The 72089-nt window shown below is 34.8% G+C and overlaps 1 protein-coding gene and 2 pseudogenes across 1 annotated transcript; 2 read left to right on the top strand and 1 right to left on the bottom strand.

The window, feature by feature from the left end:
- The first annotated feature begins 33864 nt into the window (after positions 1-33864).
- On the top strand, positions 33865-36017 carry LOC119543329 (denticleless protein homolog). The gene is given in 2 exon segments (XM_037848133.1): positions 33865-35335; positions 35338-36017. Coding segments are annotated over 2 exon segments (2151 nt in total).
- A 591-nt stretch (positions 36018-36608) lies between these two features.
- On the top strand, positions 36609-39122 carry LOC119542621 (annotated as a pseudogene).
- Positions 39123-44786: 5664 nt separating this feature from the next.
- Positions 44787-46314, bottom strand: LOC119541219 (annotated as a pseudogene).
- Between the last annotated feature and the right edge of the window lie 25775 nt (positions 46315-72089).

Genomic DNA, 72089 nt, shown 5'->3' with positions numbered 1-72089 from the left:
CTAGTTTTATTCATACATAGAGTTATTAACAACTAGCAGTGTTTGATATCCTAAAGGAATTAAGTTAAATTACAAAAAAATTAGGATTTTGTACTCTAGCACTAAAACACAATGATATGAACTTCTGAATCCTTATCTATATTTGAATTAAGAAATAGGTTAATGATAATACTTAGAAATTAATGGCAGAATGTAACAATTTATTATGCATGAAGTGTTGTTTAGAAATTAGGGAAGGTGGAATATGTAGATTTTCAGTCAGACCTTAAAACAATTTTATACTTTTATATGACTTACCATTAAAACAGAAAATTATAAAGGGTGAACAATATTTAAAAAAAAAAAACCCTATTAGAAGGCATTTGTTAGTAAAAATAGCAGGCAAAACTGGAGAAACTGAAACATTTTAATAAAATGATCTCTACTTGTTAAGTTTCATATTTATATGGCTTTTCACCTGCGGCCCCAGGCTGTACTGCATTGATCAACTAAAACTCAAGGAAATATCTGAAGTTTTTTTGGTTTGTAAATTCAGGAAATGGAATATTGTGGCTTCTAGTGCTGCTAGAAATTGAGGGGGGATTTAAAAAAAGGATAGAGACAAACAACCAGTGTCCCAAAAATCTGCACATATTTAAACTCAAACTTTTGTAGACCTACAAAAACCCACAAAAAACAATATCTGGAAAGATTAAATAACTGATCTGAGAGGATCCTTGCCAGCACATCAAAGATAGAGTTTCTCATTTGAGCCTATCAAAATTAACAGTCTATTAAAACAAAATATACCACTCTCCAAAGAAAGAGATAAGAATCTTGAGCCAACTAAACATGTCATCATGTTGTCTATTCTGCAAAAAAAAAGACATGGAAAGAAATTGGAAAACTTGACAAATAGTAAAGATAAAAAATAATAAAAAGCAATCAATAGAAAACAATACCCAGATGTTGTAATTAGCAACCCAGGGCTTTAAAGCAGCTGTTACAAATTTTATCAAGGACATTTCATAGATGGTCATACATTAGAAAGACATACTAATTATAAGTATGTATGCACCTGGAAACAGAAGTTCAAAATATATGAAGTAAACACTGGCTAAATGGATAAATAGACAAACGCATGACAATTGGAGACTTTATAGCCATCTTGCCATAACTGATCGAAGAAAGAAATAGAATATAAAATATTTGTTAAATACTAATAAACTTGACTTAATTGACATTTGTGAAATCCTATACACAACTTCACAATACACTTCATTTTCAATTGCACATGAAACTAACAAATATGTAACATAGACTGTAATATAAACTAAATTTAAATCAAATTCAAAAGGATGAAATTTATGAAACATATTCCATGACCAAGTGGAATTGAATTTGAAGTCAAGAGAAATACAAAAACTCCCAAATCTCAATGGTTAAAGAAGAAATTATCAGAAATTTAGAATATATTTCAAACTGAATCGTATGACATACCTTAATAAAAACTGGTGGGAAGCTGCTAAAGCAATGTTTAGAGGAATATATATAACTTTGAATATATATATTAAATGAAAAAAATTAAAGTTAATTATCTAATTTTCCACAGATGAGCAAATTAAATTCAAAATAAAAAAAGCTGATAAATTTTATTGAGCTATGATTCAAGTATAAAATTCACCTATTTAAAGAGTACCATTTAATGGTTTTTAGTAGATTTACAGAATTGTGCAACCATCATCACAATAAATTTAAAACATTTTTATCACAGCCCAATATGCCCTGTACCAGTTAGCAGTCACTCATCATTTCACATTAAACTACACAGCCATAGGCAACCACCAGTGTATTTTCTGACAATATAGAGTTGCCTATTCTGGACAGTTCATATAAATAGAGTCACACAATATATGGCTCTTTTATGATTGGCTTCTTTCACTTAGCATGTTCTTAAGGTTCATGTTTGTTGTATAGTATATTAGCACTTCAATTATGTTTATTGCCACATAATATTCTATTGCATGTATACAGTTATTTTTGCATTTATCAGTTGATTGACATTTGGGTTGTTTCCACTTTTGTCTATTGTGAATAATTATGATATAAATTTTTGTGTTCAAGTTTTTGTGTGGACATATGTTTTCATTTCTGGAGTTGGAATTGCTGGGTAATATGGTAACTCTATGTTTAAACATATGAGGAACTTCCAGACTTTTGCTGAAGCAAATGCACCATTTTACACTGCCACCAGCAATTTGAGGGTTCCAATTTTTCCCCATCCTTGCCAACACTTGTTATTAACTGCCTTGCCATCCTAGTAGGTGTGAAGTGGTATCTCATCTTAGTTTGATATGCATTCCCCTGATTTCCAATGATTTTGAGCATCTTTTCATGTGCTTGTTGGCCATTTGTGTATCTTATAAAGGAAAATGTTCTTTCAAATCCTTTGCCTAATTTTGTATTATTAAGTTATAGGTGTTGTTTGTATACTCTAAATAAAAGCCTCATATCAGATATGTAATTTGCAAAAATTTTCTTCCATTCTTTGGATTGTCTCTTCACTTTCTTGATGGTGCCCTTTGAGAAGCAAGGATTTCTAATTTTGATGATGTCCAATTTACCTATTGTTTTCTTTTGTTATTTTAGTTTTTTAAGAAACCATTGCCTGACTCAAGATAGTGAAGATTTACTTCTATGTTTTCTTCTTAGATATTTATAGTTTTAGCTCTTACACCCAGGTCTTTAATTTTGAGTTCATTTCTGCATACAGTGTGAGGTAGGGTTAAATTTCTGTCTTTTTATGGGAAAATGCAGTTGTCCCAGCACTATTTGAGGAAAAACTGTTCTTTCACCATTGAATAGTCTTTGCACAATTGTATTCTATCTATTGACTATAAATGTGAGCATTTATTCCTGGATTCTCAACTCTTTTCAATTGATCTACTTGCCTATTCTATGCCACTGACACACTGCCTTGATTACTGTAGAATTGTAGTGAATCCAACTTTGTACTTTTCAAAATTGTTTTGACTATTCTGTGTCCATTGAATTTTCATATGAATTTTAGGATCAGCTTGTCAATTTCTACAAAGAAGCAGCCTTCAATTTTAAAAGGCATTACATTTAATCTGCAATGTGAGTAGTACTGACATCTTAATATGGAGTCTGATCTATGAACACAGGATAGCTTTCCATTTATATAAGATTTCTTTCATTTCTTTCACCAATGTTTTGCAGTTTTCAGAAGATAAGTTTTTCACTTCTTTTAGAAATTTTTTTCTAAAGTATCTTATTATTTTTGATACTATTGTAAATTGAGTTTTCTTAATTTCATTTCCAGTTTCTTGACTGATACTACATAGAACTGCAATTAATTTTCATAGGTTGATGTTATGTTCTGCAAACTTGCTGAATTTGTTTAATAGTTCTAAGAGACTTTTACTGAGTTACTTTTGATTTTCTAAACACCCAATCATGTCATCTGCAAATAGAAATAGTTTTACTACTTCTTTTTCAATATCGATGTCTTTTAACAATTTTTCTTGCCCCAGTTCCCTGGCTAGAATCTCCTGTGCAATGTTGAAGGAAGTGACAAGAGCAGACACACTTGTCTTTTTCTGATTTTTTTTTTGGTGGGGTTGGGGGGGTGCATCTTAGCTGTAGGTTTTTCACAGACACCTTTCATTCTTTGTGTTTGTGTGTGTGTGTGTGTGTGTGTGTGTGTATGTGTGTGTTTATCATGAAAGGGTATTGGACTTGTATTGCTCTTCCTGTGTCTATTGAGATAATCATGGGGTTTATTTCCTTTGTTCTAGTGATAAGGTGTATGACAGGAATCCATTTGGGGTTGCTAAAACAATCTTGTATTCCTGGGGAAAATCCACTCGATCATAAAATAGAATCCCTTTTATATACTGCTAGATTTCATTTGATAGTCTGTTTAGGCTTTTAACTGTATTCATCAGATATATTAATATGCAGTTTTCTTTTCTTGTGATGTCTTTGTCTGATTTTGATATCAGGGTAATACTGTCCTCATAGACTGAGTTGGGAAGTATTGCCTCCTCCTTATGTTGACTGCTTTTTTCCCTGTATATGAGACATAACTTCCTATTTCTATGCAAGTCTCATAATTTTTATTGAAAATTGGTCATTTTAGATAATATATAACATCTAACCTTAGACACCAATTCCCACCCCCTCTCCAGGGCTTGTTTTTGTTGTTGATGTTTATTTGGTTATTAAGTTGGATAGACTATGTTAGTGAAGACTACTTTCTCCACACTGTGAAGCCTTTGCCGTTGCTCTCAGAAGGTGTAGTCTTGAGCTTGCACACAGTCTATCTAGGTGACAATAACTTTAGCAGGGCTATCTTTGACTCTTTCCATTATCTTTCTGTTAAGTTGTCTGCCTCATTTGATATCACACCCAGCTTTTAGGCTCCACTAATTGTTGACTGGTTTCTCTATTGCTTTAGACAATGTCTGGATGTCAGATCCACTTAAATTTGAGTAAGGATAATTTTTAAGCCTAGTCTTTGAGTTTTGTTCAGAGTAATCTCAGCCTGTCCCACCTGGAGTAAGCCTCCGTCTTGTGAGTGGGAGATGGGTGGAAGAAAAGAGCCTCCCATCTATCAGTCATACTCACTAGGAATTGAGCTTCTTCAACTCAGAGTTTGACAGGATAAAAAATTCTGGCAACTTAATCCTCCAGTGAGATACTGTATCCCTTGTGTGGTAGCTGAGGGAAGAGTGTACCCCCATTTCTCTTTCACATGTTACCCTTATTGGAGCTTCCTTCAAATTTTAGTAGATTTTCTTGAATAAATGTTTCATTTGCCATCTCACTTTAGGAAAATTTCCTGAGACTTCACATGTTTTATTTTTATATATTTACTTTTCATAGTTTTCACCACTTATGTTTGGTTTTCTGGGGTGTGCATCTGTTCAGTTCTTCACACCGTCATCCCAGGAGTGAAAAATCAAACACATTTGATAAAAAATCTTTGAAAACTAGGAGTCAAATGGAATTTTTCTTCAATAAGATAAAGGGCTTCTATGAAAAACTTGTGAGCATCCAAATACTTCATAAAGTAATTTTGAATACTTCCACCTTAGGATTGGGATCAAAGTAAGGATATTTATTGTTAAATTTTCTACTCAAAATTATTACATCCTTTCGTTATAGCACCAAAATCCTTCTCACGTACATTATTTTTCTCTTTCTTCCTCTCTCTTTCTCTTTGTCTGAATTTCTCTCTCTCTCTCTCCCCACTCCTCTCTCTCTTTCCATATGTGTGTATACCTACAATGTGTATCTATTTAAAAATTGTATCTACATAAGATGTGTTAGTGAGTGCACCAGATATTGTTTATTGCCTACTCAAAAGTCATTCCCCATTTTCTCCTTACTTATAAAACTATAATTTAGTTTGTGAGAAAATGAAGCCAACCTGGGGAATGAATCCTAATTGATCTGTCATTCCTGGCAATCCTATTTCCCTTTGCCAGTTATTCATTTCAAGGTGATCATGTTACCTAGATCTAATCAATTAACTGTAAGGATTACCTTCTTTGGGCTTCTTCTGGGAAAATTTTGCTCAGAAGAAAGCACTTTTACTGCTGCCCCCTTCCTTTTTACTAGAGGCTTTTATATGCAATGTCATTTTGTGACAATAAGTGGGAGAGAAATTGCTGGTACACCAATGAGATCAGAAGGAAAGTAAAAATGGAGCCCAAATTTACAATGATTTCTTTTATCCATAAGAAAACAATACCTAGGACTACCTTCCTCTAGTATTCACCTACTTAAACAACTTTGTTTTTTATGATTTAAGCCATAGTTAGAGAGTTTATGTGTTATTTATTTTTGAATGCACTTATTCTCATAAAGAAATGGACAGTAAATCATCTTTTTAGATTTAATTTTAACACCAAATTCAAATTTAGTTATAATTATTTTACTGTTTTTATATTACATATATAGATTCATTCTGTTAACCTTCTGTTTAGAATAAGTTGAATTATATTTGATAAAGTCTGCTACAAAGAAAGCTTTCTTATACATAATCTGAAAATGGGCACTGAATTTGAATTGTGATTTCTCAATTTACCTGTATTTTGCTTCTTACCACTTTATTTAGCTGTAGAATTGTGTTCTGTAATAACAGCTATGAAAAGCATCATAGGTGCTTAGAGTATTTTCTTCTCAACATCACATTGCTCTGATACCAAATGCTGTGGTAGAAAACATAATTCTTTATTCCTGGTAATTATTATGTTTTACAAAATGTTTTAAACATAAGAAAATGCTATAGGAGAAAAAAGCTGTGTTTATGTTTTAATCTTGAAGGCTACTGAATAATAATTTAGCAGTTATAAGAATTGCTTACCTAATGGATTAGTAAATTCATGCACTTCAATGTTTCTGTGCTATTTCCTAAAATATAGGTAATTTCATACCAATCAAATATGCTTTCTGTAAAATGATTCACCAAAGTTCCTTTGGATAAGTAATTCATCTAGACTATTTAAAAATTCATTTAACTTCAAAAATGTCATATACATGCACATTTTCAGTGACATGTATTGTACAAAACCAGGTATTTAGGTGTACAGAATGCCTCTTCTCTACCTTATTCTCTGCCACACATGAATGCTCTGGAAAACTGAGATAGTTCATGCCTTTGCAAAGTGAATGTGCCACTAAGGAAAGCAAGAATTATACATTGGAATATACTCCAGGCCAGTGAATTCACTTTTACCATGCAGAATAGATCACGTACATCTGTTCAACAAGAGTTTTGAAGACAAAAATAAATATCAGAATAGCTTCAACTTGCTTTTCCAGAAGATAGGGAAAGAATACAGTCAAACACAACAAAATTAATTTATTCAAACAGTTTTGCTAGTTATTCAATCAAAAATGTTTGCTAAAATGATGGTGGGGAGCAAGTTGCTGTATGGTGTGTAATGGGAACATGGGCTCCAGCATAACAGAAACTTGCAGCAAATGACTGCTTTATTACTTTACCCACCACAAAGGCTCCAAAAGAGCAGTGGAAGAGATCCCATCATGGCCGGTCTCTTGGGGAGGACAACTGGTTGGGCTTGAGGAGAGAAAAATCTGTGTTACCCAAGGGCTGGGTATTTACTTACCCCAGGGGAGGGGACTCTTCCACAGTGAGTTCCCACCTGGATAAGCAACTGGAACTGCTGGTTCCTGGTTTAGATATGGTCAGGCCACTCCCTTAGACCTAATGTCTCCAGGTCAGGGGTTGCAGAATGGAAACATATTGAAACATCTGTACACAGTAGAAAAGGGGGGGGATGATAGGTGAGGTCTGGGAGATGGCTGCTAGGCCTCAGAAAATGGTCATAAATCTGTTGAACAAACTCACTTTTATTTTAATATTTCTATTTAATTCAGTGGTTTTAGCACCTTTACTAAAACAGACACTGTTCTTTTAGGTGTTGTAGCAGATTAAAAGACATGCAAAACGACTGTTTTTAAACATGAATAATGTTTAAAACATTTAACAAGGTTTTTTTTAGCGTTTAGCCATTCATTATTTTCTGACTACATCATATTGCTTTTTAAATCATTTTTTAATTATTAGTTTAACTTTAAAAATTGCATTTTATAGTATAGAAAGTTGTTTTCTGAGATAGTCTACATTAAAGGATAAAAAAACCTAGTAAGAATAGCAATAATGGCTGCTATACCTACTTGTTTCTTTAAAAACAATAGAAAGATTTTCATGCAATTTAACAAACTATTACTTAATTGAAGTAAAACTGCATAAATATTCAGATATTTATAAAATCTTCCCTTTTATTCAATATTACAATATATGTTTTTAAAACTTCCAATATGTAACATGATGCATTAAAAACTGCAACAAGTTGAGTTTGCTTATTGCATCATAACATCTCCATAGATAAGAATATGTTTTATAATTGAACACCTCATGCCAATGCTTCATAGAAAGAAAAAATAAAATGACTGTTTTCAACTTGAACCTTTGAACTCTGTTTATGGCTAACTTTCAGTTGTGATTACTTTGCCTTTAAATATGTTTACTGTCATGCTTTATTGAAAATATTTTAAATACAGTGATGATTATAATAAAACTCATGCATTATCCCAAGACTTTTTAATTGGGGAAGAAAATTCTTACTTAAGAATTAACAATGAGTGTATCAGTGCATTTTTCTCAGTTTACCATTTTCTTATTTGCAAAGTCATCTTTCTCTGCTTATTCATTGACTTTGATTATATGGATTTTTATTTAATTATGATCACCTTAGGTAAATTTGTAATCACCTTCAAAGGTAGTATCAGGCAGGTGGTGGAGACACGCAAAACCAGCTCCAGATATTTGTGAATGTTACTGTTCACAGAAGCCGTGAAGCCACAGCTATGGAGGAATCTGTAAAATTTATAATTTGCATGCTCCTGGGGTACAAGTAAAGGTTGATCTGGGAATAAAAGATCCATGTGTTTTGTACAAGTATTCACATTGATATTAATAGCAGGAAGAACAGGAAAAATAGTAACACTGAGGAAATAACAACATTTAATATGCTAATTATAGAAAAGTATCCAGTCTATATAAATTTATTTACATTGTTTTATATACTTACTAAGATGAATTTAAATATATAAATACATTTATATAAATACATTTAATATATACTTATATAATATATATTTACTATAAATATATATAAATTCACTAAATATTTATATACAAATTCATATATATATACATGTATACACACACACACACTCGCATACATATATATATATTCAAAAGCTAACAATCAACATTTCTTTGCTTACTGTCCTTAACAGTATGCTTTATTTGGAGTCCAGCTGGGAAACTCCAAATGGTCCATGAAAACACCACATTAGAGGAAACCACCTGCAGGTCAAAGGTATGTAAACAAAATAAAAATGCATCAGTTCAAGTGAAAACTTGAAGTCTTACTCCATTACTTCTCCTCTCCCTTCCCAACACATTTGCTCTTGGGAGTCACAAATAGCTATTTTGCATGTTAATCCTGCACTCCCATTTCCAATGCAGTGTTCAATTCTGAAGTAGATCTGAGACTGTCAAGAAAGAGAAAATTTTATCATAGGCTAAATTAAGGTACTTTAATATCATCTGGCACTGGAATTCTAATTTTGAATACTGAGTTTGTTTTATTAAGACTGTGTTGGTGATTTAAAGTAATTGTCATATTTTTTATTAGCTAAGAATGAGAAAAAACAGCCTGAGTTCTCAGTCATAGGCAAAGCAAAATAAGGGATTGTAAGAGATAAAAACAAAATTTCAATTGTAATACATGTGATGTTTATTTTTTTTCAATTTTTTTTTTTTGGTCTGGCACATTCAGAATTGCTCTACAGTATCACACCAATCTGTCCTCAGCCTAATATTTATTGGACATCTTGGCTTCAACACCGACCTCCAGAGAAATGTCTCCCTGAGTCCCTTTCCAGAATTTGACCCAATCAGGAAAATGATGAGAAAGACAGGAGATGGAAACAAGATTGGAACTCTTGAGAGGCTGAGCATATAAATTGTCACTGTATGTAAGAAGGGCTGAAAATGACTCTCCATCAAATTCCTAATTGATCCTTGCCTAGAGAAACAAGATGCCTTAGTGAGACCTCAACCTGCAGAGGTCCCTTCTTTTATTTTCTCTTTTATTATTATTTTTTTTATTTTTACTAATACTCCCCCTTTCCCCATCTCCCTAAGCTACTCCCCCGCTGCCCCAGGATACTCTAATCTGCTTTCTACCTCTGTGAATTTGCTATTTCTAGTCATCTTTTCATGATATCATATGATTTTTGTCCTATGTGTGCTACTTGTTCCACTGAGCATATTTTCAAGGTTCTTCCATGTTGCAGCCTAGCTCATAACTTCTTTTCCTTAGGCTGAGTAATATTCTATTGTGTGCATATATCACTTTTTCTTTATCTGTTCATTTGTTGAAGTATATTTGGATTGTTTCCAGCTTTTGGCTGTTGTAAATAATGCTGCTATAAACATTGGTGTACAAGTTTTCACTCTCTTTAGGTACATACCTAGTAATGGGAATGCCAGGTCAATGGTAATTCTATATTTAATTTTTTGAGGGAAAAGTTTGAGAAGAATTGGTGTTAATTCTACTTTAAATGTTTGGTAGAATTCACCAGGGAGTCCATCTCATTCTGGGTTTCCTTTGTGGAAAGTTTTGAATTTTCAATTCAATCTCTGTATTTGTCAAAGTTTTGTTAATGTTTTCTTTTTCGTTTTTGTTTTTTTTTTTTTTTTAGTCAATTTGGGAAATTGATGTATCCCTAAAACAATTTCCATTTCTTCTAGATTGTCTTGTTTGGTGACATACAGTTGTTCATGATATTCTGTTATAATCCTTTCAATTTCTGTAATGCAGTAATGATATCAACATTTTCCTTTTGGCTAGTTGCCTTTTACTCTCTTGTTCTCTTCTTGCTAAAGTTTTGTCAATTCTATTGATTTTTTCAAAGAAATATCTTTTTGTTTTGTTTATTTTCTAAACTGTTATCTATTCTCTATAACTCTGCTTTACTCTTAATTATTTCCTCTCTGTTGACTTTGGGTTCACTTTGCTCTTGTTTGTCTACTTCCTCAAGATATAAAGTTAGGTTATTGATTCAGGATCTTTCTTTATTTTTAATTTAATCATTCACAGCTATAAATTTATCTCTGAGCACAGCCTTCACTGAATCCTGTAAGTTTTCATTTGCTGTGTCTTTGTTTTCAGCTGTCTCAGAATATTCCCTAATTTCATTGAATTTCTTATTTTTTTATTAGAGAAGTTGTAAGTTTACAGAATAATCATGCATAAAATACAGAGTTCCCATTTATTATATATCACCCCCATTATTAACACCTTGCAATTGTGTGGTACATTTGTTACAATTCATGAAAGAACATTTCTATAATTGTACTATTAACTAGTACAATTATAATTTGGAAAACTCTCAGCTCATGCAGATATCATGCTCTGAGACAAGGGCCAGAAATGCCCTGTAAGTGCTCTATCTGAGCTCCCAGGAAATGAGACCCCACAGGATGGGGCACCATGCAAAGGAGTAGCTTAACCACCCATCATAAGGAAATTAGGCATATGCCAAAGCACTGCCAATCTGGACTGAGAAGGACAGAGAAGGAACAAATTGAAGGAAGCATCACCTCATGAGCAGAACCATGGAAGCAAAGATCTTGGCTGAAGAGGTCACTTTGGGATCTCTTTGGTTAACATTGGGGTTTACTGTCTTGGATAGTCCAATGTATTTTTTTAAATAAATTTTTATTCTAGTATACACAACCTAAAATTTCCCTTTTAACAACATTCAAATATATAATTCAGTACTGTTATGTTCTCAGTGTGGTGTGCTACCATTACCATCACATTGCTATGTCATCTCCTTTCCTGGCTTATGTGGCCTCCAGGTTCTTTTGATAAGAACTCCAGTAGTCCAGATTAAGGACCACTGTTCTTCAGTTGGCCAAACCTTAACTAAAATAACATTTTCACCCACAGGAGCAAAGACATGTGTTTGTTGGGGTACATAATTCAACCTACAAGTCTTCTCCTTGGGCTCCAAAAGGACTTGTTCTTCCCACATGCAAAATACATTAGCCTATCCCAATATTCCCAAAGCCTTAAGCCATTTCAGTAACAACTCTAAGTACAAAGTCTCATCAAAATCATTTACGGAAGTGGTCTACCTGGGGCAAAATTCCTCTCTCTGTGGACTTGTGAAATCAAGAAAAGAAGTTTTTTGATTCCAAAATACAATGCTGGGACAGGGATAGCACAGATATATCTGTTCCAGAAAGGAGAGATTGGAAGATCAACAGGGAGAAATGATCCCAAGCAAGTCTGAACTCCAGCAGGGCAAACTGCATTAGATTTCAAGGTCTGAGAATCATCTATTGATTGATGTTTTGTCCTCTTAGGCTCCCTCAGTGGCAGTCCCACCCACACTAAGACTGGGGCAGGATCCCTGCTCTCCCCAAATGTTGGGGCCTAGGTCCCACCCTCTCCAGACACTGGAATGGTGGCTGAGCTCTCCCCAAACACCTAGGCATAGATCACACCCTCTTCAACTTGGGGTGGAAGCTGAACTGTTCCTGAATACTAAGGTTGAAGGCCTGACTCTCCAAATACCTGGACAGAATGCATGCCCTCTCCAAGTACCAGGAAGACCTACCCTTTCCTATGTTTGTGTTGGCCCTCTCTCTTGGACCAAAGTGATCTCTTCAGTCAAGATCTTCTGCACTTGAACTCATTCATCCTTCAATTTGTTCCTTCTCTGTCTCTTTACGTCCAGGCTGGTGGTGCTTCTGCATTTGCCTAATTTCCTTAGTATGGGTGGTTTAACTACACCTTTGCATGGAGCTCCATCCTCTGGGGTCTCACCTCCTTGGACCTCAGGTAGGGCCCTGATAGAGCCACTTCTGTCTCTTATCTCAGATCAGGATGTCTGGATAGGCTGAGAGTTTTCCAAATTATCAATTTCTGGTTCAATTGCATATAAGAATTCAGCTCTCAGTTTATCCCTTTCCTCTCATGTTTTACTGTAAGCTGCAAGGAGAAACCAGGCTTCACCTTCTATACCCAGCTTGGATATCTCCTAAACTAAATGTCCAAGTTGGTTGCTTGCAAGTTCTGCCTTCCATCCAACATCAGAATACAATTTCACCAAGTCTTCTGCCACTTTTAACAAGGATTGGCTTTCCTCCACTTACCAATATATATTCATCATTTTCTTCAAAGTTCTCCCTGCAAAGTATCTTCAATGTCCATATTTCTACCAAATCTCTTCAGAGCAATCTAGGCTTTTTCAATCAAGTGCCTCACAATTCTTCCAGTCTCTTCCCATTACCCATTTCCAAAGCTTCTTCCAAATTTTTAGGTATTTTTAATAGCAGCACTCTACTCTGGTACCAAAAAGTGTCATAGTTTGGTAGAGCTGCTACCACAAATACCACACAGTGGTATGGCTTAAAGAATAGAAATTTATTGGCTCAGGGTGTTGAAAGTTAAAAGCATAAAATCAAGATATTGGTGAGGCTTGCTTTCTCCCTGAAGACTGTGGCATTTGATGCTGGTGACCAGCATTCCTCAGGGTTCCTTGGCTTGTATTTCTGCTTCCCATCACTTGGCAATATTCTCTCCTTTCCTGGGCTTCTGTGACCTCCAGGTTCTCTTTATACGGCCTCCAGTAATCCAGATGAAGGCCCACCCTACTTCAGTTGGCCAACCCTTAACTAAAAGTATCATCTTCAAAAGGTCTTACTTACAGTGGGTTCATATCCATAAGGATACAGGCTATGATTAAGAACATGTATTGGGGTTGCACACTCACCATTTGTTCTTTATTTTGTAGGCCTGAGTTTCTGTCTTACATCATTTTCCTTCTGCTTGAAGTTCTTTTAACATGTCTTGCAAGGAAGCTCTGGCAGTGATGAGTTCCCTGCTTTTGTTTTTCAGAGAAAATCTACCACTCCATCAACTTTGAAGCATAATTTCCCTGGATCTGGAACTCCTGGTTGGTGTTTTGTTTTTTGTTTTGTTTTGTTTTTAATTCAACACTTTAAATATTTCATTTCACTCTCTTCTGCCTTCCATGGTTTCCAACAAGATGCCCACTGTTATCTCTTCATTATTTCATTATAAGTAATGCATTGCTTTCCTCTGGGCTTTTTCAAGATTTTTGTTTTGTCTTAGGTTTTCTTCAGTTTGAATATAATGTGCATAGGTTTTCTGTTGTTGTTTTTGGCTTTTGTTTTTATCCTGCTTGATTTTTTATGAACTTCCTGTACTGCAGTTTGGTCTCTGTAATTAATTAATTTTGGAAAGTTCTCAGCCATTATTTCATCAAATATTTCTTCAGCTCTCTTTCTTCTCTTTCTGGTATTCCAATTATGTGTATTATATATTTTTGAAATTGTTCAACAATTTTAAATGCTCCATTCTTTGTTTTTTTGGGGGGTTTTTTTTGTTTTTTTTTTTGTTGTTGTTCTTTTTTCTCTTTGCATTTCAACTTGGGAAGTTTCTATTGACCTATTTTCAAGCCTACTGATTATTTTCTCAGTTGTGTACAGTTTATTGATGAGCCCATCAAAGGCATTTCTCATTTCTTTTAAAATATTTTTGATTTGTAGATTTTTCTTTTTATTTTTTTTTTTTTTTTTGATAATTTTCTTCCTTCTGCTCACATACATCTGTTCTTGCAAGTTGTCTATTTTTCCTTTAGAGCACTCCACATATCAATCATAGTTATTCCCTGTATGATAATTCCAACATCTGTTTCATGTCTAAGTCTGGTTCTGATGCTTGCTTTGTCTCTTTGGACTGTGTTTTATCTTGCTTTTTGCATGCCTTGTAATTTTTTGTTGAACACTGGATATGATGTATTGCATAATAGGAACTGAAATAAATAGGCTCTAGTGTGAGTTTTATGTTAATCTGGTCAAGAGTTGGGTTGGGTTTAATGTTTTCTATAGCTGTATGTGTCAGAGTTTTCAAGTTCTTCTAGTGTCCTTGTTTTTGTCTCTCTCTTTATTTAGGAATTTCCTAAGTACTCCTCCTCAGCAAAGGCCTGTTGTGCAGTTCTTTCAGCTTCTCATCCACTTTTTTATAGTACTCTGTTGGAGTGGTGGTAAAGTGTGGGAGAGGAGAAGCATTCTATAATATTCTGATCAAATCTCACACTTTTAGTGGGCCTGTGTCATTGGGCTGTGACCTTCATAAGTGCTTCCCCATTGCTGTAGCATGTTTTCCCTCTTACCTGAGACAGGAAAGTAGAGTAAGGAGGGGTACTAGAAAGGGAGGAATGCCCTTCCCCAGTTGAGATAAGGCTCTGGTAAAGTGGGAAACAGGTCCTTGGTAACAAGCACGCCATCGGTGTATTTCACAGTGGTTACTGTTCCCCTCTCCCTGGTAGAGCCATGTGAAGATCTTCATCAGAGCTTCACCATGATAACCTGGTGGATTCCTGCAGGTAAAACCCATGAAGTCTATGGCCACCTGGAGTTTTGCACACCCCCCTGAGAGATTTTCCCTCTCAAGTTAGTCAACATTCAGCCTCCAGAAATTTATGTAAATTTCCATTTAACTATTCCCACCAGTTATGGCTCCAGTGGCTTCTGCTCTGGGTAAATATATCTCAATTGTAACTCTTCACATTAGCCCATCTCCCTGGATTTGGGTGGTACTGGCCCTTAAACTTCATTTGTTTTATAGGTCCAGGAAAAGTCCTTGATTTTCAGGTTCAGGTTTTGTCATTGCCAGACCCCAGGAAAAAAGAGCAACATATAGAAGGAATGTCTGATCCAGGGGCTCCGCTGCTTATCTCATAGATACCAGGTGCACCATAAACTAAGAGTTGAAGGCTGTTTTAGAAATCCCAGTCATAGTGGCACCTAGACCCCAAAAGGCAGATAAGGCAAGATCAGATATGCCCATAAGATGAGCAACCACAAACAAGCAAAAGGCCTACTTCCTCCACATAGATAATACAATGCACATCAAAGAAGAGTAGTGTGTTAGAACCCTAGTAACCAGTCAGCTCAGAAATTGATAAGCCCTCACACACTCAAAACACAGGACACCCTTCCCTCCCCATGTGGGTTTTTCCTTTTAAAAATGCTGCTCTCAGATAGAGAGCCAGAGCCATTTTTCTTTCTTTCTTTTTGCTGGCTCCCACTTGCTTTCTTCTGCTTTCTTCTCTAATAAACCTTAAACTCTCTACTTAAACCATGACTTGCTGCATTGTGTGGATTCCTGAACAACTCCGACCTAAATTTGGTGCCAAAGACCCAGGACAGAGGTTTGACTGAAGCTTGAGTCTCCAGCCCCTTGGGGCAATGGGGCAACCTTCCAGTCAACACCATTTCCCAAACTATGCAGCCATTCAGGTTTCCATACATTCAGTGGCTTGAGCCCATCAACTCAGACCACCTTGACGTGATACCGGCTTACCCTCATGGCTCTCAAATATCTACAACTAATTTGGCCCTAGGTAGGTAAGTGATGTCTTTCTGCACAGATCCCCCCCCAAAAGTTTTGTTCAGTGTCCTGTGGACACTCCAGCCCACTCACTGTGGTGCCTCACCCCACTTTAATGTGGCACCCAGCTTCATAAGCCTAAGAAAACCTGAGCGCTCAGTCAAAACTCTCTGACACTCCATGAGCATCTTTCCCCATTGCAGCAGTCAAAGTAACCCAGGGGATGCCTTGGGCAAAAGGCTGCATGCATTTCCTGACCCCCAATGGCAAACTGGGGATGCCTGCTTTGTTGTTGTGATGGGTCATATGGGTCTAGGCCATTAGTCTCACTTGAGCAACATTTTGGGTGGCCTCTGTAAGCCTCTAAAGGAGCAGGGAACCATGAATCTCTCATGGGTGATCTCTGTAAGACTCTGATGAGCATAGCCCCAACTTGTGTCAGCCTCATCCAGGGAAATCATAAGCCTCTAAAGGAGCAGGGAACCATGGGTTTCACCACAGGTGATCTCTGTAAGCCTCTGATGAGCAAAGTTCGTTAACAAACCACAAGCCTCTCAAATTTCTTAACTAATCATGGGTAATATATAGTCACTTTTCAGTAGCTCCAAAACTGAATTTCCTCCTAAATCTACCCCCTCAGATGTTTAAACTTCAATTAAAAGGGGAAGTAGAACCAATACAATTTGGCCCTAGTATCCTTTAGAGCAACAAAAACATTAGCCAGAAAATGGCACTTTCAATTGGCAAATTCTCACTGAACTTAATAATTTTATTCAGCACAAGTGGTTTATAGCTTCTAATCTCAAGCTTTTTAAACTGTTCAGTCCCAGCTATCTTTGTGCCACTCTGTCACCTCCCACCAAATCCTCTTCCTTCAAAAAAAAACCTTCTAAGTCTTCTGCTTTCCTCTCTACAAAAGTTAACACTAAAAAGCCTTTAAGCAGCTTCTGCTTCTTTAACCCTGCAAGCCATCCCCCTCGTAACTCCACTCTAACTCCTTCTGCTCCCCTCTCACCATTAACCCCTTCCCCCTTCTTGTCCCATCACTGCGGCCCCCTCCTCACCTCACCCCACCTGTGCACAGTCTGCTCACTGCCCACATACACCTCCCCCCATCTCCCACTCCAGCCCACCTCTCCTGGGCAGGGAGGTGCAGTGCAAACCCAGAGCGCATACACCTGGTGTAACCGGATGATAAATGAATAAGGCTAGAACTCCTCAAGTTACTGTCTCCTGCTGTTTTACTATCAACCAACCATCCCCAACCTTAACAACATTTAGTCTCTGATTTACAAACACTAAAGTTACATCCCAGTAAGCTGCTTTAATGTGTAGATAACCTCCTGCTGTTCAGCTCCCCTAAAGCCTTATCACAAAAATAGTCACTCTCCTTAACTACCTCCAATGGAAAGGATATAAAGTTTCCAAAAATAAAACACAATTTCCTAAGTCACAAGTCACTTCCTTAGAAATTTCCCTCTCACCTAACAAAAGGAAAACATTTCTCTATTTTAAACGAGATCAGGTGAGCCTAACTATTTAAAACCATGTTTTCAAATGCCCTGATCCATGTCTCATTGGCTGGACCCCTCAGCAGTGTGTCTATCAACTGCCCAGAAATTTTTCCTAGAGTACCAGGACTGGGAAATCCAGATGAAAGTGCCCACCACAGACAAACACCAAACACATCTGAGTTAAGGTAGCTTTGCCATTGAGACTTTCCCTGTGCTGGGTAAGTGTGTAATTTTTTTGTTTATTGTGTTCACGTTGCTTTCTTTTGTTTCAATTAGTCTATTGTGTAGTAAGACTAATTTAATTGATCCAAGGGTCATGCATGCAAACCCAGTGGGTTTAAGTCCCACTAACCATAACCCAAGATTTGTAGTTCTCCTTTTAAATTTTGTGCAGTTTGCACAGTTTGCTTTTGTGTGAAAAACCAGTTACATTTAAACAGCTCCTACTCCTATGTTCTGTCTTGATAATTTCTTTTGCTATTGCTCAGCCATGGGAAACTCTCAAAATTTACCAGTTACATCTCCCTTAAAAACTATTCTTAAAAATTAGTCAAAATTTAGGAAGTGTCATTAAAATTGTTAATAAGCTATAGCTGCAGCCAGCTGGCCTTTATGTGTGGTATGGCTAGCTATAGCAAACTGTCTCAAGAAATACAAAGAAATCTGTAAGTTAAAAGAAAAGTTACAGTTTAAAAAAATATGCAGATTTCCACCTCTGCTTTAATATAAAGCCTTCCAAAGCAATTAAATAAAAGAAAATGTAAATGTGCTAGCCTAACAGTTTTTAAAATTAAGAAGTCAAAAAGACCTAGTCAAAAAGGTCCTTGCAAAAATCTGAAATTGCTGGAAGTACTCAAAACTAATTAATACAATTTAAAAATCAACAAATTGCAAATTGTCAAACTAGTGTCATAAAGTAATATCTCTACTGAAAAATCTGATAATAAGAACTTTGTCTCCCTCTCTCTATAGAGATCAAACAGTCAAAGAGCCTTGTTATTCACATATGCCAACTAATGATTTGTGTTCTGATGGTAACAAACCAGTTATTCCTTCTAATATAAAAGCATATTTAACAGAATTTCACCATAAAACACTAAAATACAATTTCTAAATAATAAAAAGTAAAAAGTCTTAGTATAATAACTAGAACAAATGATTTATATCCTCCAAGTCCTATAATAGAAGTTTGTACTTAAAGACAAGCTAAGCAGTTAAAAGCCATAATTTTTTTTAAAAAAAAAGGCCAAAAGATTGTTTATTACTGTTTCAAAATACATTTACTAAAATGTTTTAAATATTTAGCATCATTCTAACAAGTTTGATTTTGGTGGTAATAGCATGTTGCATAGAAGGTATAATGAATGCTTTTCTAATTAAGGGGAAAAGGAAAGTAGCTTTGTCCTAAATGACTGATTGTTTAAGAATGTGAGATAAAGCCTGGATGGATAGGAATGTGGGATGAAGCCTGGATGGATAGGAATGTGAGATAAAGCCTGGATGGATACAGAAAGTTGCAGAAGGTTTGTAAAGTGGAAAATTTATTTCTGTAGTCAAAGTTGAAAACTACTTACAGAAAGCTGTAAAAAGTTTGCGAAAACAATTATTTCTGTGGTCAAAGTTAAAAAAATGGTAAAAACTAGTAATAACACTGCTTAACAATAAAACCTCACAACTTAAAGAAAAAAAAAGTGTTTTATAAAACCAAATAGCATTAAATATTTTAACCACCACCCAAAGCAGTAATTAATATTCAATGTTGTGAGTATGTGCCTAATAATTCACAAAATATAAACATTCCTCACCATACTGCAAGCTCCATACATTACTGTCTCCTGCTGTGTTTATTAAGAAAAAAATTTCCTTAAATTATTAAGATGTTATTTCTTAATAAAAGATTGTAGAAGTGTTTTTCTGAGTAATCAGTGTAGGATGCAAAAAGTCTCTTTTATCAAAATAACTTCTTGCACTTTATGTTAAAATTATTATATCCTTAATTGTTTATTTAAATTCTTATATTAAGCACTCTTCACTTTTAAATTATTGCCTGTCCCTATACTCTTATTTGATTGGGAGGTTACTTAATGAAACCCAAACTGCTGAATGATGACGTGATAAGGCTCAGGCCTTTTCTAATAGAAACCACAGGTTTAAGGTGTAACAAAAAAAACCCATAACACTAGCACAAAGTCCCTTTAACAGCTTTTTTTTAGCCAGTAAATAAAACTATGTTTACTTATTTTATATTAAATAAAACTTTGTAAACATATAAAAATATTATTTGTTTTCTAATCTATCCATGCCTCAAATAAATATATCCATCAATTACTTAGTAATCACTGTAGTAAACCTGGAATATATAAAGAAAAGTTAATATCTTCACTTCAACTTGTCATCAAATCTCAAATATTTAACAGTATTAAGTTAACACATTACATTAAAAAATAATAATAAGAGAATACTTTGCCAAGTAATTAATTAAATTAGAAAAACTTCTCCTTGTAATCACAAAGCAAAAGTTTAACCCATATCCTCCTAATATGTCCCAAACCTACCAAGAAAGCTGCCTTAAAGCACATAAAAAAGGTGGGCATAAAAGGCAGCCGTAAAATGGCAAATAGCAAAACCCTCTCAATTTAATAGTTGTTATACAAGATTATAAAGCTTATTTGTAACTGTACCCTTGTTCAGTAATATAATAATCAACATATTCATAGAACCAATATGCTATAAAAATTTAACAAAACTAGGGAAACAAAAATACTTTCATGAATTTCAAAATTCATGCAAAGTTAAATCATTGTGTGTATTTTTTAAGAGAAACAATGTAACACCTATACATTCCATTAATACTTGCCAAAAATTGTTTATTACTATTTCAAGATGCATTAACTAAAGTGTTTTAATTATTTAGCAATATTCTAACAAGTTTAAGCCTATATTTTTTAATAAAATGTTTTCCTGAATAATCAATTTAAAAGGCAAAAAGTCTGCTCTATCAAAATAACTTATTGCACTCTATGTTAACTTTATCATGTCCTTGGTTGTTTGTCCTTTCCTTAACTTTAATTAAAAATAAATAAATAAATAAATAAATACTGCTTCAAATGTAATAACTTTTAACATTTTACTTTCTCAAGGTCAAACTCCAAAGAATATATTTTTATTCCCAATAGTTACAAATAATTTGTTCTTTCACCTTGGAAAAAAATAAACTACCAAAAAAATGATTAAATTCATGTAATATATTATAAGTTGCAAAACAAATGTTTAGACAATGTTATAAAAATTAAAAACTTATAACCTTTTGGTTACTGATGTGCATAATATCAAACAACAATGTAGTACTGCTAGTTATGATTTCAGTTATTTTTGAAGTGTTATCTGTCACAAAAACGCCCAAATTTCCTTGTAAGTTACATTGTTTTACTCTAATACTTTTCTAAAAGTGCTTGCAGTTAGCTACAAGTCAAAGCTTCATCTTCAACAACAGCAAAGAAACACTTTTAAAAAGAAGCAAGACAGGTATATAAATTATGTTCTACCCATTATCTAACATAACCCTAGTAAAAATGTAAAGAAAAGTTAGACCTCTATTTTGATTGAAGTGTTTGCATGTTTAAACCAAGCTCCTAATACTGTGCCTGCATGCTCTCTCCCCATCAGAGTTATCAGTAAGACCCACTTCTGTGGTCCCTAAAGCTATAAGGGTGTCAACCACATCACATGGACATGCTCCAGAAGTAGATGGGAACATGCTGTTACTGCAAACACCTTTTACTACAGACACCTTTGCCTCTGCCTACCAGAAAAGACTCAGTCACGGAGGATTGGCTTTTCAGTGGGCGCTGCCTCCATACTGGCTCTGCTGCATAGTGTCAGAGGGCATGTAAAACAGCCCAATGGAGCCCTGGAGCCCACCATCCTGTTTCCCAGGGGACCAAAAAAGCTGCACTACAACTGTACAAAGAAGATAACTCCCAGAGCTGTAACTGCCGTGTAATGTAGTTGAAACTTAAAAACATAATTAACACTAAGTTCTGCTCTTATGAGGGGACAGCTTGTATGGTATTGTAAACTTAACACCCAATGCAGCTCAGGAAAAACTTAAGCATTCATTAATCTTCAGTGCTGCACATGTATACCAAATAAATATAACAATGTCTCTTTGATATTAAATCATATGCAAAATAATAATAATGTTAAAATTATAGTAAACTAAATGCATTTTCTAACTGGTTAATGAATTTACTATGAAATAGAAAATACCCTTATTACCACAGTTTTTATTCTGCTTGTCACTTATTTGTCTTGTTGTTTCCTGTATTGTATCTGTAAGTTTATGTCCAGAGCATCTTTCATATTAATATAAGAACCTATTCAACCTTGCTCAGCAAAAAGCAGTTACAAGAAAAACACCTCTGCCCACTTTCTCTTTTATAGAAGATGCTCACAAGATACTATCTCTTAAAAATAAGAAAATGTCTCATAAAAAGGAGGATTTAATTGCTGAGTAAGTATGAGTAAGTAAAAAATATTCAACAAACCTTTCTCTCAAATTTTCTTTCATTCTTTTCTATGCAATATTCAATAAAACTTTCTCTCAAATTTTCTTTCACTATTTTCTACGCCTCTACAAGCTATTCTACTCCCCCTTATGGGGCAGTAATTATCCTTATATTAATTTTCTTTCTTGCTCCTTGCCTCTTACAATGTCTAATTAAATTTATCAATAGGTCAATAGCAGCCATAACTAACCAGCAAAACTCTGAAAACACACTACTGCTACAACGAAAAATTGAAAATCTGCTTCTGCCATAGCAAAAGCCTCACTACCAGCTTGTTCCAGCAAAAGATATCCAAAACATCAAGCTAATAATGCTAGAACTTAGTGCTAAGCAACTCTTCCCCAACACCATCCATGCCCAGCAGGAAGTAGCTAAGAAACAAGTGTGATGTCCTGATTCCCTACAAAGGTTGCTTCAAGCTAAGTTAAAGCGTTAACCCAAACCCGTACCAATTTTTTATTAAAAACAAAAGGCAGGAATGTCAGACCCCAGAAAAAAAGAGTCTAACATATAGAAAGAATGTCTAATCCAGGGGCCCTGCTGCTTGTCTCATAGATACCAAGTGCGCCATAAACTAAGAGTTGAAGGATGTTTTAGAAGTCCCAGTCATAGTGGCGCCTAGACCCCAAAAGGCAGATAAGACAAGATCAGATAGGTCCCTAAGATGAACGACCACAAACAAGCCAAAAGGTCTGCTTCCTCCACATAGATAATACAGTGCACATCAAAGAAGAGTAGTGTATTAGAACCCTAGTAATGAGTCAGCTTAGAAGTTGATAAACACAGGACATCCTTCCCTCCCCACATGGGTTTTTCCTTTAAAAAATGCTGCTCTCAGATAGAAAGCTGGAACCATTTTTCTTTCTTTCTTTTTGCTGGCTCCCACTTGCTTTCTTCTGCTTTCTTCCTCTAATAAACCTTAAACTCTCTACTTAAACCATGACTCTTTGTGTTGTGTGGATTCCTGAATGACTCCAACCTAACAGCCATAAGGACTGAAGTAATGACTTCTAAGTTCTTTATGTGTCAGAGCCTAAAACAGAAATTCACTAATACTCTTTTAAGATAAAGAATGAAAAATATTCAATATCAAATAATGTGCCTTGATTTGCTATGCACTCTTTCTTTATATAATCCTACTGAATCTTCAATAAAGTCTACTACATATTCAGGTATCTTGTGAGAGTTTAAGGCATTATTTTATTTTATTTTTTTAAATTAATGAAATGACTGAGATTTGTGTCTCAGTTAATTCTTCCCTGAAGAGAGATTGTGGCACATAAGGCATACTATATGATCTACAATTTGAACCAAAAGAGTAAAATCAGAAGCCTTGAACCAAAAATTCTTTCTCAAAAATTTGAAGATATACTGGGGGATATCTGGATTCCCTCAAGTAGTATAATGGAAGTTTGAGCTGATTTTATCCAGGTCTTAAGGGAATCTTAGTTACTGTAGTTAAGATAAGGAATAAATTATTCACTGTTTTTCTGTTTCTGATGTCATGATGAAAAAATATTGATGTTTATAAGAATGAATTACAGCAATGTAAGTACACTGAACAAAGGTAACTATGAATATGGTTGAGAGAGGAAGGTTGGGAGCATGTGAGACACCAGAAGAAAGGAGGAAAGATAAAGACTGGGACTGTGTAACTCAGTGAAATCTAGTGTGGTCAACAATTGGGATAAAATGTACAAATATGTTCTTTTACAGGGGAGAACAACTAAATGTCAACCTTGCAAGGTGTTAAAAATGGGGAGGCATTGAAGGAGGGATGCAATCAATGTAAACTAGAGACTGTAAATAACAGAATCATTGTATTATGCTTCCCTTAATGTAACAAAGGTGATATACCAAGGTAAATGCAGATAAGAGGGGGGGATAGGGTAGGCGTGTTAGACATTTGACATTGGTGGTGTTGCTGACTCTTTATTCTACTTTGATTTAAGGTTATCTTCCCTTTTGCTGCTTCCTAGCTGTCATTTTTTTCCCTCTTTTCTTTTTCCTTTGCCTCTCTATCTTTTTTTACTCTCCTTCCTGCCTTGTGGAAGAAATGTAGATGCTCTTATATAGATAGTGGTGAAGGTGATAAACGCATAAATATGTGACTATACAGGGAACCATTGATTGTTTTCTTAGGATGGAATGTATGGCATGTGAACAAAACCATCTTAAAAAAAAAATGGGTTGATGATGAAATCTTGAGGGCAATATACTGAGTGAAATAAGCCAGACACATAAGGACAAATATTGCAGGGTCTCACTAATAGGAACTAATTATAATATGCAAACTCATAGACATGAAATATAAGGTACCAAGATATATGACGAGGCTAAAGAATGGAGAATGGTTGCTTAGTATGAGAAGAATGTTCAACTAGGATGAACTTAAATGTTTGGAAATGAACAGAGGTGTCAGTAGCAAGATGTGAGAATAACTAACAGTGCTACATGGTGCATGAAAGTGGTGGAAAGGGAAAGCTCAGAGTAATATATGTCACCAGAAGGAAAGTTGGAGGTCAAAAGATGGGAATGTATAAAACTGAATCCTATGGTGGGCAATGTCCATGATTAACTGTACAAATATTAGAAAACTCTTCCATGAAGCAGAACAAATGTATGACAATACAACTAGAAGTTAATAATAGAGGAGCATATAGGAAAAAATATATACCTATTGCAAACTATATACTACAGTTAGTAGTATTTCAACATTCTTTCATAAACAGTAACAAATGTACTATACCAATACTATGAGTCAACAATGAAGGTAGATTGGTTAGGGATATGGGAGGATTCCAGTTTCCTTTTCTTTCTTTCTTTTTTTCTTTTGTCTTTCACTTTTTTTCTTGTCTGGAGTAATGAAAAGTTTCTAAAAATTGAAAAAAAATTAAGTGTGGTGATGGATGCACACCTGTATGAGGGTACCGGAGGCAATTGAGTGTATGCTTTGGATTTGTGGATAATTGTACAGTATGTGAACAATATCAATAAAAATTTTTAAAAAAGAATGAATTGAACCTCAGTCTCTGGGGATTTAAAGAAAATAATTTGATGTTCTAGACCTCAAAGCTTTTATAATCTTGTTGGGGAGAAGATTCGAAACCAAAATCAGGAAAACAGTGATATAATTTTAGCTATGCTTTTCTTTTTTAGTAAATTTTTAATGAAGAAGACATTTTTATGTTATAAAATACACAAATTGAAAGTGTACAGAATGACGAATTTTAAGAGTGAACACATCTGTGTAACCAGAATTGCTGAATTTTTGCAACGTACACACACATGTGTAACTAATATCAAGATCATGAAAAATACTAACACCAGCACCGCAGATAGCCTCCTGATGTCTCCCCAACTCCAGGGCAATGCATCATTTTAGGGTAGCAGTCATAAAGCATGGAAAGGTTTAATTTACCTTTAATCACAACTGGAAAAATAATTAAATGTTACTTGATTATTGAAATGTCGAGCAAAACTGTCTTCCACAGTGGACTTGTCTTAGGTGGAGTAGGCTAAAGTATGCTGTGGTTAAATCAGACAAACAAAACTCATCAATCTCAATGGCTCAAAAAGGAAACTTTTGTGTCTCATACAAGGAATGACTTGAAGCAAGTCTACAGATATGAGGCTGTTACAGATTTCATCTTTATCTTGACCTTAAGGCAAATTTGTGTAAAGTATCTACACTGACCTCTTTGGTTTACTTTTAAAGGCTTACAGGATGGATGGCTATGTTATGGATTTTGGAGGGAGGAGGACAAATGGTGCCACACACCTGTGGGTATGGGTGTGATTTTCCATAAAGATGGGGACTAATCTCACTCTAAATCTTCCTGGTAATCCTTACACAGGGGATTGGACTCAGTGAGCAGTGTTGGTCTTGGGTTGTGGAAAATATCATACTCCTGCCATGTTAGGCATGCACTTTGAGGCATTGAGATTCCTGTTGCTCTTATTAGAATAGGTCTTAAGACCCTTTTCTTTCTTAATCTTGGAAAAACTAAAACTGAAAATGCAATTGTGTGGCCTAAAATGTCTGCTGTAGAGTGAGTTGCTATATGTTGCATAGGAACACAGGCTCAGGCACAATGGAGACTTTCAACAAATGACTACTTTATTACTTATACAGAACAATGTGTTCAAAGAAGCAGGGAAGGCATCCGATTATGGCTGATCCCTTGGAGAGGCCAACTGATTGGGTCAGGGTCAAGAGCATAGCACACCCTGGTTCATGTCAGAGATGAAGGACACTTGTGCTGCTGAGTATTGGGTTTTTATACACCCCAGGATAAGAGAGTCTTGCTAATAAGCAAAAAGCATGTATCAGGCAACTTGTTGCCTCAATGACACTGGCACAAATTCAGACTCACTACCTCATATGACAATGCTAAATGATAGAAATATCACAAAATGCTGAGCTTCTGCAACCCACCTGATATGTTCTAATTGGCAGCATAGCAGCTGATTTTCAGGTTTCATGGGAAATACTGGATATTAGAATGCAACTCAAAAATACTTACCCTACCATTTTAGGATTCCTGCTTTACCTTTAATCCATTTTTCAATACTGATTTCATCAATCAAAACTAAACAAAATAAAACATCAGTGTAAAATTACTTTACCAGACTCACTGGTGAATCTAAGCCAATATGCATAGTATGTGAACAAACACCAGGGCCAATGGTTTTAAGAGACTTTCACAGCTAGGTCAGGGATAGAGGACTAGGCCAAAGCACGTAAACTTATGATGTTGTAGGGAAAAGTAAGGAGACCATTTGGCCACAAGGAAAAAGAACTTGATTTTACTGTTGCTTGAGTGTCAATAGTAGAACTTTGGCAACAATCAGTGCTATGAGCAATATTATTCAAAGCAGTGAATATTGATTTTTATTTTTTTTAATAAAATCCCTCATAAAACATAAGGAAATGTTCTTCTTTACCTTTACCAAAAAAATTCCCATGTACTTAGCCAGACCCAGAAAAAGGGGAATTCATTTTGTTTTAAGGGCTTCCAAATCAACCTTGCACCTGGGCTCATTTTTCACTATTTATGCCTGTGGCCAGAACTTTGGCTTTTTAGATTAGTATTTTATTCACCCCACCTCCCAACCGCATGTTTGCACATCAGTTTGAGGTTCAATTCTACACAAGAAACTATTTCTTGTCTTACATTTTATTAACTTTTGAAACAAAAAAAAGTAATAAATTCTTTCAATATTTGCTAAGTCTACACGAAAACTGAGAGTAGGCTACATGAACTCAATTTATATTCCTGAAATTGTGAATCATGGGTATATTTCCCACCATTTCACAAAAAGTTCAGATCTAACTTCTGTTTGTAATTAGTTCCTTTGGAAAGAACTAAGCAGATGCTTTAGAGTTTCTTTGAATTATCAGCATATATTTAAGACAAACTATATCTTCTAAAGAAACTATACCCTCAGAGGAATTACATATCTTGCGCTAACAGACTTTAAAAAGTAGAGTTAGTTTTAGGTTTCAGGGCTGCTGGCCTGAAATTAGTATAGTTAATAGTTATAAATTTTTGCACTTACAAGATCATCACAGTCAGTTCTGACACTCTGATTTCTTAGAGAAAAATGTATTTCCAGGTATTAATAGCTGGAAGCTATATCTTTACAAGGATTTTGAGCAATTAGGAATGATAATAAAGTTGAAGAATTGGAAGTAACTGGAAGAAAATTTTAAGATAATTGAAAAGCTTTTCCTATAATGCATCATAGGTTAATTGTATTGCAGTTGTTTTTTAGAGGGAATACAAATGTACAGGTTAGAAACACATATCCCATCAAATAAAACAAACAATTCTTTTAAAGCTTCAGAATAGTAGTATTTTCCATTTTTTAGAGAAAAAAAATGTGGTTTGGGGGAGAAAAGTGATTTAATCATATTAATTGTGTTTGGTTAATGAGACTATTTGCTGATTTTTATTTTTGAGAATGGGGACACAAAGGGTAATTTTACATTTCTGTAATAATTTAATCTTATAAGTCAACATATATTCCTCATTTGATCAGAAATAAAAAGAAAAATAATAACATTTTGAAATGTAACCAATTATAGGAATGCAATTTTTAAATTGAGATGATGTGGTTTGATATCTTCTCATACATCTGACCTAGGCTGATATAATATTAAATACATGCTGTCTGTGACAGATAATGAACAAAGAAAAGATGACCATTATGTGGCTTGATTAATGAAGTCCAGAATCTAGAAAATTCTATCTCTGAGTTTCATTAACTATTTTTAGAACCTAAATTGATTAATTACTATTTCTTGCTTTCATTTCTTTTTTTATATATCTACTTTGTGAGAGGAAATTAATCTCTAAATCAGTTAAGTCTCTCCACATTTGTCATGTATTTCTATTTTGTCCTTTATATACATTTGTGATCATTATATAGTCTTTTGTATTTTCTTTGCCCTCAGTATCAGAAAATATTAGAGCCTTTTTTTCAAATAGAAAATTGTCACGAGTAAATGTATAAGAAGCCATTGAAAGTTAAAATTATAAAAATAAATTGAATTTGGAAAATTATTGTTTCTTGCTTTTGCTAAAAATTTCCTCTCTTGACAAAAGTTTGTAATTCCCTCAGAAATATTTTTAAATAGCAATTCATATCACTGTGTAAACAAATCATTATTATTTCTATTTTGTCTTTAGGACATAATTATGGGGAAATGTAAAAAACCTACATTAATTTGACTTTAAATATATAGCTGTTTCAAATAAACACAAAAGTGTTTACCATTAAACATGTTAATTGTAGAAGCAAATGTGGAAAAATGGTGTATTTTGGTATCCTGATTTTATAAATGTATCAGTTTCCTAACACCCTTATCCATTAACATTTTTATTTAGTTATAATATGATGCACTGGGAAGTTTAAACAGTTAGAGTAACAGAATCAAACATCACCCTAACTTATATTATGATTTTCTTAATTAGCCATAAGCAAAATAACTTAATATGAAATAATTCAAGAGAAAACAGTGCCCATTTTATTATTCACTTGATTGTAACTTCAATGTATCATCTATCAATCAGAAAACAATAACTATTTCTGCTATGTTGCCAGTTTATATCATTTTCTAATTTATTATTTTATTTAACCACTTTAAAATTCCAACAATTTTTCAGAGATCTCTTTATTTCTTTTGGCTTAAATAGTTCTCCAGAAATAATGTTATGCAATTTCTACTTTATAATTGACTTGGTTCCTTATTTTTAATCAAATAAAGCAAATAATCAAATAACCATGTTTTTTTTTGCAAATGCGCTTAGGATTACATACTGATAAGGTGATCTACTTGGTGATGTCGGATGGCATATCATGTTTTGTTTTTTTCTAAACAGTTTTCTCCATATAGTTTATTCTAAAATTATTGTGTCTAATGCCATATAGTTTATTCTAAAATTACTGTGACTAATGCAAAATATTACCATGTTTGAATGGAAGGATTAATAATGTTCAAAATTTGAAAAAAATGAAGATATCATAATGCCTTGAGTATACCACAGCTTAAATTTTAAAGTAGCTTCTCAAGCTTTTATAAATTATTGTTAATTATATTTCCATATTTGAAATTTTGCTCTAGGTTTTTGTCTATATTTGGCCATCTTACTTATGACAAAATAATGATCCCCATCAAAAAATACTTTTTTCTACTCTCAAAAAGAGTTATTTGGAGTTATTACTTCAACATTTGAAGCTTTAAAAAATTAACATGATTGATATTTTAAGAAAAACTTTAATGTATATTTTAATTCTCTAAATTAAATTGATTCAATTCTGATTTATAGTTAATTGTTTAAAATAGGCTTTATGCTTAGTCTCCACTACAAAAAAAAAAAAAATGCTTGATTCAGTAAGGCCACTAACTACACTTATAATAGCCTCAGAAAATAAAAATGAGAAAATATTTTACCTAAGAAGTATATCTTACCCAAGCATTCTCCTAAGAGTGAGATTACTCTTCAAATGTTGTATACTGTTGCTTCATAGTGTATTAAAAAGTATACACAGGTTGAAAATATGGTTAGACTGTTAAAGCCCCTTATCTCACTCCTGAGTAATCTCACCTGCACATAGTAAAAATAGGTATCCTATTTTTTCCTTTATTTTGTTGTAAAAAGAAGGCTTTGATTCTAATTTGAGAAATCATCAAAACTGTGGAAATGATTAACGACTGTACTTTGGTTCCAATCAGCAATCTGTACCTTCACATAACTCCCACTGAAACTAATTATTTTGTTGTTGTTGTTCAACCTATGCTAGTAAGAGTTGGTAAGCAGAGGTTTCAATTAAATTGTCCATATTGAAGTCAACGGGAATTCACTGATGTTGGTGGGAGTTACATGCATGCAAAAAAGATACAAAATAGGATGTCAAATTTGTTCAGATTAGATTCCTTTAGCAAAGTGATGTGTTATGTAAAATTAAGACTGTTTACCTGTCTTGGAAACTGAGGTTTGAATTTTATATATGCTAAATTGTCAAACTTTTAAAAACGGTTAATAGAAAACGTTTAAAAGGAGCTTATATAAATAACTTAATTCTCTAAATTCATCATATAAGATATTTTTTCCCTCTTCGTGAAAAGTCTACTTTTTTCCCATTAGAATTCCTATTAATATGTACTGCACCCTTTATTGAATGAAATTTGATTCAAATTTTGTTGCAAAGGTGCTTAAAAAGGGGGAGAAACTGAGCACTGAATAACCACATAGAGAGTAAATTTATGCATAATAATTTGGCTGGCATGGATATTGGGCATTTCAGGAAAACAAAGAACTTCTAGTGGAACAAGTCTGAGTTCAAGACAATGATAGATATATGACAGATAAATAGATAGGGATAGACATGTGAGAGATAATAGATTAGATGGATAGATATATAGATAGATATAAAGATAGAATATAAAGAATTCTGATATGTTATACCAAGTTTTAATACACAAAACCTCGTAAGTGTATTTCATTTAGAAAGAACTTCCTATAACATGCCCTTTGCAAGATAGCTTGTATAAATTTTACTAACTTAATGCTCAGAACAATCGTGGGAAGTATGAATCAATACCTCTATTATATGGATGAGAAAGCTGAGGCTTAGAGAACTAATTGCCAGTCGGATTTGAAACTTTGTTCCCTGATTTCAGTTCCAATTTTCTTTGCATTGTGCTATATTTGCCCCTGAATCTTCTTAAAAATTATTCTAAGAATGTAAATACACCAATATAATATTTAATGAGCATCATTTCCTACTTTGTTGGACTTCAATTGATTCTAAATATTTTAAATGCTCTCATACTTCAAATCCCAATTCTCACTTAAAATGTTATAAAAAGCTTAGAAAAGGGATGTAACTCATAAATCTATGCAGAATTAATAAATTTTTATACCAATATTTTGCTAAGATGTGTGATTAATTATGACCATATGTTTTAAATTTTATTGAACAAGATACAGCAATGAGAAATGTTGCTTGAGAAAATATTTTGCCTAGACCAAGCCATTCAAAATAATTTTTGAGTTGTTTTAACAAACTGAAACCTCCAAGTTCATTCATCCATAGATTTTTTTTTTTATGTTTATTATTAAGACACTCTCTTTTCCTCTTAAAGAAGTGGTAATAAGAATTGGAGACATGACAAATTCTGACACCCAATGCCAATGTTATCCCCAATACAATGGTGTCTAATTGAAGAAAATTCTATTTTATGTATAGAATAAATCTCTTTAGCAGATTGTCATTCACAGTACTATTATACAACATAAATTCACATCAAATGAAGTGTATATAATTAATTCAATTTTAATAAATGTGAATGACATTTAAATCAGATTAAAAAAATAGGATCATGTCTAGTTTTTCAACTCTGAGTTAAATGAGTATATTCTTAAATAATTCACAAAAATATTTTCAAGTGTTTCCCTTTTTCTTGCTTTTTAGAAGATGACAAATATGGTCTACATTTGCTGAGATTTGGTAGTAATGCCATTATCACACCAGCTGAAAACCCAAACAAAAGGAAATAGATGGTCTATATGACTATGCACGTATCTATATATCTGTGATCCTCTGCCTTGTTTTGTTCTAACAAGCTTTTCTCAGTTTACAAATCCTCTCATTGGATACCTACCCCTTATGCCTCAGTTACAGCTTTTACATAACACTTCAGCAGACACTTAACCATGTTTTCTTAAAATCACACATGAGATTACGGAAAATACCAGTTCTTACTTCTCTTTGTAATCCCTGTATATGGCATAATGCCCTACACATGATAACAACTAAAGAAGGGTTTATTGAATTAAACTTTATAATTTTCTATGCTGCAGACCTGAATAAACAGGCTTATGAGTCCTGGATTCACTAAATATGCCTTGGACAATTGCTGATTAAATATATTCATTCCAATAATAATGACAATTTAATACTAGCAATTATATTACTAGCACCTACTGTGTCTTAATACTATGTTCCAACATATAAACTATACATCCTGCACATTATATAAGTTGCCATATTTAATTTTCATAATCATTCTAAGGCAACCATATGCTAACACATTTTTAGAGATGTTAACTGAGGTTTAAAGAGTTTGAATACATTTCTCAAAGATTCAGCCAGTAAAAGCTATAGGCATTTACATCCATACTTTCTGGCCCTAGACCCTTTTAAATAGTCAGCTAAACTGTACCTTAAAGACAGTATATTAACTCCAAATGCTTTGATTATTTTTCCAGAAAATCATTTTATTTTCTTCAGTAATAGCAGAAGTAGAAGATCCTTTGTACCTTCTTCTTCTAAGTATTTAATAGAATTGCACATACTTACCCCTTTGAAGTTAGGTGAGAATAAAACATTTGTTTTGGCAAAACAAACATACAAAAATCAGTGGTGTGACATGTGCCACATGTGTACATAATTGGCCATCTGGTATAGCACTAAAAATGGCCCAAATAGTGGGGTTCGGGTTATTAACCAGGCAATGTGGGGCACCCACCCACCACCCACAGTCATTGTACATGTAACATGAGTGAGAATCTTTTTTTTTTTTCCATTGTGATCTGGGGGGGTTGTTTGTTACTGCAACATGACCTAGCCTACCTGACTGATTCAAAGAGTTTATACATAATAACAACTCCATTCAGATGTTTTTGGCTTGCATTTATTACAAGTTCAGTGGACTACTGAGATTAGTCAAGGAAGTTCAGGGATAAGGATCTAGTTCTTAAAGAAAGAGTATATTATAATTTCAAGTGCATGGCAATTATTTTCTAATCAAATTTTATCACCTTGGTAAAAATGAATAACATGTTGCCCGAATGTTAAAAAAAAAATTATATGGAAAATAATGAGTAAATCTCTATTAAAAACAGCTAACAAATTGTATTATAAAATTCTTGCTTTAATAAAAATTCCTTAAACAGTGAAAAAATATTTATAGAAAACATTATCTCACTATAAATACATCACAGTTTCCTGACAGTACCACTCTTAATTTTTAGTACTTATGATAATATTTCATGAAAAAAATCAGTTAACATGAGTCACTAGACGTTAAATATCAAAAGTGATTGAGGCAGTGGCAGGAGTTGGAGGCACCAACGAGTCGTGTTCTGAGAGGCGCATGCCACGATTTCTGCTGCACTTGTAGGCTTTTCCACAGATTTTCCCTCAGTTGAACCTTTTTTTCCTGCCCAGATGCTCTTCAGTTCTGTGCTCCGCCAACCCCAGCTTGGTGCCCCGAGAAATGGGTGGTCTTCACAGTACCCTTTACAGTCCCTTCTAACTGGTTACCAATGCAGCTATAATGATGAGCGCATTTCTTATGGAGAAACAGGAGTCCCAGCCCCTCCTTTTGGGTGCACCTTCTCTTCTGCTCCGAATATGGAGCATATACTAGCAGTTGCCAATGAAGAAGGCTTTGTTAGATTATATGACACAGGGTCACAAACTTGCAAAAAGAAGTGCTTCAAAGAATAGATGGCTCACTGGAATGCTGTCTTTGACCTGGCCTGGGTCCCTAGAGAATTTAAACTTGTTACAGCAGCAGGTGATCAAACAGCCAAATTTTGGGACATAAAAGCTGGTGAGCTGATGGGAACATGCAAAGGTCATCAATGCAGCCTCAAGTCAGTTGCCTTTTCTAAATTTGAGAAAGCTGTCTTTTGCACAGGTGGAAGAGATGGCAACATTATGGTCTGGGACACTAGGTGCAACAAAAAAGATGGGTTTTATAGGCAAGTTAATCAAATCAGTGATGCTCACAATGCCTTGGACAAGCAAACCCCTTCAAAACCCAAGAAGAAACAGAATTCAAAAGGACTTGCTCCTTCTGTGGATTTTCAGCAGAGTGTTACTGTGGTCCTCTTTCAGGATGAGAATATATTAGTCTCAGCAGGAGCTGTGGATGGGATAATCAAAGTATGGGATTTGCGCAATACTGCTTATCGACAAGAACTCATAGCATCCAAGTCTTTCTTGTACCCAGGTAGCAGCACTAGAAAACTAGGATACTCAAATCTGATTTTGGATTCCACTGGCTCTACTTTATTTGCTAACTGCACAAATGATAACATCTATATGTTCAATATGACTGGATTGAAGACTTCTCCAGTGGCTACCTTCAATGGACACCAGAACTCTACTTTTTATGTTAAATCCAGTCTTAGTCCAGATGACCAGTTTTTAATCAGTGGTTCAAGTGATGAAGCCGCCTATATCTGGAAGGTCTCCACACCCTGGCATCCTCCTACTGTGCTCCTGGGTCATTCTCAAGAGGTCACATCTGTATGCTGGTGTCCGTCAGACTTCACAAAGATTGCTACCTGCTCTGATGACAATACACTGAAAATCTGGTGCTTGAATAGAGGTCTAGAAGAGAAACCAGGAGGGGATAAGTTCTCCATGGTGGGCTGGGCCTCACAAAAGAAAAAAGAAGAGAGAGCTGGCCTAGTAACGGTAACGAGTGGTCAGAATACTCCTGCCAAAGCTCCCAGGGTAAAGAGCAGTCCATCCATTTCCTCCCCATCATCAGCAGCTTGTGCTCCAAGCTGTGCTGGAGACCTCCCTCTTCCTTCTAATACTCCCACATTCTCTGTTAAAACCCCTCCTGCCAATACGAGGTCTCCCATCAATAGAAGAGGCTCTGTCTCCTCTGTCTCTCCCAAGCCATTAGAAACTGCATGACCCAAACACCTTCCTCATCTCCTCCTGCTTCTGAGAACAAGATGACATCTCCAAGAAAAGCCCTTATTCCTATGAGCCAGAAGTCATCTCAAGGAGCTGCTTGCTCTGAGACTAGAAGCAGAGTTAAGAGGAGGCTAGACTCAAGTTGCCTGGAGACTGTGAAACAAAAGTGTGTGAAAAGTTGCAACTGTGTAACTGAACTTGATGGCAGAGTTGAAAAGCTTCATTTGGATTTGTGCTGCCTTGCTGGTAACCAAGAAGACCTTGATAAGGACTCTCTAGGTCTTAGCAAATCAAGCAGGTTTGAAGGAGCTACTGTGAGTATCACAGAAACTCCTTCTCCTGCCAGTCCTTATACTTCAGAAGGCTGTGAAACACTGCCTCTTCCATTGAGATCTTGTGGAGGAAAGTCTGAAGTGGTAGGCAAAGACACTAGCTCCCCAGAGAATAAAAACTGGTTATTGGCCATGGCAGCCAAAAGAAAGGCTGAGAGTCCATCTCCACAAAGTCCATCATCCCAAACCCCCAATTCCAGAAGACAAAGTGGAAAGACATCACCAGATCCGGTTGTCATTACTCCCATTTCCATGAGGAAGATCTGTATGTACTTCCATAGAAAGTCCCAAGATGACTACTGGAGTCCTGAACAGTCAACAGAATTATAGATTCTAATCTGAGTGAGTTAACTGAACTGTGGTTGACTAAAACAAAGTAAAAATATAACAAAGAATGGCTCTATAATTCTGGTTTTTAAGAAAGCTACCGTCTTTTTATTTTTAGAGAAAATCCTTTCGACTCTGGGTCTACTTCCATAGTGTCATACGCAGCTTCCTCAGGATGAATGCTGTACATAAAATTTCATAAAGTAAAAGTTTATTACTCTGTATCATTTTGAGTGAATAGTCTTCATTTTCTAAATTATGCATCCTCTCTATAATCATAACACTAGCTTATGGAGGCAAAAATATAAGACATGCCTCTTGTCATGCTGAAATCTTATATACACAGTGAATAAGTATCTGCTGACCACAGCAGTAGACCTATCCGAAAATCCTCTGCTGAAGACCCCTGGATCTGTTCTGCCTCAAACAAGTAATTTTATTGGGAATACATAATCTTTTTTATGTTTTTATTTAAGTATTGTGTTAAAAAGATGATGTACAGATAAGTTCATTTATACTGGTTCAGTGTTAAAATCATTTTTCTATTTTGAAACCTAAGGCAAAGGTCAACTCTTTGAAGCAACTAGGACAACAATGAAAAGCTTTATTCGGGCACGTCAGCCTTGCCGAGCTGGCCGGCCGGCCTGGCTCCCCTCCCCGGCCCCGACGGGCTGGCGGGCTGCCCTGAGGAGGCGGGGAGGGGAGGACTGGGCCGGCCTGCGGGTGGGCGACGCTGCCGAACTTCTGCGCTGCCCCCAACTGCACGCGGAAGAGCTCGCAGTCCGACCTGGCCTTCTTCAGGTTTCCGCGGGACCCTGCCAGATGCCAGAAGTGGGTGGAGAATTGTAGGAGAGCAGACTTAGAAGGTAAACCACCTGATCAGCTAAAAAAACATTATCCGTTATGTGCCAAACACTTTGAGACCTCTATGATCTGTAGAACTAGTCCTTATAGGACAGTTCTTCGAGATAACGTTATACCAACAATATTTGAACTTACCAGTCATTTGAACAATCCACATAGTAGACACAGAAAAAACGAATAAAAGAATTGAGTGAAGATGAAATCAGGACACTGAAACAGAAAAAAATTGATGAAACTTCTGAACAGGAACAAAAACATAAAGAAACAAACAACAGCAGTGCTCAGAACCCAAATACAGAAGAAGGAGATGAAGAACAGGGTGAAGATATTTTACCTTTAACCCTTGAAGAAAAGGAAAACAAAGAATACCTAAAATCTTTATTTGAAATTTTGATTCTTATGGGAAAACAAAACATACCTCTGGATGGGCATGAGGCTGATGAACTCCGGGAAGGTCTCTTTACGCCTGATAACTTTCAAGCATTGCTGGAGTGCCGAATAAATTCCAGTGAAGCAGTTTGAGACAACAGCAGTTAACACGTTGTTCTGTTCGAAAACACAGCAGAAACAGATGCTAGAGATATGTGAGAGCTGCATTCGGGAGGAAACTCTCAGGGAAGTGAGAGACACACTTCTTTTCCATTATCACTGATGATGTGGTGGACATAGCAGGGGAAGAGCACCTGCCAGTGTTGGTGAGGTTTGTGGATGAATCACATAACCTGAGAGAGGAATTTGTGGGTTTCCTGCCTTATGAAGCTGATGCAGAAATTTGGGCTGTGAAATTTCACACTACAATAACTAAGAAGTGGGGGCTGAACATGGAGTACTGTCGTGGACAGACTTACATTGTGTCCAGTGGATTTTCTCCCAAGATGAAAGTTGTTGCTTCTAGACTTCTAGAGAAATATCCGCAAGCTATCCACACACTCTGCTCTTTCTGTGCCTTAAATATGTGGTTAGCAAAATTGGTGCCTGTTACGGGAGTATCTGTTGCATTGGGAACAATTGACGAAGTTTCTTCTTTTTTCCATCAATCACCACAACTACTTTTAGAACTTGACCGTGTAATTTCAGTCCTTTTTCAGAGTAATGAAGAAAGAGGTAATGAACTGAAGGAAATTTGCCATTCTCAATGGACAGGAAGGCATGATGCTTTTGAAATTTTAGTGGAACTCCTGCAAACACTTGTTTTATGTTTAGATGGTATAGATAGTGACACAAATATTAGATGGAATAACTGCATAGCTGGCCGAGCATTTCTACTCTGTAGTGCAGTAACAGATTTTGATTTCATTGTTACCATTGTTGTTCTTAAGAATGTCCTATCTTTGGGAAAAATCTCCAGGGGCAAACCTCTGATGTCTTCTTTGCAGCCAGCAGCTTGACTGCAGTGCTATATTCACTAAATGAAGTGATGGAAAATATTGAAGTTTATCACGAATTTTGGTTTGAGGAAGCCACAAATTTGGTAACCAAACTTGATATTCACATGAAACTCCCTGGCAAATTCCGCAGAGCTCAACAAGGTAACCTGGAATCTCAATTAACCTCTGAGAGTTACTATAAAGAAACCCTAAGTGTTCCAACAGTGGAGCACATTATTCAGGAACTTAAAGATATATTCTCAGAACAGCACCTCAAAGCTCTTAAATGCTTATCTTTGGTACCCTCTGTCATGGGACAGCTCAAATTCAACACGTCGGAGGAACACCATGCTGACATGCACAGAAGTGACTTGCCCAACCCTGACACACTCTCAGCCGCGCTTCATTGTTGGAGAATCAAGTGGAAACACAGAGGGAAAGATACAGAGCTTCCATCCACCATTTATGAAGCCCTCCATCTGCCTGACATCAAGTTTTTTCCTAATGTTGATACTTTGTTGAAGGTCTTATGCATTCTTCCTGTGATGAAGGTTGAGAATGAACACTATGAAAATGGATGAAAGCGTCTCAAAGCATACCTGAGGAACACTTTGACAGACCAAAGGTCAAGTAACTTGGCTTTGCTTAACATAAATTTTGATATAAAACATGATCTGGATTTGATGGTGGACACATATATCAAACTCTATACAACTAAGTCAGAGCTTCCCACAGGTAATTCAGAAACCATTGAAAATACTTGAGACTTTTAAAATAGGTTTTCTCTTATATTTGGAGGAAGAACTGTAAGGTGTATGTAGGCTGCTTAATCACTGACTATCTTTGCCTATAGGTCTCCCATTGAATACATTTGTTATTAATAATCTACCTATTTAAAGGGCCCCCATTTGAATTCTCATGCTTTGAAGACCTGTCTGTTCTTCCAGAAGGTAGCACTGAAAGTGCCACGTTTCATTTCTGCATGCTCTCCATTAGTGGCACTCTGGAATTATTTTAGTTAAGTCATTTTAGACACGACATTAATCATCACTGTGGCTCCAATTGTCAAGTTACCAGTCCAGTTATCAGTACTTTGAAGAAATAAATTTTGACGAGGTATGGAAGGAAGGAATGAATGCATTTTGTAAAGTGTTACAATGAGGTTCACTATTGACCTTTAACTAGAAACACTTTAAAGTATGTTGTTAAAATTTATATTGGACAGTTAAGGGAATTACCAGAGAGTGAGAGAAACTGAGCTCGCCAACCAAGGATTTCAGCGTGGATTTTGTCTTTATCAAATGAACCTAAAGGAACAAGTTACAGTTCGAATGCCTTTTTCTACATCTGGTTGTTGCTGTTTACGTTCCTTTATTGAGCCCATGCCTTCATAAGCTGTTTAGCAGGTATGTGTTGAACATTTCTGTTTCATGGTCAAGACAGAATCAGAGGCCATGGATACTGACCACTGATTTGTCTGATTTCTTCTGTCTATTTCCATGACTATGTCTACTGCCTCATCTTGATTATCAGCAGAACCTGGAAAGCCTACAAAAATAAGTGTTTTATGGTTTATCTAGGAATAATACAGAAAATATCGCTATTATTTTTGGTGAAGAAAATCAATTTTGTACAGTTTATTTCAATCTAAATAAAATGTGAATTTTGTTTAAAGTTTGGGTGACTTGTTTTCGGTGGAGACAAAACAGATTTTTGTGGTATATTCTCTTTTCAAAAATATTTGATTATCAACTTCACAATTATTCAAGATGAACTTTTATTTCTTTTTCATATGTGGATATAGAAAAAGACATTTTATTTAAGGAGTTATTAAATGTAACATTTATCTAACTGATGTTTTTTATGATATACTGTATGGCCCCTGAAATTTTCAGGGTTTGTGTTATTGTTGTTGGCTAAAGTGTAAATGAATTAATATTTAAAAAAAAAAAAGCTTTATTCACCTTTTCCCCCCAGTATAGGTGTTTCTTCTTGTTCCTTGGTGAGATTTAAAGTTCTCATATTTTTACCAGCCCCAACAGCACTTTTCTTTTTTTTTTTTTTTTTTTTTTTTTTTGAGGTTAGGATTTTTGCTATTTACCAGAGGAAGATATATAAAATCAATAATCATGCATTGAAGCTGGGGATCAAATTCAGTTGCAGTGATACTCATTTCTCCAGAGCCTACAGCTGTTTTTTTTTAATAAGCCATCAGATTTTAAGAAAAAGTAATGATTTCTAATTGATATTTTTATAAAAGAAGGTAGGTCTGAGCTGAAAATCTAAAACCTGAATAATAAATATTGCTTTTCTTAACTTCATTTCTTAGGTTCTCTTCATGTACGTAAAAAGTAATGGTCTTCTGATATGACCCTGAACTAAAAAGTCATAAAATCTTCTCTAGGTGTTTAATAGAGTATATATACTGATTCCAAGTTAATGTGTAAAATATTATGAACATCTCTCCCCTTAATCAACAGTTATGTTATCAGTCATCTTGAAAGGAATCACTGTTTATTTTTTTTCCATTGTAACTATGTGAATAAGCTCCATGTACTTTTAAAAAAAAAAAATTAAAGCTTTTAATTCCTTTGATTCTTATAAATTAAGCTTGTAGCAGCCAGAACTGCACAGGACAATTAAGCATAGGTTCTCCATGGTTTTACCCAAGGAGAAAAATCAATAAAGGGAAATCATAGAATTGCTGGGGTCAAAACAAAGTACACCTTAGCCATTAACTGAGTATTTAGGAACTCTACTTACATTTGGTTTGATTTTTGAGTGCTGGACTGTGGGAAGAAGGTGTTATTTATGACCCATATCTACCAGTGATGCTATCTGTCTTGCTTTGAAAACCAGGGAGACCAAAATCTTTGAAAAGAGAAAGAGTAAGTAAAGTAGATGATTTTGTTTCTTGTATCCTGCACATATGCAGGCAGAGCTACTGAGTGGAATTGGGATAAGTGTGGCTGTCACAAACTGTGCCGACAGTCTATTGGGTGTAACATGTCCCACCTGGAAAACTAGTACTTCAGATGGGTGTCAAAGGTCAAATGTAATGAGATAATTATTCCTGCCTGTGTCAGTGTCAGACTTTGAGCTGACCCTAAATTAATATAGGTGTTTTCCTTGAAAAAAAAAAAAGTGATTGAAAGACCAATAACTTGTTTTGACATTCCAGAGAGGCACACTTTTTGTCACATTTATGCCAGGATAGTCCGACTGCTACTAGTCTGAATGAGACACAGTAATTCAGGCAATACATTATGCAGACCCAGTTAATTGTCATTGATCATTCCCAGAAAAATAAGTTTGTTTAGAACATCTTGATCATTGAATTGCTTTGTTCTTTAAGTTTTTATCTAGCTGGCTTGAAAATACAGAGTATCAAATCTAATAAAGGGTTGCCTGCCTCGTGATTTTTTTCTAAAGTGAGACCAAGCAGAAGACAATTACCACACTCCTCTCCAAGTGCTTAAGATTTTATTCATTGGTAAATGCCAATTTCTTGTCTTCCCATCTGCATTGTGTTGTTTTTATATGGCAAAATACTCATGGACTGCCCCAACTTCTAGAAATGAATGAGCTTTAACAAAAAGATTATATTTTTGGGTTAATTACAGGAGTTATATTTTACTTGATTATTAACTGCCCTTGCATATAATAGATAACAAATTAAAAAATCTTTCTAAGCAGTACATTTATCAAGAGCCTTAAATTTGTTTGTATCTTTAGATACTCTAATCTTACTTCCCAGAATCTCAAGAATGTTCTGAACGTGTAAAGATAGCTTCAGGCAAAAAAAGATGATTTTTTCAATGATGGAATCATCCCAAATGATTAAGAGTGGTATTTCTACTCAATATGGTATTATAGAGCTATTGAAATTATCATTTTGAAAATGATACCAACATTGACATTTTTAATAAGCTTTGAAATGGCATAGAAAATTATAGAACTCTGTAGTTAAAATTATTAAAAATGTGTATACACATGGACATGGATAGAAAGTGCACATAAAAGGAATAAAGTTGAGTTCAATATGCTTGAGTAATTATATAGGTGAATATCTTATTTAATTCTTTTCTTTCTTTTTGGCTATTTTATGTTTTATTTTGTTTGGTTCTTTTTACAAAGCTTTGTGTTGCATGGTGGTCAGGACATGGACACAGGTTCAAATTCCCACTGCAACATTCACCAGCTGTGTCACACTGAAAATGACAATCCCTCTGTCTCTGTTTCCTCATTTATAAAATAAGTATGAACACAGGCTTGGAAACATTTTTCACAGGGTTGGTGTAAGAATGATATGGTGTGTTTCCATGTAGAATGTTTAAAAGAATGTTTATAACGTATTAAGAGATCAGTATTGTTATTGCCATGGGTCATAACATTAAAGTGGTATTCCATAAAAATGTGTTGCATTTACTGGTGCATAAGTATTAACCTCTGTTCACATGCTCTACAAATAAAGATGTTACCAAAAGTAAAAAAAAAATAATAATAATTAATAAAAATTAAATTAAATTAAATTAAAATTAAAAAAAAAAAAAAAACAGCTAACAGCTATTTTCCAAACATGTAACAGAAAGGAAAAGTCTTGGATTATAAAACAGAAAAAACAAGGCTCCTTTCTTTCCCCATCTAAATAAAATTTGCTTCATTCTTAAGTGTGCTTGTGTGCTGTGTGTGAGATTTACATTACAGCCATGGGGTCATTCTCATAAAATCCCTCTGAAATTATAACAGTGTAATGAAATGGGTGCAGCATAGACAAATTCATTTGCTGATGGGAGGTTTGGGGCTCCATTTGATATCGTACTCATATTTTGTATGAGAAAATATTACTTTTATATTATTTGTTCACCAACTGCCTAATGGATAAAAATAAATTGATTTAGAAATTGCAAAAAAATGCAACAAGGTATTCCCAATTTATAAGTTAAAATCTGGAATCTGAGAAGGTCAAGATCACAAAGAATTAAAACTTAAAGCACTGTAAAACTATACATTCATAAATCAAAATTTTGAATATTTTAAGAGTCAAGTACTATTATTACTGTTTTGATTTGAGGAACAACTTCAACACTTACCTATATATTTAAAGTAAAGTAAACCATTATTGATTACCTATAAATAATGCCAAAATACTTTACTGAAAATTTATTCATTCAACAGTGATTTTGGCTATATGACACAAAACGATATGTCTGATTTTTACATTTAATTTTCTGATTGTGTTATTGTCCTAACTAAAGTGTCTACAGACTCTTTTCCTTATATTTTTCTTTTTTGTATTTTCTATATTTACAAAGATATTGAAATACAAAATCAGTAACCTATGTTAACAAAAATATTTAAGTTAAACAAAAGAAAAATATTTACGTTAAACAGAGAATAAACAAGAGAGTAAATTTGTAAAAGGAAATAGAAACAAATTTATAAAAATCCTTACCATGCAATGGTCTTAGAAAATACATTTATGTAATAAACTGAGACTATGTCAAAACATAGTCTTTTAATGTAACAAGGATAAACACATTAAGAATTATAAGGCAATAGCATAGAACTCAAAACTTGTAAATCCTTACTTTCTTTCCTATTAGTTTTTACTTGTTTGTTTGTTTATGGGTTTCTAATGAAGTAAGAAAATAAGTAAGTTCTTGTAAAAACAAAAACACAAACTGAATATGGACAAACTTAATTATTCTGGCATACTGAAAAGATTCTTAGATTAGAAGATTTAAGATTTTTGGATAATTCACTAAAAATATTATTTTCAATGTCTTCATTTGTAAAATAGGATTTAAGATTAGGTGAGTTCTAGGCATTTCTTTTAGTTCACAACTATTTTATGAAGTGTTAAGATTACACACTATATATTAGAAATTATTCTTTAGAGTAATTCCTATGTGTGTTGGAATGAGATCTTTAGTAAATAAAATTAGTATTAGCCATTGTAATCATTACATTGGAAAAATAATTTTGAAACTCTAAATATTATTTACTCTTTACACTCAGTCTTTTCATATATTTGCCAGAGTAAGGAAAATCAGAGACTGTCAGTAGACACTAATGTTCTTCAGTATTTTACACTTCAAATATCTGTTGGCAACATTCCCAAGATGATGTCAGCTTTTTGTACAGTACAGAACATTTCATACTCCCCTGGAGCATCTCACTTTCAGAGTTGGTGCTCTTTCAAATATTAAGTACACTAATGATTTTTCTCCAAAGAGTGACTGAAGTCTTAAGAAGTTATATTCTGATTTCAACACTGAATGATATTATGACAAAGTTAAGGAAACATAATGAAGGAAACATAAAATATATATTGAATGTCTGAGGGTAAGAAAAGCATTCTAGAAATAGCTATGGAAATGATTAAGTTAAAACTAAACTATTGTAAAATATTACTAAATAAAACATTCTCTGTAGATAAAATTATTCTTAAAAAAATGGAATAAAAATGCGAATTTTCATCTCAAAAAAAGGTGAGTTTATTACTTTATATTGACATAATGTAAGTAAAAGAGAATAATCAAGTAGTTTCATGGACTGGAAGGTGACTTATTAATTCCCTTTCATTTCCAAATCTCATCAAACAATCACTACATTTATGAGGTAAGTCAGCTGAATGCTTGAAATACAGATGAATTTTAAGATCTTCAATTTGTCCTGTTGAATATTCACAGCATTAACATAAATAAATCCCTTCAGGGATTATTAAATGTGAATTTAAATGCTTGCAGTGTTCCAGCATATTTGAAAAGCCTTTCCCACAGTCATCACAAACATGGGGAAAATTTTTAGTATGTTCAATAGCAAAATGTCTGTTCACATTTGTATGAAGTCTACTCTGAAAACCACGTACTTGACATACAAAGAAGGTCTTACATTTATCAAAGTAATTTTGCTTAAGAGGCTGTACTGTCCATGTTCTCCATTGTTATACTTATCACTCAACTCTATTAATTTACGTGCATGTTCATTCACCACATGGCTATGCAAGTCTTCTGGATCATTTGTTTCATGCTCACAGAACTGACACAAGTCCTGTTCATCACAGCTGTGCCCCTGGAAATGTAGGTAGAGTTCACTGCTTGAGGAGAACTGTACACCACACTGAGCAAACCAATAGAGGTGATCACTGAAACGGATGTTTTCAATGTGCTGGCTAAAAATTACTGTCTTACAATCACAGTATTTACAAATGTAGGTATTCTCCTCATGTAGTTTGGCATGTTCAATTAGGAGCATGTTGGTAGAGAAACTTTCCTTGCATACTCTGCAGACATTTAAATCAGTATGCTTATGCTTCAAGATCATATGTTGCTTTTAATCAGAAAAATATTTGCTATTGAATTCACAAAGTTCACATTTATAGAGGCCACTGCTATTAGCTCTTGGTAAAGGCCATTTCTGCTGGGCAGTCATATTCAAAGCTTGGCTCTTGTCAAGAATTTTACAAACCCTTAGCTGGTGGCTCTTCATCAGTTTGGTCTTGGAGACTCTAAGAAGAATTGTTTTCTGTCTCTAGATCATAATCCTTGGAAATTGCATGCACTTCTGCAGCAATTGGAACATAACGTGCAGTGTGAACTTCTATACGACTCTCCTCTTGAGTCTGTGGATTGACTAATTCAAGTGAGTCACAGTCTTCATCACAAATTTCAATATCCACAGATTTTTCTGTAGAAAAGGCAGTGTGGTCTAGAATTCTAAGAACAGGACTGGGAACCAGGTAGTTCCGATTTCTATTTCTGGGTTTGATTCCATCTGTAAATTTTGGCAAGTCATTTGATGTCTCTGTATCAGAATCATCTTTGTTGTCAAAATATTTTAACTCTGGCTGTCTCATGGAACAGACACTATTACAATAATCAAAAAAAAGTCCATTGAATCCATCTCCAATTCCGCTTATTCCAGACGAATCTGAAAAACAAGAAGGGTGTAAAGTCTTCCTTTTTCTTTTTTTAGGATATTCATTCATATCTTTTTAATTTGGTATAATTCTTAATACTGGAGTAACGAGAAATGAATTACAGGAAAATGTCCACAGATGGTGAAATGCCAGTGCCTCGGGGCCCGCAGGGCAGGCCCAGGCGCAGCTCGGGGGCAGGGGCAGCCGAGGCGCCAAAGCGCGGGCATGGGGCAATTCATCCTTTTTTAATACCATATTACAAATAGGTTTGACTATGAAGAATATAACAAACTACATAGTTCATTTAACATCCATAGGAAAGTGTTGTCAATTGATATACTTAAACACTATTTTTAAATAACAACTTGGCTTAATTTTTTATAAAAAAAAAAAACAAAACACTTTTTCTGCTCTCTTAAAAAAGACAAAATCTCCAAACATGGCTGAAGTTTTTCTGAACAAAATTGTAGTCCACCATGATGATCATCAACAATTGTACTAGGCTAAAATACTAGTACGACTTTCAGGGGTTCCTACTAGTGTGTGGCAAGCTTAAAGCCCCCATATTGAATGATACCAAGAGCAATGATCTTTACCTTATTTTGCTGCTTATAGAAGGTAACGTATATTCATAAATAAGATATTGGAAATTATGAAATGAGAAAAAAATGGCACTCACAATTCCACTACCTACAACCATGTTTCCTTTCTAACTTTTTCTATACAGTTTTCTAATGGTTAAAATCATATTTCTGTAAAATTATGCATCCTATATTTTCCATTTTCCATCATATAATAAGCATTTTTCCATTATAAGTAAAAAGTGGAAAAATGCGATAATTAATTCTAAGTTCTTGGCTGAGATTTGTGTTGCCTGGCTTCACCTTCCTTCAGTGGTAACCCCTTGCTTGATTATTATTTGTAGGTTCTAATAATTTAAATATTGGTAATAAATATAACTGATTTTTAAATTTTTTGCCTTTTATTTTAATTTTTTTTCTATACTAGAGAAGTTGTCAGTTCACAATCTTGCATAAAATACAGGATTCCCGTATACCACCCTGTTATTAATTGCATTGGCATGGAACATTTGTTACAATTCATGATACCACATTTTTATAATTGTACTATTAACAATAGTATATGGTTTAACTTGTGTAGTGTAGTTCAATGGATTTTTTTTTAATTTTTGTTCTGTTACCATACATACAATCTAACCTTTCCCTTCTAATCACATTCAGATTATTTCAGTGCTGCTAATTATGTTCTCAATGTGCTGCCATCACTACTATCAATTACCAAAATATTTCCATCATTCTAAAAGGAACCCTGTGCATTTTAAGGTTTAACTTCCCATTCCCTATCCCTACTCTGTCCCCTGGTAACCAATACACTAGATTCTGACTCTGAGTTTGCTTATTCTAATTATTTCATATCAGTGAGATTATACGTTTGTCCTTTTGCATCTGGCTTATATCACTCAGCATGATGTCTTCAAGGTTCATCCATGTTGTCTCATGAATCAGTACTTCATTCATTTTAAGACTGAATAATTAATCCATTGTATGTATATACCACAATTAATTTATCTTTTCATCAGTTGATGGACACTGAGTTGCTTCAATTTTTGGACAATTGTGAATAATGCTGCTATGAACATTGGTGTGCAGATGTCTGTTCAAGTCTCTGCTTTCAATTCTTTTGGGTATATACATAGTAGTGGATTGCCAGGTAACATAGTAAATTCTATGCTTCACTTTCTGAGAACCCGCTAGTCTTCCACAGTGGCTACACCATTGTATGTTGCCACCACCAGTGAATAAATGTTCCTATTCTCTGCATCCTCCCCAACACTTGTTATTTTCTTTTTTTTTTAACAGTAACAATTCTAATAAGTGTGAAATTGTGAAATGGTATCCTATTTTGGTTTTGATTTGCATCTCCCAAATGGCTAGTGATGTTGAGCATGTTTTCATGTGTTTTCTGGCCATTTGTTTAACTTCTTTGGACAGATGTTTATTCAAGTCTTTTGCCCATTTGTAGATTGGGTTGTTTGTTTTTTTGCTATTAAGTTGAAGTATTTCTTTATATATTCTGGATAATAAACCTTTATCAGTTATGTGGTTTCCAAATATTTTCTCCCATTGTGTAAATTGTCATTTTACTTTCATGACAAAGTCCTATAAGCACAAATTTTCGATGAGGTCTCATTTATGTATTTTCTTTTGTTGCTTGTGCTTTGGGTGTAAAGTCTAAGAAAACATTGTCTAACACAAGGTCCCGAAGTTGCTTCCGTTTGATAGTTCTGTCTCTTATAATTATGTCTTTGATCCATTTTGAGTTAACTTTTGTATAAGGTGTGAGGTAGCGGTCCTTTTTTTTTTTTTTTTTTTTTTTTGGCAAATGGAGATCCAGTTTTCCCAGCACTATTTATTGAAGACATTATTTTTCCCAATTGGGTGGTCTTTGCACTTTGTCAAAAATCAGTTGGCCATAAATGTGATGGTTGATTTCTGAGCTCTCAATTTGATTCCATTGGTCTATATGTCTGTATTTGTGCCAGTTTCATGCTGTTTTGATTATTGTGGCTTTGTAGTAACAGTTAAGATTGGGAAGTTTGAGTCCTCCAACTTTGTTCTTTTTCTAGATAGCTTTGACTCTCCGGGTCCCCTTACCCATACATACAAATCTGATGATTGGCTTTTCCATTGTGTGAAGAGTTTGCTGGAATTTTTATTGGGATTGTGTGTCTGTAAATTGCTTGCGGTAGGATTGGCATCTTAATGATATTTAGTCTTCTAATCTATGAATGCAGGTTATGTCCTTATATACAATCTAACAGAATGTCCTTTCATTTATTTAGGTCTTCTTTGATTTCTTTCAGCAATATTTTGTAATTTTCTGCATGAAAGTCCTTTACATCTTTGGTTAGATTTATTCCTAGATATTGTATTAGTGTAGTTGCTATTGTAAATTGAATTTTTTCTTGATTTCTTCTGATTGTTCCTTGCTTGTGTACAGAAACACTACAGATTTTTGGGTATTGATTTTATACCCCACCACTTTGCTGAATTCATTTATTAGCTCTAGGAGCTTTATTGTGGATTTTTCAGGATTTTCTGTATATAGCATTACGTCATCTGTAAATAAGGAAGGTATTACTTCTTTCCAATTTGGATGATTTTTATTTCTTTTTCTTGCCTTATTTCTCTGGAAAGAACTTCCAATACAATGTTCAATAAAAGTGGTGACACTAGGCATCCTTTTCTTGTTCCTGATCTTAGAAGAAAAGCTTTCAGTCTTTTACCATTAAGTTAGGATGTTGGCTGTGGGCTTTTCATATATGGTGTGCTGGTTTCAATGTATTGTGTCCCCCAACTGCCATTATCTTTGTGGTCTTGTGGGACAGACATTTTGGTGCTGGTTAGTTTTGCTTGGAATGTGCCCCACCCAGCTGTGGGTGGTGACTCTGGTGGGATACTCCCATGGAGGCATGACCCCACCCATTCAGGGTGGGCCTTGATCAGTTGAGCCATATAAAACATGCTGACTCAAAGAGACAGAACGGAGTGCAGCTGTGAATGATGTTTTGAAGAAGAGCAAGCTTGCTAGAGAGGAATGTCCTGGGAGAAAGCCATTTTGAAACCAGAACTTTGGAGCAGACGCCAGCCACGTGCCTTCCCAGCTAACAGAGGTTTTCCAGACACCATTTGCCATCCTCCAGTGAAGGTACTTGATTACTGATGTGTTACCTTGGACACTTTATGGCCTTAAGACTGTAACTGTATAGCCAAATAAACCCCCTTTTTATAAAAGCCAGTCCATTGCTGGTGTTTTGCATTCTGCAGCATTGGCAAACTAGAACATATGGTCTTTATCATGCTGAGGGTATTTCCTTCTATTCCTACTGTTCTGTGTTTTCGCCTAAGAAGGGGTGCCAGATTCTGTCAAATGCCTTTTGCATATCAATTGAGATGGTCATGTGTTTTTTTCCCCTTCATTGTGCTAATGTGATGTATTACATTAATTGATTTCCTTATGTTGAATCAACCTTGCATACCAGGGATAAATCCTACTTGAAAATAGTGTATAATTTTTTAAATCATTTTTTATTGTGGAATACAGCCTATATACATAGAAGTAACAACTTTCCAAGTGCAATTTAACAAGTAGTTGGAGATCAAATTTCAGAGAATGTTATGGGTTACAGTTCCACAGATTCATTTATTTCCAATTATGAAATGTAACATATATGCAAAAAGGTGATAACTTTCAAATTACAGTTCAACAAGAAGCTATATAGCAAATTTCAAAGAATGTTATAGGTTACAATTCCAGCATTTCAATTCTTTCCTTCTAGCTATTCTAATACCCTAGCAACTAAGAAAAAGAAAATTATATAGAGATTCAGTACTCATAGTCATTTATTAAATTCCATTCTGTCTGCCACTACCTCTTCCTCTAGTTTAATCACTTTTCCAATCTTCAGGGATGTCTAGGTAGTGACCACACCAACTTGTTCATGTTGAAAGGGGTGTTGACATTATGGGAAAAGGGGACATATCTGGTCAATGTTCTAGAAGAGGCTGTTCCCTCAGGGTTTTGGGACTTGGCATAGGAGCTGTCTAGAGGATTTCAGTTTCTGAAGAATAAACTCAGTGAGTGAAACTTTCATAAAGTCTCAGATAGGGACCCGGGTATTCCTTAGGGTCTTTGGGAATGTCTGTTGACTTGGACTTATCATTCTGTGGCTATTTGGCATATCTAGCTGAAGCTTGCATAGGAGCAACCTCCAGGACAGCCTCTCAACTCCACTTGAAATCTCCTAGCCACTAACCTTATTTTGCTGCCTTTTCCCCCCATTTTGGTCAAAAAGTTATTCTCAACCCCCCAATGCCAGGGTCAGGCTCATTCCCAGAATCCACTTCCCATGTCACCAGGCAGACTCACTCACCTGGGGGGTCCTGTCCCATGTCAGGGAGAGGGTGATGAATTTATTTGCAGAGTTGGGCTTAAAGGGAGAAAGTCCATATTTGAGCAACAAAAGAGGTTCTCTAGAAGTGACTCCTAGGCATAATTATAGGTGGGCTTAGCCTCCCCTTTACTTCCATAAGTTTCACAAGAGCAAACCTCAAGATTGAGAGCTTGACTTATAAAGCAGAGATTTCCTAATTTTACATAGCATATGTTCTGTCCAAGATAATCAATCAGTATCTCACATTATCATCACTTAGTTGTACAATCCTTATCACTCTCTGATCTAAACAATTCTCACGACCCAAAACACCTCATAGATCTTTTCAGCCCTTAATTATTTGTCCCTAGTATTTGTGTGGTACTGGTAAGGTATTCCTATTAATTATAGTCCCAAGTATGCAATAGGTAGATGTTTTCCATATACCACACTGTTGTCAACTCTCTGTACCAGTGTCACACCTTAGAATTATGTCATGCAAGCACCTAACTATATTTGTAGTGCTGATCTGTGAGATACATGACTTTAAACAACCCTTTTCAATCCCATTCACCTTCAATGCAGATCTGTTCCTTATAATCCCATTAACAATCATCACCCCTATCTATTCCCATACCTTTAAATTCACCCTCATTAACAAATCTGAACATATTAGGTTATCATTCTGCCTTCACTAGCTTCTGTCTATCACTAGATCCCCAATATTCTATATTATAAGGTGTTGATTTTACACCGTTCAGGTGGTTGATAGTAATGGTAACATACAGTAGCTCTCCTTTTGTGTCTGACTTATTTCAGTCAGCATTATATCTGCAATCAGTGTTCATCCATGTTGCCATATGTTTCAGGACCTTGTTCCTTCTTATTGATGCCTAGTATTCCATCATATATATATATATATACATTTTGTTTATCTACTCATCTGTTAAGGGACACTTGGATTGTTTCCATCTCTTAGCAATTGTGAATAATGCTGCTATGAACATTGGTGTACAAGTATCTGTTTGTGTCACTGCTTTCAGATCTTCTGGGTATATACCAAGAAATGTAATTGCTGGATTGTATGGTAATTCAATATCTAATTTTCTGAGAAACTGCCAAAATGTCTTCCACAGAGGCTGTACCATTATACATTCCCACCAGCAATGAATAAAAGTTCCAATTTTTCCATGTCCTCTCCAGCATTTGTTGTTTCTTATTTAATGGCAGCCATTCTTACTGGTGTAATAAGGTATCTCATTGTAGTTTTGATTTGCATTTCCCTAATACCTGGTGAAGATGAACATTTTTTCACATGTTTTTTAGCCATTTCTATTTCCTCTTTGGAAAAATGTCTTTTCATATCTTTTGCCCATGTTATAATTGGGCTGTTTGTACTATTGTTGTTGAGTTGTAGGATTTCTTTATATATACAGGATATCAGTCTCTTATCAGATATATGGTTTCCAAATATTTTCTCCCATTGCATTGTCTGCCTCTTCACCTTTTTGACAAAGTTTTTTGAGGCACAGAAGCTTTTAATTTTGAGGAGTTCCCATTTGTCTATTTTTTTCTTTCATTGCTTATGCTTTGGATGTAAGGTCTAAGAAGCTAATTCCTATTACTATTCTTGAAGATGTTTCCCTATATTATCTTCTAAGTGTTTTATCATGCTGTCTCTTATATTGAGGTCTTTGATCCACTTTTAGTTAATTTTTGTACAGCGTGTGAAGTAGGAGTCCCCTTTCATTCTTTTGGATATGGATTTGCAGTTCTCCCAGTCCTATTTGTTGAAAAGACTATTCTGTTCTATTTCAGTGGATTTGGGGGCCTTATTAAAAAAACAGTCAACCATAGTTCTGGGGGTCTATTTCCAAACCCTCAAAATTTTAAAATATGTTTTTGGATTCGGTTTGCTAGGTTTTTTTTGAGGATTTTTACATTTATATTCACAAGAGAGATTGGTTTGTAATTTTATTTCTGTGTGGTCTCTTTATCTGGCTCTGGTATGAGGGTGATGTTGGCATCATAGAGTGATATAGGTAGTGTTTTAGGCTCTTCAGTTTTTTGGATGAGTTTGAGTAAAATTGGAGTTAAGTCTTCTTGGAATGTTTGGTGAAATTCCCCTATGAACTATCTTGTCCTGGGCTTTTCTTTGTGTGGTGATTTTGATTACTGATGCAATCTCTTTACTAGCAATTGGTTTGTTGAGATATTCTATTTCTTCTTAGTCAATGTAGGTAGTTTCTGTGTTTCTATAGTTAAAGGAGGTAGCTTCTAAGTTTCTAAGAATTTGTCCATTTCATTGAGGCTATCTGATTTACTGGCACACACATTGTTCATAGTATACTCTTACAATCCTTTTTTATTTCAGTGAGGCCAGTAGGATTTTCCCTTTTTCATTTCTGATTTTTCATTATTTTTTTCCTCTCTCCTTTCTCTCTTTTTTCTTTGCCAATCTAGCTAAAGGTTGTCTATTTTATTGATCTTTTCAAAGAACCAACTTTTGGTTTTGTTGATTCTCTCTATTCATTTTTTGTTTTGTTTTGTTTTGTATTGTTTTCTATTTCATTTATCTCCATTTTAATCTGTCATTTCTTTCCTTCTGCTTGCTTGAGTTTACTTTGCTCTTTTTTTTCCCCCTAGTTCTAACTTTGAAATTAGGTCTGTGATTTGAAGTCTTTCTTCTTTTTTAATGTAATCATTTAGAACTATAAATTTGCCTCTTAGCCCTGCCTTCACTGCATCCTATAAGTTTTAGTATGTTTTATTTTCATTTTCATGCACCTTTTGCTTGTGATTTCCTCTTTAACCCATTGATTGTTTAAGATTATTAAGGGAGAACATAAGATGACAGCTAGGTGAGACAGGGCAAAAAAACACCTCTGTGAAAAATACTAAATAAAAACCAGAAGGTGACCCAGAATACTGGTTTCAGTGATGCACCAGCTGGGCAAGGTCTGCTAGAACCACAGCAGCCGTACACTTGGTGAAACCAGGAGTCTGCATTCTGAAATGAGTGAGTAAGCCAGCTGAAAGACCCGTGGATGCCCTGTGGTGTGGGGAAGCTGGGGGTTGGTGTTTGGAGACAGACTGGTTCTTTAAAAAAAAAAAAGGGAAAAACCCAGGAGCAGCTGCAGTTGCGATGGTGGGAAGCATGCAGTGAAGCACGGCAGGAGCGAGCTGAGCCAACCTCTCAGTGTCAGGCGTGGAGGATAGTCCACTGCAGATTCCCTCAGGGCCAGGGGAGCAGAGGAGAGAGCTGGAAGGAGAAAGAAATCCCACTGCTTGCAGCTGACTCCCCTGTGGGCTGGAGACACTCCTGCCCGGGGCCGTGCCCACAGATCAGAGCCACACCAGTTGTCCTGGAGCTGAGAAGGAGGAACTGTGTGTGGGGGGGTTGAGATGCCCCATTCAGCCATCTTTGCATCAGGCCAAGAGCACCCCTGCACGGCCCAGCTGCCCGGGGCTTCCCTTGAGGGACGGCATGCACCTGTGACATAGCACAGCCTTTCTTCAGCAGAGGTCCTGGAAGGCCACAGCTGAGAAGGGGGGCCTGCTCGGAAAACCCAGGGATGCTATGTCAATGCCAGTGGTTTGTGGGTCAGTGACAGAGAGGGTCTGGGGCAGAACTGAAATGAAGGCTTAGACTCTTGCAACAGCCTTGATTCTCCAGGAACACCTGGGGGGTCTGAATATTAAAGCTGCCCTGCCTCTCTAGCCACTGGGACACACGCCCCACATTCAGGGTGGACAGCTCCAGCAACATACCCAAACTAAGTTCACCAACTGAACCCCACAAGAATCATTTCCCCACACACCATAAGGACAAAGTTGAGAAGAACTGACCTGAGGGGTATAGGTGACTCACAGACGCCATCTGCTGGTTAGTTAGAGAAAGTGTATGCCACCAACTTGTATTTCTGAAAAAGTAGATTGGTATTTTTTTTGCAACTTGAAAGAACCCTATCAAGCAAAGCAAATGCCAAGAGGCCAAAAACAATGGAAAATCTTAATGCATATGATAAAACCAGATGCTATGGAGAACCCAATCCCAAATACCCAAATCAAAATATCAGAAGAGACTCAGTACTTGGCACAATTAATCAAAGAACTACAATCGAGGAATGAAAACATGGCAAAGGATATAAAGGACATGAAGAAGACCATGGCACAGGATATAAGGGACATAAAGAAGACCCTCGAAGAGCATAAAGAAGAAATTGCAAGAGTAAATAAAAAAATAGATCTTATGGAAATAAAAGAAACTGTTGGCCAAATTAAAAAGACTCTGGATACTCATAATACAAGATTAGAGGAAGTTGAACATGACTCAGTGTCCTAGAAGTCCACAGAACAGAAAATGAAAGAACAAAAGAAAGAATGGAGAAAATAATTGAAAAAATCAAAATGGATCTCAGGGATACAATAGATAAAATAAAATGTCCAAATTTCAGACTCATTGGTGTCCCAGAAGGGGAAGAGAAGGGTAAAGGTCTAGAAAGAGTATTCAAAGAAATTGTTGCAGAAAACTTCCCAAACCTTCTATACAATATAAATACACAAAGCATAAATGCCCAGTGAACTCCAAATAGAATAAATCCAAATAAACCCACTCCGAGACATATTCTGACCAGACTCTCAAATGCTGAAGAGAAGGAGCAAGTTCTGAAAGCAGCAAGAAAAAAGCGATTCACCACAGACAAAGGAAACAACATAAGACTAAGTTGTGACTACTCAGCAGCCACCATAGAGGAGAGAAGCAGTGGCATGACATATTTAAAATTCTGAGAGAGAAAAATTTCCAGCCAAGAATACTTTATCCAGCAAAACTCTCCTTCAGATTTGAGGGAGAGCTTAAATTTTTCACAGACAAACAAATGCTGAGAGACTTTGCCAATAAAAGACCTGCCCTACTTCAGATACTAAAGGGAGCCCTACCAACAGAGAAACAAAGAAAGGAGAAAGAGATGTAGAGAATTTTAACAGACATATATAGAACCTTACATCCCAAATCACCAAGACAATCATTTTTCTCTAGTGATCATGGATCTTTCTCCAGAAGGGACCATAAGCTGGGACATAAAACAAGCCTCAATAAATTAAAAAAAAAAAAATTGTGCATATTCAAAGCACATTCTCCAACCACAATGAAACACAAATAGAAGTCAATAATTTTTGAATTGTAACTCCACTATTTACTTCCTACATGATATAAAATACACAAACTCTAATGACAGATCAGTGGTTTTGAACTCAATGTAAAATATGTAATTTTTGACAAAAACTATATAAAGGTGGGGGAATGGAGGAGCATAGGAACATAGTTTATGTGACCTGTTGAAGTTTAGTTGGTATCAAAGAAGAACAAGATTGATATGTATTTAAGAGGTTAATTTTAAGCCCCACAGTAAACACAAAGAAATTATCCAAGAATATGACCATAGAGATGAAAAGTAGAGTATGGGTTAAGAGAAATGGGGGAAGGGGCAATGGGGAGTTAAGAAATGAGTGTAGGGTTGCTGTTTGAGGTGAAGGGAAATTTCTGGTAATGGATGGTGGGAAAGAGATAGCATTACAAAATTCTAAATGTGATTAATCCCACTAATGGCAGGCTAGGGAGGGGGTGGAATGGGAAGATTTAGGCTGTATATATGTTTCGACAATTGAGAAAAAAAAAAAGACAGTCTAAATAGATGACAATTGAATGCCAAGGAGGATCCTGGATGGGATCTGAGGATGGAGGACAGGAGGCTCAAAGGGGCACAGTTGAGACATAAGGAAAAAAAAAAAAAAAGGAAATATAGAATGTAAGCTTTGTATCAATGTTGAATTTCTTGTACTTCTTAACTGCGTTTAATGGGATTTCATAAAAGAATAGTCTTGTTCATGGGAATTGTATATGTGAATTATAGTGTTTGTTCAACGATGTGTGCAGCTAGTTCTCATATATTCAGAAGACAGCAATAGATGACGGATGATAGGGAGGGAGGGAAAGAAATAGCGGTGTGACAGTATGTTAAAGTTGGTGGAGTGGAGTATCAGGGGAGGAGGGTCAGGTTATGCTGGAGTTCTGTGTATGGGGTTTGTATTGTTTTTGCAACTGTTTCTATAACTTTGAATTTATTTCAAAATAAAATAACAAAAAGGGTATGTTGTTTAATTTCCACATATTTACTAATTTTCCATTCTCTCTCTGTTGTTGATTTCTATCTTCATTCTGTTTTGGTCTGAGAATATATATTGTATGACTTCAATATTTTTGAATTTATTGAAACTTGCATTGTAATGTAACATTTGGTCTATCCTAAAGAATGGTTCATGTACACTCAAGAAGAATGTCTATTCTGTTTTTGCTGGGTGAATTATTCTATACATGTCTGTTATGTCTAGTTGGTATAGATTATCATTCAAGTCTTGTGTTTCCTTGTTGATCTTACTGACTAGATGTTCTATCCTTTATTGAAAGTGATATATTCAAGTCTCCTACTATTAATGTAGAACTGTCAGTTTCTACCTTCAAATTTGCCAGTATTTGCTTCATATGTTTTGGGGCTCTGATGTTAGGTGCATATATATTTATAATTGCTACATCTTCTTGTTGAATTGTTCCCTTTATCAGTATATAACAACTCTATTTTCCCTTATAACCATTTTTTTAATTTAAAGTCTATTTATATACTTGAATGTTTCAAATATTTCAACTTTCTAGGAGTGGGGGTGGGGGTTGGGGGTGGGAAAGCTGAGGAAAGCCTCATATTGTCCTGGTTGTAGTACAGGGCTAGGGAATTAATTGATGATAATAAAAATATGGCCATGAATGATTAGTCCATCAGACCTCATGAACCCGTGAACATACTTGTGGAGTTACTGTCATTCAGGAAGAGATATTTCACTAAAAGATGTAGAACAGGAAAGCTCTCATGGACTACAAGATTGATTATTTGACTTTAATGGAAAAAATTCTGGCATATTTAGAGAAAAAAAATCTTTCTTTAATGACCATAGAGCTCAGAGGGTAAATATCAGGTACCAAGTAGGCTACAATATTATTGATATAATACCTAAGCATATATTAAAAATCTTTCACAGAAATATTAATCCCATAGTCTTATCTGAAACACCATCTGAAACTTTCTGATCCAGTTGACCAGAGCCCTTAGTCTTTGTTTGTGCCTTTGATCTTTTCTCCCTAACTCTAATTGTAATTGCGTTAATTGAAACAGGGCTGTCTGTCCTTGACTAACTCCAATTATATTTAAGTTTATATTGATCTTGTAAATATACATTTTTTAAGGCAAAGTCTACGGTTCTTTCTCACACAATAAGAGTACTTCAAAAAAAATGTGTAATTTATATGTATAACTCTGTAGCCTCTTTTCAGTAGGAGGATAAAAATCAATTAATTTGATAGTAATCAAAACAATTATAGGCATAAACAAAGTAGTGGATAATATTAGGACATGCATATAGATATAATATTAACCTCTAATTTAGGTGAAACAATAATAAATCTTTCAATTCATAATAATAATGATCAGTGATACTATGCTGCTGCTGCTGATGATGGTAGTATATTTTGTGCTTACTATAGGCCTGACTCTTTGAGCTTGAGTTTCATCTATAATCCCATTTAATAGATAGGAAAATAGGCTATGGGAAGTTAAGTAAATTTGCTAAGACACCTAGTTGGTAAGTAAAGGGGATTGTATTCAAACACAAATCTGTTTGATTTTATAATCTACTAGCTGAAACCTTGATGAGAAAGAAAATACCAAGACTAATATGACAAAGCATGAAGCCAAAGATAGAAAAGGAAAAAGAATAAGAGAAAGATTTAGAATATAGTTTTTTAAAAGTATATCAAGTTCTACTAAAACCAAGAGTACTTCTCACTTTTAAATGAATTGGAAGTGTCAACTTCAAAAAAAAAAAAGGACAAAATTTATATAATCCATTGCATTTATTTTCAACAAAATGAGCACCTCATGAACTTGTTAGTAACACAACCATAAATAAATTCAAAATAATTTACATTGTTATTTAAATATGACACCACATACTAACAGTATTTTGAAACATTCCAAGGCCTTCATATTAAAACTGATAATAATAAAATATAACTTTAGTAAATATATTATGTCTGAATAACTATGTCCTCTAAATTTCATCAAATATATATATTATAGATCAGGAGAGACAGAGAGACAGGGAGAGGCATTGAGATACTTGCTTGTACCCTAATTCTAGCTGGAGGTTCCCTAGAACAGTACTCTGCTTTCACTATCAACACTGAATCGTGACAAGTTAATATGCTTTGGGAACAGACCTAAGGGATCTGCATTTCTGGTGTTTTATTTATTAACTCTGATGCCCTATCAGTTCACTTGACACTGGAAACTAAAACTTATTAATGCTCTACTTTCATTCCTTTGATTTGAGATTTCAATTATATTAAAAACTGGACTTCCACTGGAAAAGGTTTGGGGACCCTGCATAAGAAGTAAACTAAATGTGGCATATAGTACAAAATGAAGACATAAGCTGAAAAACAATGTACTCAAATTCCAAATATTTTGGGGAATACACAGAGAAACTTAAGTTCCATAGTAGATATAGATTCATTCACTTTGAAACACAAATGAAATATGCTACTTTAAATGTTCTCATTGCATTGGTATAAATATGTATAATTTAAAACAATAAATCTTGAAGCTACCCCCCTTTCCAAACTGGTTTTCAGTTCTTACTTAACTAATTGTCTATGCTGACAAAATTGATTACACATGTACGGAAACTGGAAATTAAATTTGTCAAAATAAGAAAGTCCAAGCCATAAAGCAAATGAAATTATATTATGAATTAAATTATTAGAGACAGAAATATAGCACAGTTTGCAGTAATCACTTTAGGTAGCTTTTTAAGAAGATCCATGAATATTCCCTGATTAGTCTAAACTTAAGAAATATTAAGTGTAAATGACTTTTTAAAAAATGTAACACACAAATGAGTTCAATATGATTTCTCTAGCAATAAGATAATGAAAAATCACTGAATAAAGTATATGTTATAACACTGCTTCAAAAAAGATTACATGTCAGTTCTTGTCATTCACTTCTAAGTATAAATTTGACCCAAACCCCAATTGCAATTCCTTATGTTTCAAGCCACTTCCTTAATTTCTGCACCTGAATTCCTTGTCCTATTCTTGTGCAGTTTATCAAGGAATTCCTTCTTATAAATATTGTGCTGTTCCTCCAGGACACGTTGGTTTACATCTAAGTTTGCTTGTTTTATTACGGAAATAAGGTATAGAACTTGATGAGATTATAATATATTCTTATGGGCTTAATTCTAGTGTATGCTTATGTAAGGAACTGCCTACACAGAAGATGCCATTTGTGCCTGATTGTTCCTCTGTTGGCAATTGTGTTCATTTCTTACATGATGCTTGTATAAAGAAATAGAAGGTGTCAGTCATTAAAATGGATGGCATATAGCTTCATGCCTGTCCAAGGATAAAACTGGATTTCTCTGTCTGGGTACTGCTGATTCCTTTTTATTCCTCAAAGCATATTGCTTTTCCAAAGTGTCAGTATTAACGGAAAAAGCCTCTGATAGGACAGGTAGTACTAAAAGCTTATTAGGAGCAATACTTTGTATTTTCTACTGAGTATCATACCATTGAAGAGATTTTTGAAATACAAAACTCATTTTCAAAGTTTTGTTCAATTTCATGTGCTTTACTATTTTTTCTCTATTTATTTTCATTCCCTTCTCATCTTGTTTATGTCTAAGACATCACATTTTTTCACATTTATTGACAGTGCACTATTTCATTTTGAAAATAATAGACAGCTTTAGCAAATGGCTGCATTTGAGATGAAAGAGAGAGAGAAAGAGACAGAATGAAAAAAGAGCTTTAAGACCAAAAATAAGATATAATTTTATACCCTTTAGTGAGGAATTTGAGATGTTGTTTCAGTCATGCCAATTTTGTGTGTGACATTTTTGTATAATTGATTGCCTTAAGTGTAAACCAGCAGTATTTCCCTATGGAATTACTATACATTTCTACTATATTTATTTAAACAAGAGAAATGTGTAATGCAACAATATGATTTAAACACAATTGATTAAATCCAATTTGACTTAAAAGGTCTGCACAACCTTGTGTAATTTGATATCTTACATTATGCATGTTTATTGATATCACAGTCATTCACCAAGGGACTTTAGTGTAAATATAGCAATGGAGTTGAAATTGAGGTTATTTGGATTTTTAGTTTTATTTTTTCAAATATTTTAATGCCATTTATGGATAAATGATAATTTGCCATTTGCAGGTGAATGGGAAATAAAGTTTACTATGGCTTTATATTACACATACCACAAATATGTACCTCTATAAAAGTAATTCATGGTTGATCTATCCAGGCTGTGAGTCTGAATGAAAGAAAGAATATAATGCATAAATTGGGTAGCTACTTGGATTTTTAAGTTTGACAAAACTTTGACATTTTTTGCGACACTATTTAGAGAAAAGGAATTAATGCCATTGTAGACGGATGGCAACAAAATTCCAATCAGAAGCATAATAGCTTCATTGCTTAAAATAGTGTTTAAAATTCTTTTAAAACTTATTGATGTAGTAAGTTATAGGAAACTTCTCTCAAATATTTATTTGTAACATCATTTATAAATTTTAGCAATTTGTTGATATATATAAAATAAGTGTCTTAACCAAAGTTATCCCCGGTTTGTCTTTTCCTACTGATAATGATTGAAAAGAAAATAATGGGAATATCTTGGATAGCATCAGTATTTCAAAAAAATGTATCTGAGTTCTCTATAACCATTAGTGAAATACCAAGACAATAATAAGTGGTTTGTTTGAAAATATGAAGGAATAATTATGTGACAAAATGGGATTTCCAATTGCCACTGCAATATGTTTTTACTTATTTCATCATAACCTTTTATTTTTATAATACTAGATTTTGGGTAAATTAATACATTCAATATTTTATTGATGGTCTGCAACATTCTCATTCCTTTTCATCACATTCCTTTCAGCTATTTCATTCTAACAAATTTCATTTTAAATATCTGCATGGTTAATTCCATTAAATAAAACACCCAGAAAAAAATGGAAAATTCAGCTTTCAAATACTTCCTAATACTTCCAAACATCAGTTATGTGTCATATAGACAGATGATTTGTATACGTAATTGAATGCTGTGTTCCTGTTCATACATTTGCATCATGCAGAAGCTTAATTCTATAGACATCTGAATGATAAATTCTGAGTTTATATTTGTATATTTTGGTTTTATTTTTAAATGCTTTATAGAGATATAATTGAAACACAATAAACTACATATTTTAAAATGTACAATTTGAGTTTTGACATAGATGTACACCTGTCAAACAATCACCACAATCAAGATAATGAACACCTCTCATTTCCAAAAATTTGTTCATGTCCATTTATCATACCTCTCATCCTCCTCTCTATAACCACCTCCCATCCAGTTCCCGTAAAACCACCCAACTGCATTCTGTCCCTGTAGATTAGTTTGTATTTTTCTGGAGATTTTATAATTGAGATCATATAATAGGTTTCTTTTTCCTTACCTCTTTCACTTAGCATAATTATTTTGATATTTATCCATGTTTTTGCATGTATCAATACTATATTCCTTTTTATTGCTCTGTAATATTTCACTGTATGGATATACTACAATTTGTTTATCCATTCACCTTTTGATGGATCTTTGGGTTGTATACAGTTTTGGACTATTACAAGTGAAGCTGCTATCAACACTGATATATAAATATTTGTATGGACATATGCTTTCCTTTGTGTTGGGCAAACACTTAAGAATGGAATAGCTTGGTAATATGGTACTTTTAAAATAAAATTTTAAGATGCTTCCAAATTGTTTTCTGTAAAGGTTGTACCATTTTAGATTCCCAAAATCAGTGCATGGGGGTTCCAGCTCCTCCATATCCTTGCAAAACTGGTGTGGTCAGTCTTTTAAATTTAACCATTCTAGTAGGAATGTAGCAGTATATTACAGGATTTTAATCAGCATTTTCTCTAATAGCTAATGATATTAATCATCTCTGCCTATACCTATTTCCAAACTTTACACCTTCTTTTGTGCAGTGACTGTACAAATATTTCAGCCATATTTTTCTAATTATTGCATTTTGAAAGGATTTCTTTGAATATACTGGATGCAAGTCCTTTATCAGATTTAAGTGTGATAACATTTTCATATATTTTTCTTGCCTGGTTGCACTGTTTAGCACCTCTACTACAATATTAAATAGATGTGGGCAGAGTGGACATACTTGTATTATTCCTGTTCTTAAAGGGAAGCATTCAATCTTTCATGATTAAGTATGATGTTGGCTGCAGGTTTTCCATGGAAGAATTTTTTGGTAGAGGATGTTCCTGACTATTTCTACTTTACTGAGAGTATTGACCATAAATGGATGTTAAATTTTGCCAAATGTTTTTTCTGCAACTATTGAGATTATCATATGGTTTTCCTTTTTTAGTTTCTTAACATGGGCATAACATGATTAATTTTTAAATGATAGATTGTATCATTCAATTAATTTGTCCATTTTATCAAGATATTGTGATATCTTGATACAAGGTTGCATATAATAATCATTTACTATCCTTTTATTATCTGTGGAACCAGTAGTTATATCAACTTTCTTATTCCAGACATTGTAAAATTGTCTTTTCTCTATTTTTTCCATGCTCAGTCTGTGTAAAGGTTTATTAAATTTATTGATCATCTTTAAGAAACATCTTTTGCTTTCATCAAATTTTCTCTATTTTTCCTATTTTCATTGACTTCCATTCTGGTCTTTATTATTTCCTTCTTCTATTTACTTCTTTACTCCACTCCTTCTAATTTTCTAAGTAGAAACTGAGGTCATTGATTTATGACTTTTATTCTTTATAACAGAAGCATTCAGTACTGTGAATCTCCCCGAGTATCACTTTTGTGTCATTTGTAAACTTTAATATTCTGTGTTTTTTCAAAATATGTTTCAATTAAAATTGAGCTATTAAGCTATTAATTTAAAACTGAGCTAATTAAAACATGAGTTATTAAGAAGTATGTTATTTGGAATCTAAATATTTAGGATGATATGGCATGCAGCACAGATGGTAGGGAATTGTCTTATGCCCAAGGAGACCCAAACTAAGGGCTCCTGCCTCATTAAGGACTTGGAGGCCTTGGGTGGAGGAGTAGAAAGACTGAAGGATAGGAGTAGAAAAATACTAAGAGTGGGGGAAATGTACTTCAGCAAAACTTTACTTCCTCACCCCAATAAGGAGGGCTCCAAATGGTAATGTAGGCACCTGGGGTAAGAATTATGATATGCATACAAGCATGGCTGACCCCAAGGTGCCTGAGTCTTTGACTACAACTCTCTCCAGCAAAAGGCAATGCCCTGACTGTGCACCAAGTCTGGTGTGTGGAGGGCAGCTTCTTCCCATGACACCCTCCAGGCAAAGCCTTATAATTACCTATGATCAGGCTTGAAAGATGGCACCTAAGATTTTGGAACCAAATTATCCCTTACTAAATAAGTGCTCCATGTGTTATTTATAAATAATATGTTTTCTGCTGCCTTTGGGTAGAACATTCCACAACTGTGGAGGCACAGAGGGTTTCCTGGCTTGGTGAGTTGGTCAGTGAGGCTGCCTCCTGAAAGGTTGGGAGAAGGCCAAAGCATTGTGTGCCTGAAGGCAGGCAATTAAGTTAGAGAATGACACCGGGCTCCATGTTTCTGTTTTCCCACCTAGTTCAGAAGAGATTGTTCCCTGAGATTGTTATCATCCCCAAGCTTGTACCCGAAAATTCTAAACATGCTAGTCTTGTGATTTTAGAACAAACGCAGTTCCCCGGGGAAACGGGAAAACAATCACGTAGTCCAAAGAATGCTTATGCTACATAATCCTGTACTAAAAAGCCAATAAAGAACTTCTTACAGGAACAGGGAGACAGAGTCGGCTTCCTTCTTTCACACACAACTATCGATCAGTTATTTTTGGTTGATGGTTTTGTTCAAATCTTTGATAGTCTTACTTATTTTCTGTCTACATTTTCTATCAACTTTTGAACTAGATGTATAGAAATCTCTGACTGTAATTTTGGATTTAGCTATTTCCCCCTGCAATTCTATCTTGTTTTGCTTCACACATTTGGGAGCTGTGTTATTAGGTTAATGATGATTTATGATTGTAATACCCTCTTAAGGATTTGACTCCTTTATCATTACGAAATGATCATCCTCATCCCTGGTAATATTCTTTACTGTGAAATTTATTTTGATATTAATAGCCATCCCAACTTTCTTTTGATTAGCGTTAACATGGTGTATATTTTCCATCATTTTACTTTTAACATATTTGAGGCTTTATAGTTGAAGTTCCTATTATGTAAGCAACAAATATAGTTTTTTTTTTTCCTTCAGACTGAAAATTTGTTTTTATTAATTGGGTTATTTAAACTATCTATATGTAATGTTTTTATTGATATGGTTACAGCTAAATATGTCATTTTGCTATTTGTATTTTATTTTTTATTTTATTCTATTATGTTCTTTATTCCATTTCTTCCCTATTTTTCTGTTTAAAAAATTATTTTGGAACTTTATTTCATTTGATCTCTAACCTATTAAACATAACTCTGCTTTGTTGGTTAGTTATTGTTTTAGAATTTATCATATACATCTTCTACTATTCATTTACATATCATTTATTTATTAATACAGCCTGGCTTGTCTACCATCCTTCTGTTGGTTTTCTATATTTGTCTTATATGTTCTTTTCCTTTGTTTCTCTTTTTCTGTCATATATTTTGTGTTATATTTTTAGTATTCCATCACTTTTTCCACCTCTATGATTTTGTATTTTTAGCAGTTGCCCTAGGAATTGCAATATGCATTCCTAAGCGTATCGCACCTTAACTAAAATTAATTATATATCATGTCACATTTAATGCTAGAACCATACACCACCACCACCACCACCACCCACCCCCTGCTGCCATTTGTGCTACTTTGTCATATATTTACTTTTACATAGGTTATAACCTTCACTTAATAAAACATCATTTTCTTTAAATGGTCAATTCTTTTAAATTATATATTAAATATTTATTAAATATATATATTTTTGTATTGGTCCGCATATTCACCAATTCTTATGTTTACATTCATTCTTGTATAAATAAATTTCCATAAGTTATCATTCTCCTTCAACTTAAAATCCTCCTTTTTTTGTGAGGTGTGGTTCTGTTGGCAACAGATTCCTCAGGTTCATTTTATATTAAAATTTCTTTATTTCACCTTCACTTTTTAAGAATACTTTCACTGAATATACAATTCTTGGTTGACAATTTTTCCTATAAATTTTTATCTATTGACTTCTGGCATATTTTGTTTCTAATGAGAAATTTGATGTTATTTTTGTCTTCTTTGTGTAATCTCTCTGCATTGCTTATAATGATTTTTTTTTCCTTTTAACTTTGAGTTTTACTTGTCTGACTATATTATGTCTGCATGTAGTTTCTATAAAATAATTATTCTTAGATTTCACTGCCTTCCCTTGAAGTTGGGATAGTGTTTTTATTCAAAATTGGAAATAATTAAGTCATTATTTCTTGAATATCTGTTCTTATTCCCATTCACTGACTTCTCTCCTTCTGAAATCCAATTATACAAATGGCAAACTACTTGATATCACCACACATCTCCTTGGTGCTTTTTTTCAAAATGTATGTCTTCTCTTTGAGCTTCAGTTTGGAAAATTTCATTTGATTTCATTTTTACTGATCCTTTCTTCTGCAATATTCAATTTGCTTTTTTTTTTTAAGTTTTTTTTTCTTTTTTCTTTTTTCTTTTTTTCATTTTTATTGAGGTTGTTCAGATACCATACAATTATCCAAAGACCCAAAGTGTACAATCACTTGCCCCTGTGTACCCTCATACAGCTGTGCATCCATCACACTTAATTTTTGTTCAATTTTTAGAAACTTTTCATTACTCCAGACAAGAAATAAAGTGAAAGATGAAAAAAAAAAAAAAAAAAAAAAAAGAAAAGAAAAGGAAACTCTAATCCTCCCCTATCCCTAACCAACCCCCCTCAATTGTTGACTCGTAGTATTGATATAGTACATTTGTTACTGTTTATGAAAAAATATTGAAATACTACTAACTGTAGTATATAGTTTGTAATAGGTATATAGTTCTTCCCTATATGCCCCTCTGATATTAACTTCTAATTGTATTGTCATACATTTGTTCTGGTTCATGGAAGTGATTTCTAGTATTTGTACAGTTGATCATGGACATTGCCCACCATAGGATTCAGTTTTATACATTCCCATCTTTTGACCTCCAACTTTCCTTCTGGTAACATATATGACTCTTAGCTTCCCCTTTCCACCTCATTCACACACCATTCGGCGCTGTTAGTTATTCTCACATCTTGCTACTGACACCCCTGTTCATTTCCAAAGATTTAAGTTCATCCTAATTGAACATTCTGCTCATACTAAGCAACCACTCCCCATTCTTAAGCCTCGTCCTATATCTTGGTACCTTATATTTCATGTCTATGAGTTTACATATTATAATTAGTTCCTATCAGTGAGACCCTGCAAAAATTGTCCTAATGTGTCTGGCTTATTTCACTCAATATATTGCCCTAGAGGTTTTGTCATCAACCCATTTTTTTTAATATGGTTTTGTTCACTCACCATACATTCCATCTCAAGTAAATAATCGATGGTTTTCTGCATGGTGATACATTTATGTGTTCACCACCTTCACCATTATCTATATAAGAGCATCTATATTTCTTCCACAAGGCAGGAGGGAGAGTCAAAGAAGGCAGAGAGGCAAAAGAAAGAGGAAAAAAAAAGACAGCTAGGAAGCAGCAAAAGGAAAAATAACCTTAAATCAAAGTAGAATAAAGAATCAAACAATACCACCAATGTCAAGTGTCTTACATGCCTCCCCTATCGCCCCCTCTTATCTGCATTCACCTTGGTATATCACCTTTGTTACATTAAAGGAAGCATAATAGAATGATTCTATTAGTTACACTCTCTAGTTTATGCTGATTGTATCCCTCCCCCAATGCCTCCCCATTTTTAACACCTTGCAAGGCTGACATTTGCTTGTTCTCCCCCGTAAAAGAACATATTTGTACATTTTATCACAATTGTTGAATACTCTAGATTTCACCGTTACACAATCCCAGTCTTTATCTTTCCTCCTTTCTTGTGGTGTCCCACATGCTCCCCACCTTCCTCTCTCAACCGTATTCATAGTTACCTTTGTTCAGTGTACTTACATTGTTGTGCTACCATCTCTCCAAAGTGTGCTCCAAACCATGCACTCCTGTCTTCTATCACCGTGCAGTAATCCCTTTAGTATTTCCTGTAGGACAGGTGTCTTGTTCACAAAGTCTCTCACTGTCTGTTTGTCAGAAAATATTTTGAGCTCTCCCTCATATTTGAAGGACAGCTTTGCTGGATATAGGATTCTTGGTTGGTGTTTTTTCTCTTTCAGTATCTTAAATATATCACACCACTTCCTTCTTGCCTCCATGGTTTCTGCTGAGAGATCCGCCCATAGTCTTATTAATCTTCCTTTGTATGTAATGGATTGCTTTTCTCTTGCTGCTTTCAGGATTCTCTCTTTGTCTTTGACATTTGATAATCTGATTATTAAGTGTCTTGGCATAGGTCTATTCATATCTCTTCTGTTTGGAGTACGCTGCGCTTCTTGGATCTGTAATTTTATGTCTTTCATAAGAGATGGGAAATTTTCATTAATTATTTCCTCTATTATTGCTTCTGCCCCCTTTCCCTTCTCTTCTCCTTCTGGGACACCAGTGATATGTACATTATTGTACTCTGTTTCATCCTTGAGTTTCCGGAGATGTTGCTCATATTTTTTCATTCTTTTCTCCATCTGCTCCTTTGCGTTTAGGCTTTCAGGTGTTTTGTTCTCCAGTTCCTGAGTGTCTTCTTCTGCCTCTTGAGATCTGCTGTTGTGTGTTTCCATTGTGTCTTTCATCTCTTGTGTTGTGCCTTTCATTTCCATAGATTTTACTAGTTTTTTTTTTGAACTTTTGATTTCTGCTGTATACATGCCCAGTGCTTCCTTTACAGCCTCTATCTCTTTTGCAATATCTTCTCTAAACTTTTTGATTTGATTTAGCATTAGTTGTTTAAATTCCTGTATCTCAGTTGAAGGGTACGTTTGTTCCTTTGACTGGGCCATAACTTTGTTTTTCTTAGTGTAGGTTGTAATTTTCTGTTGTCTAGGCATGGTTTCCTTGGTTATCCAAATCAGGTTTTCCCAGACCAGAACAGGCTCAGATCCCAGAGGGAAGAAATATTCAGTATCTGGTTTCCCCGAGGATGTGTCTTAGAAAATTGCTCCACCCTGTGATGCCTCGGGTCACTGTGCTTTTCTGCCCAGCAGGTGACGCCTGTTAGCCTACAATTCTTGACTGGTGTGAGGTGGTATGTCCGTGTTCCCCCAGGCTCTGGGGTCTGGTTCTGAATGGAAAGGGCCCCACCCCTTTCCTCCTAGAGAAGACAGAGCTCCCAGATGGAGGTCATTAGCATTTCAATGGTCTCTCTCTCTCTGCTTGTGCTGTCTCCACCCTTCCCCAAGTCACAGCCCTGGAAACTGAAAATGACTGGGGCTTTCTCCACTGAGCCAAAAAAGAAACAGATAGTCCCCTTCAGACCCAGTCCAAGGTGACCCTCCGGCTCTCCCAGGTCAGTCGTCACCCAAAGCCTCTGTTTTTTGGGGATTCATACCTGTAGTGAGCAGTTCACACTCGCTACTTAAAACCCCAGTTGGGGCTCAGCTGAGCTATATTTGCTTGCTGGGAGAGAGCTTCTCTCTGGCACCATGAGGCTTTGCAGCTTGGGCTATGGGGGAGGGGGTCCCACGACTTGGTTCCGCAGGTTTTACTTACAGATTTTATGCTGTGTTCTCGTGCATTCCTCCCAATTCAGGTTGGTGTATGATGAGTGGATGGTCTCGTTTGTCCCCCTGCAGTTATTCTGGATTATTTACTAGTTGTTTCTGTTTTTTTGTAGTTGTTCCAGGGGGACTACTTAGCTTCCACTCCTCTCTATGCCACCATCTTGCCCCTCCTCTCAATTTGCTTTTAACTCGTGCCAATACAATTTTAAATTCAGAAATTTTGTTTTTCTGTTTCACGACTTGTATTTTTTTTTTAGCATTTCCATATCTATACTGAATTATCCAGCTCTTCAGTTACCATATACACCTTTCTTTGTACATTCTTGAATGTTAAAATAGTTATTTTGAAGCCTTTATTTGCTAATTTCAACATTCAGGTAATCTACGGATCTGCCCCTGTTGACCATTCTGTCTCTGAATTATGTGTCACATGTTTCTGCTTCTTTGCATAGGTCATGGTTTTTGAATTATATACAGGATATTAGAGACTAGATTCTGCACCTTCCTGTGAGGAATGTTGACTTTAATTCTAGCAGGCACTTAGATTATTGGCAAGTCTCTTTGATCCAATTCAGACTTGATGTTAGTGTATTCGGGTGGATATATTTTACTTAGTACTTACTCCTGGGGATTAGGGTTCAGTGGTCTCAACCCACTTGGCAGAACCTAAGCTCCATTTATAGTCTCCATATTTTCATAATACTGTTAAAAGCACTGCTTTTAGCTTCTTAACAGCTCCTTTCTTTGTCTGTATCAGAGATGGCAAATGACTGAAAGGAAAATTTCATCCATAATACAGAACCTTTCCTTCATTTTTGGCTCTGAAATCTCCTTTTTCTCTCAAAACATACTGAGAGTGCCAGAGAGTCTCTAGAGTCTGGCTTCTGATCCCCTATTCAGGGAATTAGAAAACTGTGTTTTCCCTTCAAATATAGGTATCTTCTTCATTCATTTCCGCACATCCAGGTTTTTGTCTCCTCAACTCTTATGTTCCTTCATTGATCTCCAATACCTTCAAACAGCTAATTTTGTATGTTATTCAGCTTTATTAGATAGTCTCAGTAGGAAGCTTAGTCTAATACTAGTTCCTCTTACATTGCAGAATGAAGAAGTCCCCTCTTCTTTGAATTTTCTGTTTATTAGTGCATTGCTGTGTATAGCTGAAAAGATTAATTCATGTATTCATGAATTCATTTATTTATTTGATTATTCATTCATTCAGCAAATATACATAGAATACCAGGTATTGTGTTAGTTACTGAGAAAACTGTTCTAACCAGAAATAACATTTCACAGCAAATTTTAATGAGCACAAAACTCTCTGTTCATGTAACTTTTCATTTGTTAAATACTTACGCACTTAAGTCATATATATGCATTAAGCACACATATCACCCTATTAGTTTCCTCAATGATGGCATTATTCATTTTTGAAATATAAGTAAACTAAGGCTTGACATTTACACATTTAACAATGTATCTGATTTTGAACCCAACTAATTTCACATAGCATGCATCTTTATTCTATATTAAGCATAATAACAGTAATGAAAAGAAATGTCTTATATTCAGAGATTATCGTAATACCTGGCATAAAATAAGCATTCTGGAAATGTATCCTGCTTATTCAGAAACTGAATCCAAAACCTTGACATTATTTATAAAGGATTTTGGCCAATGAAACAATTGGCTACTTCATACTCACCATTTTATCTGAAGACTCCTTACCTTCTCCTCCCACATACACACACGTTTTACCAAGATATATCCCTTATTGGTGCTAATTTAATATTCCTCAAAATTATCCACTAATGTTCCTGGAAAGAGTTCCTCATTTGCATTTCCAATTGCACCCTGTGATCATTTTATAGTAAAATTTATGACAGTCTCCTTATCTTTTTTCATAGATTTA

Source organism: Choloepus didactylus, chromosome 8 (genome assembly GCF_015220235.1).
Source record: "Choloepus didactylus isolate mChoDid1 chromosome 8, mChoDid1.pri, whole genome shotgun sequence".
NCBI lineage: Eukaryota > Metazoa > Chordata > Mammalia > Pilosa > Megalonychidae > Choloepus > Choloepus didactylus.
The sequence above is the reverse complement of the archived record's forward strand: the minus strand, read 5'-3'. Positions and strand labels throughout refer to the sequence as shown.